General features: G+C 45.6%; 2 protein-coding genes, 1 non-coding gene and 1 pseudogene across 5 annotated transcripts; 3 read left to right on the top strand and 1 right to left on the bottom strand.

Moving 5' to 3' along the window:
- Positions 1-13061: 13061 nt before the first annotated feature.
- Positions 13062-28862, bottom strand: MGME1 (mitochondrial genome maintenance exonuclease 1). Its single transcript, XM_056121857.1, has 4 exons — positions 28358-28862; positions 23957-24176; positions 15912-16044; positions 13062-14140 (listed from the first exon to the last, which is right to left on the bottom strand). Exons 1-4 carry the CDS (start codon positions 28860-28862, stop codon positions 13982-13984), a joined length of 1017 nt encoding a protein of 338 aa, XP_055977832.1. The 3' UTR covers positions 13062-13981.
- A 775-nt stretch (positions 28863-29637) lies between these two features.
- On the top strand, positions 29638-52109 carry SNX5 (sorting nexin 5). 3 transcript variants are annotated; one of them, XM_056121352.1, is made up of 14 exons: positions 29638-29761; positions 30018-30100; positions 39165-39269; positions 41590-41700; positions 42558-42679; positions 44357-44480; positions 46155-46250; positions 46895-47000; positions 47078-47153; positions 47923-47962; positions 48055-48141; positions 49572-49731; positions 50793-50878; positions 51460-52109. In XM_056121352.1, the coding sequence occupies exons 2-14, from the start codon at positions 30050-30052 to the stop codon at positions 51508-51510; spliced, it is 1215 nt and encodes a 404-aa protein (XP_055977327.1). In that variant the 5' UTR covers positions 29638-29761; positions 30018-30049; the 3' UTR covers positions 51511-52109. The 3 variants fall into 3 exon arrangements, 2 of the variants coding, with proteins under 2 accessions (XP_055977327.1, XP_055977326.1); XR_008793459.1 differs by lacking the exons at positions 29638-29761; positions 51460-52109 and adding an exon at positions 48492-48541 and having other exon boundaries at positions 29928-30100; XM_056121351.1 differs by lacking the exon at positions 29638-29761 and having other exon boundaries at positions 29929-30100.
- LOC130030896 (small nucleolar RNA SNORD17) lies at positions 34930-35164 on the top strand. Its single transcript, XR_008793556.1, has one exon. It is a non-coding gene; the product is annotated as a small nucleolar RNA SNORD17 (small nucleolar RNA).
- On the top strand, positions 40360-40500 carry LOC130030889 (uncharacterized; annotated as a pseudogene).
- Positions 52110-68504: the final 16395 nt, after the last annotated feature.

The raw sequence follows: 68504 nt of genomic DNA, 5'->3' as shown, positions 1-68504 counted from the left end.
TAAGGCAAGCCCCCTGTCCGCTGTACCATTGCTCCAGACCCCAGAACACTTCAGTTTCCTCAAGAACTTTCCCTCTGAGGAAAAAACCATTGCCCGTCTGCGCCCAGTTCCGAAGGGCACCCTGCGAGGTGCTGTACCTTGGCATGAGAGAGCCCGCCTCTGTCTGCACCCCCCCGCCCGGGCTGGGCTGGGCACGGTGGACGCTCGCAGCCACAGCGCATGCTGCTATTCTGGTGCTCTCTCTGTTCGTGGGCCTGACGTCTCCCAGCCCATTCCAAGCCTGCTACACCATTTTAGCTGACGTGGGTGAGTGTTTCGTGGGGACAGCAGATGGAGGGGATGACACATAGCAGGATGGGGGGACAGCTGAGACGTGCTTTTTCCTGTGGGAGCTGGGAGCCATGCACGTGCCTCAGCGCCAGCCAGACTCGCAGCAGCAGCTCCTTCAACTGGTGGGTGTGACCCTCATGGTGGGAACTGCAAAACACAACCCTTGGCAGTGGTGCAAGGCCATAAGGTGAACCACGGGTGAGTCCAAGGGGTTTCCGGCAGCCACTGTCCATGCTGCATTCCTTGGGGTGGGAAAGGAGGCCGTGAGTAGAAAAAAGTTCCAGAAACCCACCTCACCCCACACCAGGGGATGGCAGAGGAGTGAGCTTCCTTTCCTTTCTCTGCCTCGAAGTGGCCTCCTCCCTCCTAACCAGTAACCTGCGCAACTCTCACAGGGGGAAAGGAGTGTGAGAGGGTCCCGGAAGAGCCAAGACAGAGAAGAGACGCAGGCCAGGTGGCCAGTGTGTGGGTCACTGCCATGGAGGACAGGCCTCCGTTCTGCTTGGCGCTCTGGGCAGTGGGGGGTAACTCCTCAGACTGTTAGGAGGCTGGGCTTTAGTCAAGGAAGGCTGTACTGGCAAAGGCTGGCACGGGGATAAGCCAGGGAACTCTGGCTGAGTTTGCCTCTAGTCAAGCCTTCAGGCAGAATTTCTAGGAGACCTTTTGGCTGCACAACAAAGTACCAAAGCCCGAGTGCCTTGAAAGCACCAGCATGGGCTGGAGAGAGCACGGAGGTCGGGAACTTGCCTTGAACTCGGCCGACCTGAGTTTGATCCCTGGCACTCCCTAAGGCTCCCGACCCCCAGCAGGAGTGATTCCTGAGTGCAGAACCTGGAGTAAGCCCTGAGCACTTTCGGGTGTGGCCCCGCAAAACAGAAGCAAAACTAAAAAGAAAAAAAAAATCATTAGGAATATGGGCCAGAGAGAAAGTATAGGGAGTTTTCGTGAATGCAGCCAACCCAGGTTTGATCCCCAGTACCACATATGGTCCCCTGAACACCACTGGGAGTTATTTCTGAACAGAGTCAGGAGTAAGTCCTGAGCAGTGCCAGATGTGATTGCGGAATATACTATAAAAGGAAAAATTCCCTTTAAAAAAAAATAAAGGTCCAGGGATAAAGCTCAGTAGTAGAACACTTGCCTTGCACATGTGAAGCCCTGGGTTTGACCCCATGACACTGAGAAATATAGATATATTTATAAAAATAAAGACACATGAAATAGTTTTAAAAACAGTAGAAGAAGAAGCAAACAAGAAAGGAGGAACTGTCTTGTCTCGGAGCAGAAGAAACAGAAGAAGGAATCTGAATGGCCCCCAAGAGATGAAGCCCTCTGTGTGAGGAGAGACGTAACAGGTTCCCTGTGGGCTCAGAACCCTAAGGGCTGAGTATGGTACCCAAGGGGTCCCTGAGTCCAAGGGACTTGGAGGGGGTGTTAGCAAAAGAGAAGAAGGAGTGCAAAGGGCAGGGCTGTGAGGGAGATGATGGTCCCTCACCCAGGGAGGTGTTAGGAATGTCTGCTCCCTGCTGAGGACACAAGAAGAGAGTCAATAGTGGAAAGAACAGGCTACAACTTAAGGGGAAAGCAGTTGGGGCCAGAGCAATATACAAGGGAGGGCATTTGCCTTGCACACAGTCGACCCGGACTCAATCTCTGGCTTCCCATAGGGTCCCCGAGCCTGCCTCAGGAGTGATTACTGAGCACAGAGTTTGGAGTAAGCAATGAGCATCACTGGGTGTGGCCCCAAAACAAAACAACTGAATGAAAGCAATAACAAGAAAATTCAGAAAAATTGAGAGGTACCAGGAAGAAAGAGTCGCTGATGCAGCCAAGAGGTCGGTAGTTCTGGGTGGAGTGGTTTAAGAGGACCCTGTTAAAGTCGGCCGCGAGACCCAGCAGACCAGAGACACATACAGGGAATACTCCACTCTGCCTGCCTGTGGCACTGCACGGTTCCTCAATTGCCTCCACAGATTGCTCCTGAGCTCTGCTGGGTGAGGCCCAAATCCATCCCTGCTCCCTGCAAAAGGTGGCCCTGATGAAAAGGGGCCCAGGAAGAGTAATCTGTTCTACTGGATATTTGAAGCAGGGCTGTTGGGATGCAAGTCAGTGTTTTGGGGGCTGGAGTGACAGTATAGCACATAGGGAGTTTGCCTTGCACACAGCTGGAACCCTATAAGGTCCCTGAACCTGCCAGGATTGATCCCTGAATGAGAGCCGGGAGCCCTGAGCACCACTTGGTGGGGCCCCAAACAAAAACAACTGCATTCATCCCTGTACTTTAATCTCTGACCTCAAAAATAGTTTTCAGGGGCTGGAGAGATAGTACATAGGGTGCTTGCTCTGCATCCTCATAGCCCTGGCTCAAATCCCCACGTGTGGTCCTGAGCACATCCAGGGCTCACTTCTCCTGAGCACACAGGTAGTGCCCAATACCTCTTTCCAGAAAGAATCATCTTCATGTTCTGAAGTGGTTGGGGGTAAAAAATCAGGGGCCAGAAAGATAGTACAGCAGGGAGGGAACTTACCTCATACATAGCCAACTTGGTTTCAATCCCTGCACCCCATTTGGTCCGTGGAGCCCCACCAAGGAATGATTCCCCAAGTGCAGAGCAGGAGTAAACCTTGAGCATTGTTGGGTATGCCCCAAAACAAAAGTGGGTTATTTTGTGACATAAAGAATGAATTTTAATTTCAATACTTTTAAATCAAGTGTCATCGGAACAGTCTCGCCCATGTACTCATAGAGCGCCAGGCCTTCTGTTGGACAGGAGAAGTTGAATCATTGTCTCAAATGATGAGCGGCAAGGCTGAAAATAGTAATTATCTGAACTTTTACAGGAGAGTTTGATTCACTCCTGGTTAGGAGGATGATGGTGGCTTGGGCAAGCAGAACGGAAGAGGGGATGCTAAGACCGACTCAGACTAAGGCTGTGTGTGCCTTGAGAGCCTGGCCGGAAGGTTTGGATGAATTGACAAAGAACAGGTAACCGCGAGTTTGGGCTGGAGCAGTTGGGTATGATTTGTAGATCAAACGGTGACCCTCTGAATCTTGGGTTAAAAACACACCAAAACCCAAAAGTCTGCACCTAAGCTGTGACACTAAGAATGATGCAGGAAAAGGAAGTATCCACATGGAAAACAGTTCCTTTCACAGGCATGATAACACTGTGTGTCTAGCACTGTTTGGTTTTGGACTATAATGGCAGTGATCAGGGCTTCCTCCTGGTTCTGTGCTCAGGGACCACTCCAGATGCGATTCAGGATGGTGTGCCAGGGTTGAACTAGGAGAGGCTGAGTGCAAGGCAAGTGCCTTCCCCGCTGTTCTCTCTCTCCAACTCCTTGCCAGCATTGTAGGCATGTCTCATCCACTGGGACGATGACAAACACGCTTGAGATGGCTAGGTGACAGAAAAAGGTAGAATACAAGAGTCAAAGTGACTGGTAAAAGCAATGGCTCCATAGGAATTCAGGGCAGGACATGGCATCACCAGCTGCAAGGAATGCAAAACAAATATTAGCCCTGTGCTTTTTACTTTCAGTCTCAGGTCTATCAGCTTCACCCACTGAACCTCTGCCCTTGCCTGCAATCCCCGCTCCTGCCACTAGGGGGCAATCCTGCTTTAAAAGCAGATGGAAAGGAATTTTGTGGTATGTTCAAGTTGGGCACTTAGTCCCTGTGATCCAGAGAATGTGTCTGTTTCATGGTCTGAGGATGAAGATTAACATTAATTTTATTCCCACCCTATGCTAGGCACTTCTCTAAGTGCTTATTTATTTACTTGGTTTTGAAGTCACACCCAGTGGTGGTCAGGGCTTGCTTCTGGCTCTTCACTCAGGGGTCACTCCTGGCTGGGCTTGGGGTCCATGTGGGATGCTGAGGATGGACCCTGGGTTGGCCACGTGCAAGGCAAGTTGCCTACCCGCTGTACTATGGCTTACCTACTTAACCCTCATAACATTATGAGGTTGGTGCTATTCCTTTTTGTCTGCAATGAACACAGGAGAAAATCAGACACAGAGATCAGGTAACTTGCCCAAGGTCACAAACTAGAGAGTGGCAGGGCCAAAATTTCTGTCCTACTTCTACCACATTGCACATGTCTTGTGCCTGTACCAGAGAAACAGGCTATTTACTGTACTGTTGTCTGTAGCAGCAAAACACAAGCTAACAGCCCATTAAGCAAAACAATAAAGCAGGAGGGAATTAGATGGTAACTGCATGCAAAACACGGTAGATCTGGAAGTGGTCAACCTAGACTGGTCTCAAAAACAAACACCGGAGTCACAAAGTACAGAGGGTAAGGTCTGAGTACAGCTGGGTGTGGCCAAGCCCCTCCCCTCTGTCCCTAGCCCCACAAAGCCTAAAAGAAATAACAATTGTTGTCACAGAGCAAGTAAAAACTCAAAAGTCCAGGGGTCCAGCAGAACTCAGAGGCTGACTGCCTGTCTTGCAGGTGTGAGGTGGCTAGTTTGGTCCTCCCCACCCTGTTCAGTGCTATCCTGGTGGCACAGCCTTTAGGTGACCCTATGCCACAATCTAGTGTGTTCAAGCACCACAACTAAAGTGTGTGATGGGGCTGGAGAGCTAGTACTGTGGGCAGGGCGTTTGCTTTGCACACGGTCAACCCGGGTTGATTCCCAGTATCCCATATGGTCCTCTGAGCACCACCAGGAGTAATTCCTGAGTGCAGAGCCAGGAGTAACCCCCTGTGCATTGCCGGGTGTGATCCCCCCCCCACACACCAAAAAAAAAAACCCAAACAAACAAAAATAAAGTGTGATGGAATGTAATGGGAAGCGACAGGGGTGAAAAATGCATCTCAAACAACAAAACCTTAAAACCTAAGAGCAAAATACTACTATTCCTGGAGACCAGCACATATAGTAAAACCACAAGAAATAGTACAGCTCACAGGGGCATGCCTTGCACCTGGGTTAGATTCCAGCATCCCTCATTGTGCCCTGACCACTGCCTGGAGTGATTCCTGAGTGAAGAGCTAGGAATAACCCCTGAGCATCAGTGGGTGTGGTGCAAAAAAACAAAGACAGGCTTATGATGCAAACAGGATTAGGGAAACAAAAACAAAGGCTTTTTATTTTATTTTTTTATAATGTAGGAGTACTGCTATGACAAAGGCTTTAAAGTTGATCTATTATACTGTTATTTTGTCACTTGCTTTCTTATCTTTTTGCCACATCAGGGACCACTGTCACTTGCTTTCTTATCTTTTTGCCACATCAGGGACCACACCTGGCAGCCTCTGTGCTGTTGGGATTCAACCATTGCCCTCAACACAGCCCTGCACAAGGCAAATGCCTTAACCTCTGCATTATCTCCCTGACCCCATCACTTACTTTACCTACTACCTCTTGAGAACAAAAGGAAAAAAAATTCAAACACAAATTCAAACACTGATCTAATCCAGAATTTCATTTTATGATTGTAAAGACATCCGTCAAACCTGACAAGCTTTTTGCTCCCTCAGGACCCCCTCTCCAGAGAGCCCCCCGGAAACTCCCTACTAGAGCAGATATAACTGAAGAGGTTTTAAACAGTAGTTAGGGCATCTCTGCTTAACGGTAGACCTTTGGGGCCAAAAGGAAGATACAGGAGAGCGAGGAGAGGTGGACTGGAGAGGGAAGATGGAGGAGTGGGGAGCAAGGTGAGCTCACGCTGCCTTTGGCTTGGGAATTAGTTGGAGACAGCATTTCACTTCCAGGAAGCCTGTGTCAAACAGCTGAACTGTTTCTTTCTATTTTTAAATGTTAATTTAAGGGTCAGATATTGTACCTCAGGTTGAGTGTGTGCTATGCATGCAGGAGGCCCAGGTTTGATCCCCGGCACCCCCTGGTTTCCTGAGCACTGCTGAGTGTGACGTCCATTAATACAATAGTCTTTAAATTTTTTTTATTTTATCATGAGATAGCCCATTATACCATTACATAATTGGGTTTCAGTCATAGTGCTCCAACACTCATCCTTCAGCAGTGTACATTTCCTAGCACCAATGTCCCCAGTTTCCCTCCCACACTACATTAGTCTTTTATTAAAAAAGAAAAAAAAAGGTAACTTATCTGGGGAGGGGGCAACACTGGGAAACACTCTGTGGACCATTGCCGCCAGCCATAGAACCCGGCTCCTCCAAAGTGTGCTCCAGCTATTTGAGTCTCTCCCTGGCCTCTGCACTGTCTCTTTAAGAATAAAACACATGGGCCAGCAGGTAGGGTTTGTTCAGCCTTGTGCAGGTCTGAGATTAACTGTGGCATTTGATCTCTTTATATACGGGTCTTTGAAGCAAGGATGATAAATGAGATTGTATAGCTGAGCTGGAGGTGATTTGTGGGCATAGCTCCAACATAATTAACTTTGGGTTTAATTTCTCGAGAACTTGGTTCTGAGTTGTTGGGGTAAGGCCAGAGGCACAGCAGCAATTTTAGTATATCAGGAAGCCTGAAGGCACCATCAGGCTGATAATACACTTGCCCTGCAGGTACAGGTTGGCCTGCTGGCTGCACCATACCCCCACTCAGCTCAGTGATTTATCTTAGAAATTCCAGTGAAATGAAACAGGATTTCAGATAAGGAGAGATTCTCTAGTGGGGAATAATTTAAATTTATAATTTAAAAAAATATTTATTTTGGTTTACACCCTATGGTGCTCAGGGCTTACTCCTGGCTCTGTGCTCAGGGATCACTTCTAGCGGGGTTCAGGGGACCATATGGAATGTTGGGGATCAGAGGAGTGCAAGGCGTAGGTCAGCCCGGTGTCCTTCCAGGCAGAGCCCTCGACAGCTGTTTGATTCCACAATCCAAAATCACCACCATGACCCATGGCTGGACTCCAACAACTTAGGAGGGACCTCACTGAGATATGATCTGCTGAAAATTCAGGTATGCAGGATTTGTGACTGAAGACACTGGGCTTTTTTGGGGATCAGGATGAACTACCTTCCCCCACCTCCCTATACTTCCGGAAGCCTCAGCAGACATGTCCACACCCCAGAGCTGCCACCCAGTTAAAAAAAAGCTGCTCCTGGGGGCTAGAGTGATAGTACAGCAGGTAGGGCATTTGCCTTGCACAAGGCTGATCCTGGTTTGATTCCCAGCATCCCATATAGCCCCCTGAGCACCGCCAGGAGTAATTCCTGAGTGCAGAGCCAGGAGTAACCCCTGTGCATCGCCAGGTGTGACCCAAAAACAACAACAAAAAAAAGAAACTGCTCCAGCCTTACCTTCCTGGTAAAAATACTGAATGCCCTGAACAAACACAATGACCTATTAATACCTGTATTGCAAACCATAACACACACGAAAGGAGAGAATGAGAAAAGAAAAGTGCCTGCCATAGAGGCAAGCTTCGTGGGCTGGGGGAGATGGTGGGAACGAATTAGTGGTGGAAAATGTACACTAGTGGAGGGATGGGTACTGGATCATTATATGACTGAAACCCAATCATGAACAGCTTTGTAATAGTCTATATCTCATGGATATCCAACAAAAAATTTTAAAAAGATCATTGAGGGGAATGGGTGATAGCACAAAATTAATAACATACATATGGTAGGCTAACATTGGTTTGTCCTTTCTTCTCTACCACAGCAGCTTAGGTTTGTGGGGTTGCACCCATCCATCACAGTGCTCTCCAGGCACTCCCCTTCCTGTGTTTATCTTTAACTTCTCTGTGCTCTGCTTCCCCATCTGTTAATCACCAAATCAGACCCTGTGACTTGTAAGTCCTTCTAAGGACTCTGGATTTTGTATTTGTAAGCGAAACGTTGCATTTCTCTCTTTCCCTTATGTCCTTTCTGTTTGGGTTTTTTTTTTTTTTTTTGCTTTTTGGGTCTTACCCAGCGATGCACAGGGGTTACTCCTGGCTTTGTACTCAGGAATTACTCCTAGTGGTGCTCAGGGGACCATATGGGATGCTGGGAATCAAACCCAGGTCGGCTGAGTGCAAGGCAAAAGCCCTACCTACCTGCTGTGCTATGGCTCCGGCCTCTAGAGCAATGTCCTTTCTGTATGGACACAGGAAGACAGTTAACGCTATGCTTTTGTAACTTGGGAGCTGACTGACTCCGAATAATATTTACTCCTGGGTATTTGTCATATTTACTTGATTTAAGCCTCAGTTGCCCTTACTTCCTAGCAGCCCCAAAGCAGGGTCCTGACGAAGGGATTTAGATGGACCTGAGAGCACAGTCATGGACAAATACTGTCATGACCCAAAGAGAAATGACTGGACAAGAATCCTGCAGGTATTAGGAAGGGCTAATCTGGCCTGAGGACTGTAGTCTGGGATCCATAGTAAGATGTCCCCAGGAGACCCACCCTATAAGTTTAATATATCTTGGTCCATACAACATGACTAGAAAGATTATTAAGAAGTAAATTTAAGGTGGCTGTTTAAATGGTTATGGACTAAGGAAAGGAGAAGTACGCCCTTGTATAAAATTCTGTCTCTGAGCAGATCTCCTAGCAAGATGAGATCTTTATTTTAGAAGAGCTTCCTGGAAGGAAGGGCTTTCCATATGTTGATTGTGCTATCTGACCCATGTGTATTTGCTATTCCAAACTCCTAGAGTTGGGCTCTTGACTAAGGCAGCAAAACAGGAATGGGGGCAGTGTGAAAGGGGAATGGGGTGTGCAGTGAGACTGGAATAGGCGCGTGGGGAGAATGGAATAAATGGGGTGGGACAGAGATTGAATAAACAGCAACCCAATCACCAACCAACTTGGCAGCCCTGTTCCCTCCCACCAAATGAGTCTGTTGGTGGCTACAGGCCGAGGTGGAGAAGCCTCTCATGGCCACCGAACACACTAGAGAAAGCCTACACTATTAATGAACACACACGTATTTTGAAGAGTTGTGACTTTTCTAAGAACCAAATTTGGCTTTCTCCACTTCTGCCCAATTAGTAAAACTAACTTTTGTTAAAATTAACACTTCTTGCAGCCGGAGTGATAGCACAGGGGGTAAGGCACTTGCTTACCTTGCATACAGCTGACCCAGGATTGATCCTCGGAAATCTATATGGTCCTCTGGGAACACTGCCAGGAGTCCTGAGCACAGAGTCAGGACTAACCCAGCACACTGGTTGTGGCCCAGAAACAAAAGATTAACATTTGTCCTCTCAAAGAATTGATAGTTAATTGGTGCTCCCTGAGCATCAAGAGTGTCAGTAGTAGAGTACACTGGTGTATGGGTCAGGAAAACCTGCTCAGGCTGTACCTTTGCTCTTCTCAGACCAACCACCAGGTTCTCCTGGTCAGACTCTGAGGGTCTACCACCATTAGCTGGGGAAAAGACCCGTTCAAGAAACATTTATCTTTACCCCAGTGAACTCTATAGTGTGGAACTTTTTTTTTTTTTTTTTTTTTGCTTTTTGGGTCACACCCAGTGATGCACAGGCTGACTCTGCACTCAGGAATTACTCCTGGTGGTGCTCAGGGGACCATATGGAATGCTGGGACTCGAACCTGGGTCGGCCGCATGCAAGGCAAACAACCTACCCGCTGTGCTATCGCTTCAGATCCTATAGTGTGGAAATCTTCCTGGATCTAGTCTCCTAAATTCTAGGGTGTAACTTACTAGAATAAGTCTGCTGGTGCAATTTTAAATGATCCCACTTGGTTTCTAACTGGAAATCACAGACTACAATGGCTACTTTGAAAACACTGCCGAAGAATACTGAGTCAAAACAAGATCTTCCTTGATCCTCTTCTCTCCTTCCTGACTCTACTTATCAAGTCAGCAGTCACACAGGTCACTTACCATAGCTGCTAGGCCAGTGAAACCGTTCAGCGATTAAAAATCAAATTCAAGAACAATTTTCAATTTATTATAAAATAAACAAGGAACCTCATTAACTCAAATCTATTTCTCATAGTAATGACAGAAAAAAGTGACTGTAGAAGCCATTTTTTTAAATTTATTTTTTTAAATTAAATCACCATGAGAAAAATATTTACAAAGTTGTCCAGCATTGGGTTTCAGTTATGCAATGTTCCAACACCAGTCCCTTCACCATATCCCAATTCACCAGTGTACATTTCCCACCGCCAATGTCCTCAATTATCCTCCTTCCACCCCTCGCCCCCCATCTGCCTCTACAAAGCCTATTTTTGTTCATACATGGCAGTCCTCAGAGGCTACTCCTGGCTCTGTATTACTCCTGGTGGTACTCGGGGAACAATGGAACTGGGGTCGCTGCAAGCAAGGCAAGCACCTTATCCCTTGTACTATTTCTCTGGCTCTACCCGCTCATTTCAAGATGGCAAATCTAACTTAAAATGCTAACTCAGCGACTGGTGCTGTTGCGTTGCACACAGCCAACCCGAGTTTGATTCCCAGCATATGGTTTCCTAAGTCCTGCCTGAAATAATCAGAAGTGCAGAACCAGGAGTGAGCCGTGAGCACTACTGATAACAATAAACAAACAAAAAGGCTAGGGCTGAGATAGTAAAGCAGGTAAGGCACTTGCCTTGCATGCAGCCACATACCTGAGTTCAATTCCTGGCTCTGATCCCCAGGTTCTATCTTCCTTTCCCTATGATCTCCTGAGTACCTCCAGAAGTGATTCCTGAATGCAGAGCCAGTAGTAACTCCTGAGCATCACCAGGTGTGGCACCAAACAAACAAAACACTCTGTAAAAGAGCAAACCCCTTTCTAGGGCTTAGACATATACTTTGGTTTCCCAAACCCAGTGATAATAATTTTTATTATTTATCAAACACAGATAAAGCTATTGGATAGTTTGCCCATACTGAAAAATTCCACAAACAGTACATTTTCTGTGTGTATATGACCCAGGAGACATTACTGGGCCCGCTCGAGCAAATTCATGAACAGTGACAGTGACTGTTTGGTCCACGCCTGACGATGCTCAGGGGCCACTCCTGGCGGACCCAGGGGGATCTTATGGGGTGCCGGGATTCGACCCCGAGTCTTCTGCACGCCAAGCAAGTGCCCTGTCTGCTGTAGTGTCTCTGGCTCCCACACGCTTCTTTTAAAGAATCAAGAACATGGGGGCAGAGAGGCAGCAAAGGGGTCTGTGCCAAATGGTCCCCAAGCACTGCTGCAGCTGGGATGGCCCCCGCGACTCGCCCGCCCAGACTACAGCAGGGGCTGCAGGCGGGCCCCAGCCCAGAGGGCCCAGGTCACCAAGGTCTCTGTGACCCCCATGCGGAAGCAGAAGAGCCCCCAGCTCTGACCCCAGGGCCCCATGCCCCCTCATCTCCCACTGTCCCGCTAGGGGCGCCAGGGGTGCCCCACTGAGCCAGGGCACAGGCCCCCGAGACTCAGCGCTCCCCCAGGGGCTGTACAGACCCCCCCAGACCCCCAGTAGAGCCGGGGCACAGTGCTGCCTCTGCTCCCTTGGAGGGACCCTCCTGGGAAGCTGGGGGCAGGGGGACGAGGGCGCCCTATTACTGTCTTTGGTATATCGAATATGATACGTCATGGGTAGCTTGCCAGGCTTTGCTGTGCGGGTGAGATACTCTCGGTAGCTTGCCGGGCTCTCAAGAGAGGCAGAGGAATCGAACTTGGGTCGCCATGTTGGCCGCTTGCAAGGCAAACACCCTTATTTTGGACCACACCCGGCAGTGCTCAGGGCTTACTCCTGGCTCTGCACTCAGGAATTACTCTTGGTCGAGCTCAGGGACCCTATGGGAAGCCGAGGATTGAACTCAGGTTGGGTCATGTGCCAGGCAAACGCACCTGGGCATTTGGGCCTCTCCCTCTGCCCCCACCCCCAAGAAAGACTTTAAAAAATAAAGTGATTGTGCAGAAGCCTTCCTGGCACTCGGGGGCAGGGACTGGCAGCATGGGGCGGGCGGCCTGCAGGCATTAGGGCCCGGTCCCTCAAGGTGACACAGCACCTGCCCAGTGCTGGGCCACACCCTGCAGTCCTTGGGGCTATACCCAGCAGTGCTCAGGTCTACTCCCAGCAGTACTGGGGCTTTAATCCAGTAGCACTGGAGATATTCCTAGGAATACTGGAACTCTTCCCAGCAGTGCTTGGAGCTTTAGCAGTTCTGGGCAGTTCCCAGAAGTCCCTGGGACCTAGGGCTCAGACCGGCAGGCACCAGGGCGAGGGTGCCCGCAGCATGGGTCCTCTTCAGCCTTCCAGCACACAGGGTGTAAGCTCTAACCTATATCTCCTTGCCCTGATTCTTTTTTTTCCCCTACTTTTGGTTTTGCTTTGGGCCACACCCTGTGGTGCTCGGCCAGTCCTGGCTCACTGCAGGGAGAGGACATATTGGCTGCTCCTGGGGGTACTTGAGGGACGCAGTACTTGGGTGCAAGTCCTGCCATCTCCCCAGCCCTGATTCTTAGTTCTTTTTTTCTGGGGAGGTGGGGATCACAACCACCAACTGGCCCCCTGGCGCCGTATAATCCCATCAACGGCCAAGACTCAGAGACTATAAAAACCAGCTCCAGGAAACGCGCTGCCGCATTTGCGGCCGTGCGACATCTTATTATCTCATTCCTACTTTGTACAAACCGGCAGGCTACCGAATGTAACCTGCCCACACGGCAGAGTCTGGCAAACTCCCCGTGGTGTACCCAATATGCCAAATACCAGTAACAATGACGGGTCTCATTCTCCTAAAGAGCCTTGAATATAGCACTTTCTTAAAAATCTCAGGGCTAGGATGAAGGAGACGTTGCTGGGGCCTGCTTGAGGCAATCGACGAATAACAGGATGGTCATGATTTGTGATATGACCCAGGAACTCAAATCAGAATATAGCCATTAGAATTCTACACTGAGAATTCCACTTTTTGTTTTTGTTTGTTTTATTATTTAGTGCCAGAGATGGAATCAGGGCTCCATGTAGAGCACGTGCAAGGCAAGCGCTCTACCACGGAGCTATATCCTAAACTTGGGGGGAATGCGGGAGTAGAAAGGGAGAGAAGGGCCATTTGTATTCTCAAGAGGCATTACTGATTAAGTGGAAATCCCCTGCCCTCAATGAAATAGATACAGAGCTTCAGTATCTCAAACAGTTCTTAACAAACTGTACTGGCAGTAGTGACTGGCTGATACAAGACTTCTCCCTCTGCACATACAGGGTGGTTGCCCCTTCCCTGGTATGCACTGGGCAAACCTCACAAGCTTCACTGCCCTTGATCAAAGGCTGGGCATCCTTCCCAGGGTGCGGAAAGATCTATAGGGAGTACAAAGACCTTGAGTGACATGTCAGTCTGGCTTGCCTACTTTTCTGCAAAATGAAGTCAGAGGTTGCAGAGTTGGTCTTTTATTTGCTAAAGTCCACTTCTTTGATCCTAAAACTTTTTTGTTTTTAAGTCTTTTCGGTTGCATCAAATTTCAACAAATTAACATTTCCATTTGGGTGAGTGTTGCTCTCAGATCCTGTGGCATTCTCCTTAATTTTGGGGCGGCTTTTTGGGCCGTCCCCGGTGATGCCCAGGGGTTACTCCTGGCTCTGCTCTCAGGAATTACTCATGGTGGTTCTCAGGGGACTTTTTCGGATGCTGGGGATCAAACCCTGGTCAGTCACATGCAAGACAAGTGTTCTACCTGCTGTACAACTGCTTCAGCTGTTTCCATGCACACAGGGAACAGGCTCTATCTTCCCAAACTCTTGAGAAAGTGGTGAGTGGTCTTCCAACAGTGTCCTTTCCTAATCTGCTTTCTGAGTCTGCTGGTTCTTATTCTTTGTATATTCTTCGAGTCGAAGAAGCCATTTGGTCCAGTACTGGGAGCAGAGCTCTGAATCCATGAAATGTGGGTGGGCAGGGGACCCATCTTTGTAGGCCACCACAATTAAGCCACACTGAACCTAGAAGCAAACATAGGGAGAGTCGTTGATCCACTTCCTTCTAATCCAGACCAGGGCAAGCAGAGACTAATCTACAGTAGTGTCTCCAAACTCAATGCCTAAGAAGGCTTGATGAATGACTGCAGGATAAACAAGAACACAAAGATGACAGACCAGGCCTGGGAGAATGGACTGTGATCATTAAAGAGCTGTTAACCGGGCTGGAGCTATAGTATAGCAGGCAGAGCATTTGCCTTGCAAGTGGCCGACCTGGACTCTATCCTCTGCATCCCATATGGTCCTCCTAGTACCACGGGGAATAATTTCTGAGGGCAGAGTCAAGAGTAACCCATGAGCATTGTCAGGTGTGACCAAAAAAAAGCAAGAAAAAAGAAAAGAAAAAGAATAATTAACCCTGAAAAGTCCTAGAAGAATGTATAGTGCTTTGGTTGAATAATTTTATTAAAAGAAAAATTTGAAACAGATGACTGGTTAAAGAAACTTTGGTACACCTACACAATGGAGTACTATGTAGCTGTTAGAAAAGATGAAGTCATGAAATTTACATACAAGTAGTACTACGTGGAAAGTATCATGTTAAGCGAAATGAGTCAGAAAGAGAGAGATAGACATAGAAAGACTGTATTCATCTGGGGAACATAAAGTAACAAAATAGGAGACTAACACCCAGGAGTGGCCGAGATAAGTACCAGGAGTTTTGCTCCATGGCTTGGAGGCCAGCCACACATGCTAGGGGAAAAGGGAGCTCAGATAGAGAAGGGAGCACCAAATAAAAGGTGTTGGGAGGATCCTCCCAGGATGGGAGAAGCATGCTGAAAGTAGACAATAGACCAAACATGACTGCCACTCAATGCCTCTTTTGCAAACCGTAACACCCAAAAGGAGAGAGAGAAAAAAAAGGGAATGCCCTGCCACAGAGGCAGGGTGGGATGTGGCATAGGGGATGGGAGGGATACTGGGACCCGTGGTGGTGGAAAATGGGTACTGGTGGAGATATGGGTATTTGATCATTGTATAATTGAAACCCAAGCACAAAAAAATTGTAAATCTACAACTGTACCTCATGGTGTTTCACTAACAAAAATTTAAAAAAAAAAAAAAAGTAAATGATGGAGAATGGGCACTGGTGGAGGGATGGGTACTGGATCATTGTATAACTGAAACCCAAGCACAAAAATTTGTAAGTCTACAACTGTACCTCATGGTGTTTCACTAATAAAAATGAAACAAAAAAAATTAAAAATAAATAAATTTTAAAATCTCAAAAAAAAAAATTTCAGAGGCTCTTCCAAGAAGTGTGCAGGGGGCCAAACATTACTCTGAATATTAAGGTAAAGGCTCTTTGACTTGGCTCTGATGGGCCCATTGTGCTGGGGCCAATTATATGTGTGGTCAGTACCAAAGAAAGAATCTGGGTCACTGGGCTTACAAGGCAAGCCATCTCCTTAGGCCCCAGGTGGTACTTTTATTTTTTCTTTTTGGAGCCATACCGAGCTGTGCTTAGGTATAACTTCTGGCTCTGTACTTAAGACTCAATCTTGAGGAGGCTCAGGAAAACATGTCGGGTGTTGAGGATCAAAGCTGTCAGCTATATGCAAGGAAAGTATCCTACCTGCGGTACTATTATTCTGGTCCCCTCAGTAGTACTTTGTAAAGTTGTAGATGAACAAGGCCCTGGGTTCAAGTAAGCCATAGGATGCAAATAACAAAAAGCACAGGACTCAAGTAACTATAAATAATCAAAAGCAAAGGAAAGAATCTCTGTGCTCACCTGAAAGCTATAGTTGGCATCATGGTTTATGGCACCAATGTAGGCTACAACCTGCAGGGGGTTGTCGAATGTATTTCGGAGCAAAGGTTTTGGTTTCTCTGATGTCTTCCAGTCAATCACACACAGCTTGCCCCTACAGAGAAACCAGAGGAATTCTTTGTAGGCAGTAGTTTAAACAAAAACACTCTTGGGTCAAATATCTTCTTTTGTACTTTTGTGTTTTTTTTTTGGGGGGGAGGGGTGGTCAGATCTGGTGGTACTCAGGGCCTTGTGCAAGGCAAGTAACCACCTTCAGCCGTGTGCTATCTTTCAAGCTGCAAACAAACAGAAAATGAGGAACTTTGCCCTTGCAGGGTTTGTCCCTGATCAGGATACCTTGCTTTCAGTTTGCTTTCTTTCTCCCCCTAAAGCTCAACTGTCCTTTCCCTACCCTGTGCTATGGTAGTTGTGATGATCAGGGTCCAACATCTTTGTTGGCATGTGTAAGTTCTGGGTCCAGTGCTAGCCAGAGTTCACATACTTGATTGGGGTACTAAGCACACTGGGTTGTGCTCCGCTCGAGGCTGTACACTGGTGACACCGGGGATCACAAGCAGTACCACCACCAGGTGGTGCTGGGCATCCAGCTCTGGCCTCACACTTGAAAGGCAAATGCTCTTAACATGGAGCTCTCTGCAGGCCCGGGATTTACTCCTTTAACTTTCCCTGCTGTGTTTCCAGAGTTATGGGAACAAGCAGTATTTGGCCTTCACACCTGGATGGCTTCGTGGGCCTATTTGTTCGCAACAAGTGCAGAGGGTGAGGGAGCTTCAACCATTCTGCCCCCCCCCCCCCTCCCCGCCATCCTTTACTACTTTGCTGAATTTATCCATTAATACTATCAGAGTTTTGTGTAGACGGGTTGCTTTGTTTTTGAACCATACCTGGCAGTGCTCAGGGCTTACTCCTGGCTCTATGTTCAGGGATCCCTCCTGGCAGTGCTTGGGCCCATATGGAGTGACAGGGATCGGATCTGGGTTGGCACATGCAAGGCAAGTGTCCTACTTGCTCTAGTAGCTCTCCAGACTCGATAGGTTTTTTCCCTTTACTTTGGGGACACACCTGGAGAGTTAGGTAACTACTCCTGGCATTCCTGGGGAGAACATGCGGTGATGGAAAATGTACTCTAACACAAAGCATGCACACAGCCTTCGGGAGATTTGTTTTAGGGTGCTGAACTTGAAATTGGAACATCATATCCCCGGGAAGACTAGAGATAATTACTTCCTCCTCCTCCATTTGAATATTTCTTTATCTAGGCTTCTTTGTCCTGGACCAAAACAACCAGTTTTCTGCTGAAAACAGGACCAAGAGCAGACTGTCTTGGGGACTGAGGGCTATAGGCTCTGCCTCCCAAATCTCTAGTCCTGGTTTAATCCCAGGCACCCCGTATTGTCCTCAGTCTTACAGGAGTGATCCCTGAGCACAGCCCAGTGGGTAGCCCCCACCCTCCAAAGGGGAGACAGCCTTGTCTTGTTACTGATCTTAGAAAAAGAACTTCCAATCTTCTAGCAGCATAGAGCATGTTTTTGTCAAGAGTTTTTCCAATAATGACTTTTATCCTGATGGGTAGGTTAACATATTTCGAGACTGCTGATTCTGAGACTGAAGTCCCAAAAGGTTCACTGAATAGAGACTTTTGGGAATCACTAAGAGTCAGTCCACTTACCCTAGGACCTATCTGATATCTGCAACTGCCAAGTATAAAATTCCATTAGGATGGGAGGAGTGGGGAATCTGACACTCACAAATGTTACATGAGGAACAGGAGTGCAGTGGGTAGGGCATTTGCCTTGCACGAGGCCTACTGGATTTTGACCCGGATATAGGCTTCATCAGTGAATTGCCTCTTTCCCTCCTCCCAGAGGAGGAACACCCCTAATCCCCCTGGTTTATCTTTAACCTTTCTTTTGTGCTTTATCTTTCATTGCCACAATTCCACAAGTCACAGGGTTAGTCAAACTTTCTGGTTATTCTGACTTTGTATTTATAGTGAATTACTTGCTTTTCTATTTCCCCTATAGCCTTTTCATATTTTACTATAGATCAATATTCTTTGCTTAAACACAGAAAGACCGTTCATGCTATGCTACTAATATTTGGGAGCTGATTGGCTCTGAAATATATCTACTCCTAGGCATCCATCATAATTACTTGACTCAGGCTTCAGTTGCTGTAGTTCCTAACACCCCACAAGGGATGCCCCACTGTGGGACTGGGTTGGACCCGGGATGAGTGACGAAGCTATCTCGGTATTGAAATGGAACAGTCTAGAAAGGATAAAATCATGGAGTAAGCCCTGAGCATCACTGGGGCTGAGTGTGGCCCCAAACCAAACCAAACCAACCAACCAACCAACCAACAGAAAAAGTTATATGGACTCCCACCCCCTGACCCTACCCCAATATCCTTAGTTGTAAGACACCTTTATGCTGGAATTTTTTTAGAGCAGGAATCAGGGCTCTTTTTTATTTCTGCATATAGTTGAAATTAATTAAATGCCTGTGTTTTTGAACCCAGCTTTGGTTTCTGAGCAAGAGAACTTCTGAAACACCATGATGCTTAATCCTTTTGATAGGGAATTGTGAAAATAGATATAGCTACAGTTCTCTGTCAATTGTTAAAGGAAAGGAGCTACACAGAAATTTGTAGAAGGAGATACTACAGAAAAGTTTTTTCCCTGACACTCTACAGAGTTGCCCTCACACTCTCCTTGGTGCACTTTGGGAAGCATTTTCCATTGTATCCCTCAAAGACAACCTGGACAAAGAACTCATAGAGGACATCACACTCTTAATCCTGAGAAGTAAAGCTCAGGAGAGCTTTCTGGACAGTAGAGACTCAAGAGACTCAGTGAAGACGAGTGAAATAGATCTCAGAAAAGAGCTAGGGGCCAGAGAGATAGCAGAGGGGTGAAGGAAGGTAGTTACCTTGTACAAGGCCCCGCCTCAGTTTTATCCCTGCAATGGAGATGGTACCTGACTCCTGTAGGAGTGATCTCTGAGCATAGTGCCAGGAGTTAGCCCTGAGCACCACCAAATCTGACATCCCCCTCACCCCTGCTCCCCGCCAAACCAAAAATACTAAAGAAGACATTTAACCCAAGAATGCTTTTGTTTAAACTACTGCCTACAAAGAATTCCTCTGGTTTCTCTGCAGGGGCAAGCTGTGTGTGATTGACTGGAAGACATCAGAGAAACCAAAACCTTTGCTCCGAAATACATTCGACAACCCCCTGCAGGTTGTAGCCTACATTGGTGCCATAAACCATGATGCCAACTATAGCTTTCAGGTGAGCACAGAGATTCTTTCCTTTGCTTTTGATTATTTATAGTTACTTGAGTCCTGTGCTTTTTGTTATTTGTATCCTATGGCTTACTTGAACCCAGGACCTCGTCCATCTACTACTTTACAAAGTACTACCTGGGGGACAGAGCAATAGTACAGCAGGGTTAGAAAGACAGTAGAGCAAGTGAGGAGCGGACATAATAATCCTCAGCACCACAGATGGGCCCCTGAGCCTGCCCAGGATGATACCTAAGCACGGAGCCAGGGGTAAGCAAACAAAAAAGAAATGACTGTAGAAAAGTAAACTCACGACAGAGATGGCTCAAAGCATGGCTGGAGCACAAGCTTTGCATTCAGGACCCCTGGCACTGCCCAGTCACCTAGTGCTGGGAGTGGCCTTTGAAAATCTAGCCAGGAGCGGCCCCTCTCCCCAGTAAAAGAGAGTGTGCAAAGATATTTTGATCCTGGGGATAATAACATGGTTAAGGCAAAAATGAAGAACAACAACTTCTTACTGCAGTCCCAGATAAGGCAGAGGTCACCACCTCCCCACTCAGCAGGGACTTCCTCAATGTAATGCTGCTAGGAAGCTGCTGACTGGTTAAAAGAGCAGAAATACATGAATTTTCTAATTCCTGTTATTTTTCCTTAATATGTTATTGTTCTGGGAATGCTCCTTTAGGAGACTCTTCTTATAATCTGGAAGCTTCCCTAAACTCCCCTTTCTTTCCTTTTCCCCAAATAAAATCTTTTCTGAATTTGGGGAGGAGAGGGGGAAGTTACTGTTCTGCTTTTATCTGTTTTTAAAATTTGTTTCATTTTTGGGCCACACCCGGCAATGCTCAGGGCTTACTCTTAGCTCTGCACTCAGGGATCACTCCTGGCAGGCTCGGGGGACCATACGGGGTACTGGGAATAAAATCTGAGTCGGCCATGGGGAAGGCCTTACCTGCTGTACTACGGCTCCGGCACCCAGTTATGTCTTTTTCTTTCCTTTCATTACTAAGTCATTTGAGGGTGACCTTTAGGTACTCTGAGCTATGATTTAAGACTCATTCCCTCTTTCTTATGTATATGAAAAATTTTGATTAATAGTGATGAAAACAAACAACATGTTACAGAGGTTCCCAAATTGATTTGCCTACTGCCCTTTTCAGAAAAAACAAAACTCAGACTTTCTAAAAGCAAAAAGGGCCAGAGAGATATAGCACAGTGGTTAAAGTGCTTGCCTTGCATGCAGCTGACCCAGGTTTGATTCCTGGTACTGTATATGGTTCCCTGAACCCCACCAGGAATGATCCTAGAGCACAGAGGAAGGAGAAAGCACAGCTGGGCGTGTCTCCAAAACTCAACCCCAAAAGTGATTAAAGCAAACAGAGAGCACCCGCTACACCAACCGCACATGAGACTACTACCATCTTACTAGATCTTTCTAGCACCCCAAGGGAGTGATACTACTCTCTTTGGGAAACACTGTTAGAACAACATCTGTCACTGTCACTGTCCTCCCGTTGTTCATCAATTTGCTCCAGCGGGCCCAGTAATGTCTCCATTGTGATAATTGTTACTATGGTTGGCATATAGAATACGTCACGGGGAGCTTGCCAGGCTTTGCTGTGTGGGCGAGATACTCTCAGTAGCTTGTGCCAGGCTCTCCGAGAGGGGCTGAGAAATCGAATTCGGGTTGGCCATGTTGTCCGCTTGCAAGGCAAACGCCCTACCCGCTGTGCTGTCGCTCCAGCCTAGAACAACATACTTGAAAATAATTTAAATAAGCAAATTAGTGGTTACCTTAAGTGAAGGGAAGTGAGATATAATTAGGTAAAAAGGGTCAATTGTATGGTGAAGGACAGAACTGGATTTTTGAAGTTAATGTAGCATAGCAGATGTTGATACTTTTGTTTTGGAGCTGTGTCTGGCAGAGCTCAGGGCTTAAGCCTGACTTGGTGCTCAGGAATCACATATGGCAGAGAGGGGGATTAAACTGGGGTTGGCTGCGTGCAAACCTCTGTACTCTCTCTCTCTGGCCCCTTCTGGGTATGTTCATAATTTCTATGAAAAATGCTTGGTATCTAGAACTTCTTATGGGCCCTGGGTAGAACTGATATATGGTTCCCTCTCTTTCAACTGAAAGAGAAGTCAAAATTGTAGGCACACAGATTTGAGGTAGCTATCCTGTAAAATTATTAGAAGTTGTTGTACGTTTCTCTCTCTTTTTGTCTTTTGGACCACACCTAACTGTGCTCTGGGTTCTCAGGGAACCATATGTGGTGCCAGAAATCCAACAAGAATGGATGTCACATAAGGCTTAAGCCCCATATATCTATGCAGTCTTATTCTTTCTTTAACTTAAATGGCAACACAGCAGTAACTAAGAAAAAGACCGAAAACTTTCGTGAGCTGAGAGTTCCTATCAACATCAAATACTGCCTGGAAGCCAGGAAAAGCTGATTTTCAGGGCCAACAGAACAAAATACTATTTGGGAAACAGGAAAAAAAAAATGTAGTAACTGAATTGGATCTTAGGGCTTGAGGGAGAAGAAAAGGGACATGCTGAAAAAAAAAGTCACTCAAGGGATACTGAAACTTTGCTTTGTTGTTTTTTTGGGGCGGTCACATCTGTGAAGTCAGGGGTCACTACTGGCTCTACTCTAAGGTATTATTACTCCAGATGACTGAGGGACGATCTAGGATGGTGGGGATTGAATCTGGGTTGGCCACGTGCAGGGAAAACACCTTACCTAGGTACTAGCTCTCCAGTCCCTGAAACTTTGGAACAGCCATTTGTAATAATCCTGTCTCTTCCTACTGTATTGGTCCTCATTTCCTTCTTCAAACCCTATTCTTGAGTTAAAAAAAAAACCCCACATGCCCTGGGCCTCAGAGTATAGGAAGGGAGAATAGGAAAGAAATTGAGGGGAGAGAGGTGCAAAGAGATAGATGGAAGCAGAGCAGGGGTCAAGGGGATCCAGCACATCAGTGGTGTAAAGGAGTGGGATAGCCAAATATCCAAACCACAGTCACTGTCACTGTTCTCCCGTTGTTCATCGATTTGCTTGAGCGGGCCCAGTAACATTGTGAGACTTGTTACTGTGTTTGGCACATTGAATACGTCACGGGTAGCTTGCCAGGCTTTGCCGTGTGGGCAGATACTCTCAGGCAGGGCATTTGCCTTGCACGTGGCCAACACAGCTGACACGAGTTTGATTCCTCTGTCCCTCTCAGAGAGCCCAGCAAGCTACAGAGAGTATCTCGCCTGCACGGCAAAACCACAGTCAACAACACTGAAATGAACTTATAAATGTGCCTTTCAAGGTGGCAGAATGGGGGTGGGGTGAGTGGGAACCCTGGTGCAGGGAAGGAGATACTGGTGCTGGGATTGGTGCTGGAACATAGTACGTCTAAAAATCCAGCTATGAATAATGGTGGAGGCACAGCATGATCAAAGCAGTCACAGACTACTTGGCAGAACACTGCAGCGTTACCAGGGAACGGAGACTGCCCACAAGCATGGTTCTCATTGTCTGCGGTCTTGCAATGTCACCCACAGCCTGCACTCGCTGAGACTTCTTTGGAAATTGACGCTTATATTGGTTTACACATTAATCTTAGGGATTTATTTATTTTTTTAAATTTTGCTGTTATTTTGTTCCCAGACATAGCCCCTTCCTCTTGGCACTAAACCACCTTTGTTTGCTTCCCAGCCGCCAAATTTGCTGAAATTAATGAGCACTGTGAAATTAATGAGATCTTAATGTGAAATTAATGAGATCTGCAGCAGAGAAATTGTAAATTGTGATGCTTTAATAAAACTCTTAAAAAATAAGACTGGGGAGATAGTAGAGCAGGGAGGGCATTTGCCTTGTACAAGATTGACCAGGGTTTAATCCCCAGTATCCTATATGATCCCCAGGGCCTGTCAGGAGTGATCCCTGAGACTAGAGCCAGAAGTAAGTCATGAATACTGCTGGATGTAGCCACAAAACAAACAACAACAAAAAAATTAAATTTAAAAAGTAAACCCACATGGGTTTTCAGATGCCACATCTTGAATATGCACGAGGTTTTTCTTTGGGAGGGTGAGGAAAATTCGGACCACACCAAGTGACATTCAGGGGCTACTGCTGGCAATGCTCTCAGATGTAGGTCCTGGAAGTATTAGGGGACCCATGTGGTGCTGGGGTCAAACCCGAACCTTCTGCATGCAAAGTATCAGTTAGCCTACAGAGCTATCTCTCCTGCTCCCTGAAGCAAGAGGAAAGAAAAGTATCAAGCAGGGTTTGGGGTGGGTAGGATGGGGGGAAAAAGTATTATTTGATAGCAGTGTCTATTCTACCCTGCATTAAATCACCTTCATACTTACAATTTTATTATTATTGTTACTATTATTGTCATATTCTATGTGCTGTGCTCAGGGATTGCTTCTTGGTGTTTAGGGGACCATGGGATTCCCAGGATCAAATCCAGGCTTTCCATATGCAAAATATGTTCCGAGCAAGTTAAGCTATCCCTCTAGCCCCAGCTCCACTTTTTTACTGGCGCCACTCAGCAATGTTCAGAGGTCACTCCTGGCTCTGCATTCAGGAATCAGTCCTGGAGGACTTGGGGAACCACATGGGGTACTGGGAATGAAACCCAGTCATATGAACCTTACCTGCTGTACTATGTCTCCACCCCCTCCACTTTTTAATAGGGAAGAAAAAACACCCAATACTTACTGATACTTGGCCACACAGTCCAGCAGACCCACATATTTTAAGGTCTCGTGTTGAACAGCACTTTCAAGAGCTTGTACTCCACTGACATCTTTCAGAATGTGCTGGATACTCTCAATATATCCAGATTCGAAAAGCTTTTCATCTTTCTCTTTTTCAGTCCCCTGGGGTGAAAGTAGGCTTTCCAAGGCTTTATGAAACTGTTTCCCTTGTAAGAATATGTCTGAAAATAAAATCAGGGTAAAAGGATAATAAGAACCAATTTAAAGCTAGCGCTGAAAAACAAATAATCTAAAAAACTGTTGGTTGTTGTGGGACTTGAGGAAGGGATGAAAAAGAGGTGATCTGCAATTCTATTTTTTCAGAGTGAGGTCACCCTAAGACATGGACTTCTGTCTCATACACTTTTAACAGGAGAATATAAACACTTAATAAATGCAAGAAACACTATCCGCTCATTAGCAGCTGTCTCTTGGAAAGGGAAGGAGAGAAAGGGGGCTGTTGTGCTAAGCAGTAGCCCAGCACTTTCAAAATATTAACTTTCAAATACAACAAGCCCGCAAGATATGGATCATTAGCCCCATTTTAATGAATGAGGCCTAGGCAATCTGCCATCAAGCAAAATGCTGGACAAGCAGCCCGGCACCAACGTCTGTGTTCATTCCCATCCACTCACAGCAGAGAGAAGGTGCAGGTTTGGGGGATGATCCTACTGATAGACATAGAAACAGAGTAGGAATCAGATTTGCTTGGAGACAGATTCACAATAAGGAAACAATTTCACCTAATGAGACAATACCCACACTTATTTGGTGCAGTTGGATTTCTGAGCACACAAAAAGCCTTGTAAAGAGATTTAGCATTGGTGTCATTAAAACCCAGGGAAAAGCAGTACTATATTCATCTACAAGACTAGCTTAATGGAGAGAAACATAAACACAAACAGGAAGAAAGAAATTTCATTAACTGTGACACAAATAGAGAGCTCATTTTCCACTGTGGTTTTAATTCTTGGCTAGATTCTTCATGAAATTGAGTGCTGGATCACTTAGACTGCAAGGCTCGGTTCATTAAATATTATTTAACTTGTCAAAATATATTTAAGAAGATTTGGGGGCAGAGCAAGGTCCTTGCTTTGCATGCAGCTGACCCAGATTCAATCTCCAGCATCCCATGCGGTCCCCAAAGCCCAGCTATAGAACCAGGAGGAAGCCCTGAGACCTCTGGGTGTGGCTCAACCCTTCCTGGACCCCATAAAAGATTCAAGATGTACTGCTGAAAGCATCAAGTCAGCATATTTATTCAACCTTTTTTTGGGGGGGGGGTGGTTGTTTGTGGGCTACACCTGGCAGTGCTCAGGGCTTACCCCTCACTCTATCATTCAGGGATCACTCCAGATTGGGCTTGGGGGAACATACATGGAGCTGAAGACTGAACCAGGTTGGTTAAGTGCAAGGCAAGCACCCTACCCAAAGTACTATCACTTTGACCCTACTTTTAAAGGCATGAAAAATGTTTCCAAGTCTCAGATAGTAAGGTACCCGCCCCCCCTCGGGGGTGGGAGGGTTGGGTGGGGGTGGGGCTGGGGAACCACCAAAAAACCAACCCTCCGAACAACAAAACTTGACTTTCCAGTACTGACTTAGAACTGGCAGGATATATAATACATATTTCTTTGTTTTGTTTTAGGGTCACACCCGGCAGTGCTCAAAAGTCAAAATTCGCTCCTGTGGGAACTTGGAAGACCATATGCAGTGCAGGGGGCTGAATCAGGATTATACAAGGCAAGCCCTAAACCCCTGGACTCCAGCTCTCAGCCTTATCCGGGATTTCAGGATTCCCAGTTCAGAAAATTAAAAAGAACTTCTCATGAGGAAAAAAGTCAACTCTAAATTCTAGGGGTACCAAAAAAAAATGCCACTAAAAGATTTCTTTTATATACCTCTTGATTGGGAAGGACAAGTAAGGATAAGGAGATGCTGCTAAAATCTCAGGGCTGGAACGAATGGAAACCGCTATCGTGCCTGCTCGAGTAAATCAATAAACAGGATGACAGTGATCACCACTTGATTAGAAATCAGAGAATAGTTTACTATTTGTTATGAATTGGCTTAAGAAGGTAGTTAGCCCCAGCAAAGATTCATATAGCTGAGAAATGTTTTTTATTTGGGGGGCCACGCCCAGCGATGCTCAGGGCTTACCCAGCATGAGTATTATGCTACTATAATAATAATTTATTCAGCTATTAATTAAATAACTTCATAATAAAAATCACCTTCCTGCATGCAAGGCAAATGCCTGACCCACAGTACTATCTCCCGGAGGAATAAGTTTTTATTTTTAGGAATTTTTGGGGGAAAGGGGGGTGCAGGGGGCTAACTCAGCAGTGCTAGGGATCACTCCTGGCAGGGCTTGTGGAACCATGCTGGAGATCTAATCCAGGTTGGCTGCATGCAAGGCAAGTATCCACTGTACAATTTCTTTATCAAAATGTTTTTTCATGGTGGTGCCTGGGATCAACCCCCCCTGGGCTGCATTTATGCAAGACAACTGTCTTACAACTGAGCCACACCCCCAGGTGCATTTTAAAGAATGTAAGCAGTTAGAAGGTATTTTTGCCTTATCTAGGTACCACCTACATAACAATTTAAGTCAGGAATGAGAGATAGTACAGTGGGTCAGGCCTTGCATGAGGTCAACTTGGGTTTGATCCCCAGCACTACATAGAGTCCCCAGAGCCCTGCCAGAAGTGTCCCTGAACACAGAGTGAGGAGGAAGCCCTAAGCAGTCAGGGGTGCTTCAGTAAAAAACAAACAAAAAACCAACCCCAAACCAAACCAACCGGCCTCCTCGATTTTCTTTTAAAAATATGCTGTTTAGGGGCTGGAGCAGGTAGGGCGTTTGCCTTTCACACAGCCAACCCAGGTTCGATTCCCAGCATCCCATATGGTCCCCCAAGCACCGCCAGAAGTGCTCCTGAGTGCATGAGCCATAAGTAACTCCTGTGCATCGCTGGGTGTGACCCAAAAAGAAAAAAAAGCTTTTTAATGTATTATACCCATGCATTCTTGCCCCTCCACCCCTTTTCTTTACAATAAATACTTTTCACTAAAAAAAAAAAAAAGTGTGTGTGGGGTTTGAAAGTTCAACAGAGGAGATCTGGCTTCAATTCCGTCTACCACAGGTGTAATCCCTGAGCACTGCCAGGAAGTCCCAATCACTGAGTGAGCCCAGAGTAGCTTCTGAGCACTGCTGGAGGTTGCCCCAAACTCCACCACCAAAAAAAAAAAAAATAGGTCTGTGTACCTCTAGAGGCACGTGATCAATGAAAACGGACAGGAGCAGACAAGCTACCCATTCCAAAGCTCTTTCCTTTTCTCTTGCTTCTGAATGAATCATGATTTGGGGGCCACACTGGGCTTGGAATAACCAGGCTCTGCGCTCAGTGCTCACTCCTGGCAGGGCTCAAGGGATTGTATGCTGTGCTGTCGATCAAATACAGGCTGGCCGCAGGCACTACCCTGCCTTAGCTGCCGTCCTATCTCTTTGGTCCCATGAACTGTTTTTTTTTTTTTGCTTTTTTTTGGGTCACACCCGGCAATGCACAGGGGTTACTCCTGGCTCATGCATTCAGGAATTACCCCTAGCGGTGCCCGGGGGACCATATGGGATGCTGGGAATCACGAACCCGGGTCGACCACGTGCAAGGCAAACGCCCTACCCCCTGTGCTATCACTCCAGCCCCTGATGAACTCTGTTTTAAGGAAGCTACTCTTTTCACTGGTCTAGGTAGTTAATAAATAAATAAAAGTAATTATTCTCAGTTCCTAAATCAAGAACCTCTGATTCTCTCAATTTATCCAGAGCTACATACTGATTAAGTTGTTTGGGTTTATCTCCAGAGTTAGTCCTATGCAAATAGAACACTGGATTCTGAATAAGTTAACTAGAATTTCTTTATCAAGTGATTAACTTTTCCATAATGAAAGAAGAGTTAGTTCTAGAGGCCAGAGAGATAGTACAACGGGTAAGGTGCTTGCCTTGCACATGGCTGAACTGGATTTGATCCCTGAGTGGAGAACCAAGTGTAATCCCTGAGCACTGTCAGGTCTGACCCGAAAACCAAAAGAAGCAGTTCTGCTACTAAGGTTTGTAAATTATAAAAATAAGTCTAATCAAAGTGCTTGATTCTCTGATTCAATCTGTGAATAGAGAATTAAACATTGTCATTCAGTTGTCATAAGGATAACATGATGCAAATAAAGTGCTATTTAAAGATAATTATAATTTCAAAGTAGTTCCTCACTAGGTAAGGTTTAAAAAAAAACGGCATCCATTCTTATGCCACTTGTGCTTTGTTCTAATACAGTAATCATAAATAATGAAGATTGAAAAAAAAATTACTTGAAGTGTATTCTGCAAAGCCGTCTTCTCCCAGTTCCTGAATCATGCGCTGTTTCCACCTCTCCAAATAGAAAATCTGCTCCGAGGTCATGGTCTGCTGCAGGATCCGGGTCACGCTCGGAATAGTGTTCCTTTGCAAAGGTATTTTCAAGGGACTTGCAGGATCACTCGCTGAGTTTGGTTTCCGATCTCTCTCTGGATTGAAAAGAGGAAACCAATTCCGCGGGGCTTTCGCTTCCTCCTCTTTTCCCGCGGGCTTGCACTTACTCACGGGTCCGTAGAGAAAAGCATCTTCCTCCAGCAGCGACTCTGGAGTCTGAGCCTGGCCTCGGAGGGACAAGACGGACCGAACTAAATGGGAGTATTTTTCTTGATCCACTTCTTCGTAAGGGTTCGCTTTTTTCTTCCGGACACAAAAGTAACAGGAAGTGGAAAAACGCCCCAGCGGGACCAGTCCCGACCCCTTGGAGCCGCTGAGCAGCCCGCGCAGGGTCTGCAGCGCCATCTCTCCAAGGTCTCCCCCGCTTCCCCCTGCTCTGGGGCTGAAGGCTCCGAGCCTTTCTCGCAAACCTGCTAGAGAAGACGCCGCGTTCGACACCGGCCACGTGCGCTGCGCGCGCTGAGCCGAGCAGGAGCCTCCTGAGCTCCACGCGCGCGCGCGCAGGTTGGACTCGGCAGTGTCCAGTGACCCTTCGTCCGGACAGTCAGTGACCGAGGCTGACGGGCGGTCCGAGGGCGGCTGCGGGGCCGGCGCGGCCGCTGTGACACGCAGCCTCACTAAGGACTCGGGTGGGCATCGACCGGGGGATCCTGGGGGGCGCCTCAGAGGTCACTCCCGCAGGCGACGCCTCGAGCCCTGAGAGGCCCCGTCGGGGTCAGGTTGGTCGGGGCGGTCAGCAGCGGCGGGGACCGTGGGCCCCGGGGGAGTCCAGAGCAGGGAGCTCTTGGTGAACGCGAGGCCGGCCCTGTGGCGGGCAGGACTACCTGGAGGCCCCAACGCTTCGCCTAGAACGCCCGGGACGCGAAGGACCGCTCGGGACCCGTACTTTCATGCGTCCCGCGCTTTGGGCGCGAGCGGGGCCACGCCCGCGCGACGACAGGGACGTCCCGACAGGCACCGCGACGCCGAAGGCCCGCCTCGGCCCCTCTGGGCCACCCGAGACCTCCCGAGGCGGGTGGGCGTCCCTTCCGGCGGGAGCGCCCCTTCTCGCGCTACTTCACGCTCACGAGAGCTCGCCTACGTCACGGCTCGTCCGCCATTTTGGACTCGGGCGGAGGCTTAAATTCCCGCCGCCGGGGCGCGCGTTCTTTTCCATTGATGCGCGTGGTGCGGGCCGCGCGTCCCTTCTTCGTCTCCCGGTCGCGGTCCGGCAGTCGGTGGTCTCCGCGCGGCGCCGAGCAAGGGTAGGCCCCCCCGCCTGCTTTTTTTTTTTTTCCTTTTTTTCTTTTTGCCCTGCTCCAAGATGGACGGCCCCGGGGACGGGGGAGGCCGCTGTGGGGGAGCACGTGGCGCGCCGCCCGCCGAGCGCGGGGCTGCTGGGACGGTGGCGGAGCCGGAGGCCGCCGGCCGCCGGGCGGGGAGGCCGGCAGAGGCGGGGCCGCAGCCGCCCCCGAGAGGCGCCCGGACGGCGGCGGCCCAGCCTCTTCTTTCCTCGCGCAGCCCGGCGGCCCCCGCCCGAGGCCCGCGTCGCCATGGCCGCGGTTCCCGAGTTGCTGCAGCAGCAGGAGGAGGATCGCAGCAAGGTGAGGCCCCCGCCCCTCGGGGATGCTCTCGGGACGGCGGGGCCGGGCGCGGAGACTGGGGAGAGCCGCGGGGATGTTCTGGGTTTTTTTTTTTTTTTGGACCCGGTTCTGGGTGGAACCCAGGCCTGAGTTCACCGCCCGAGAGAGGAGTCCTGCGGGGAGAGGTGTTGCAGGCTTTCGCTGCCGCGAGATCGAGGGTTTCCTATGCCGCGAGCCAGTTTGATTTCTCCCCTCCCCCCCACACACACACCCCAGATCCCAGATTCCGGGGATTCCCATTAAATTGGAAATCTCGACTTGTATAAAGCCGAGGGGCCCGTGGTGGGAGGTTGAAGTTCCCAGTAGGTAGAGGGTTGCGCCCCCCCCACCCCCCATCAGCCTCTGCTTATATGAATTATTATCTCTTGCCGTCCCAGTCCTGCCGTCTGAAATGGAACTGATAATGCTGGCTGGCTCCGGAGACTGGCCAGGTAGAGATGTCTAGGCAAGCTTTCTGCTTTTCTCCCCCCTCCCTTTTTTTTTCAACTTCCGTGTGTTTCTCTGTAGGGGTTGGTAAGGAGCCCCTTGCGATGTGTGCAGAAAAAGGGGAGTGGGGGGGGGGAGTAATCACGAATGTTAAGCACGTCCGGATACTAATCTGGTATGGCATTTTTAGAAGGGGTTTTTCTGGCTGGAGTTGCAGGAGCATTTGAGCGTGTGGAGGGGCTTTCGCCGGGGAAGTCCGGACTGCCACACACGGGAGGTACCAGCGCTGGGGCTCAGAGCGCTGTTGAAGTGCGACGTTGTGCGGGAGGAGTTACCGGGCTTCCCTAGATCCGGGGAACGTGAAATGGTTCCCCGCCCGCCCCCGAAAGGTAGTTCCCCCCCCCCTTAGAAGTTGAGCTGGAGTCAGCGGGTGGACCGCTTGCCTTGCTCAGACCCCAGAGCGCGAGCGCCCGGTGTGACCCCCCAGTTCAGACCCCTGTGCACCCTGGGCATGACCGCCAAACACCAAAAAAGTTGAGGTGCCCAACTTGATTCAAAGTTGTAATTGTTCAGAAGGAAGTCAGTGCTTCAACTCGCCTTTCTATTACTGAAATAACTTCATCATCACTCTGATTCTCCAAAATTGGACAGTTTTTCTTTCGCGGGGGGTGGTGTGAGCCACACCCTGAGCTGCGGGATAGGGGTTGCCATGCTCTGCTGGAGCGGGGGGAGGGGTGGAATTTGGCCTCCTGCCTACAAACTTGTGATCCGATGGCAGGCTACTTTCACTGCCTTTTTACTAAGAAAGGAACTAGTGGAAACTCATTCATGCTTTCATTTTGCTTCCTGAAACTTTATGATAGAGTCTAGATAGTTTTTACCATTCACCAAAAGGGAGTAAAAGTGAAGTAACCAGATGCTGTACATGTAGCTTCAGTGACAAGTCTTCGTTAGTGTGCCTGGCTTTAATGGGGCACGGGGTGCCAGGCATGAACCCAGAGTTTCACAGGGAAGGCAGGTGCTGGACAGCTGAGTTACTTGCTGTCCTGTTTGCTGAAAATGTTTTTGGTTTGATTTTTCTGGTGCTTCAAAGGTTTTTTTCCAGCTTTCTGCTCTGGAATCTCAAGCACTGGCTGTTCAGCAGGATCCTAAGCTTGCACACCAGCCCTTTGAACTCTTCTGGCCTCTAAAACTTAGCTTTTACCCAAATGAATTTCAGCCTAATCGCTTGGATGTTCTGTAAAGATAAAGAGTTCTTAGATTCTTCAGGATTTACTAAAAATGTAAAATCAGCAAAACTGTTGTATGGCCTATAACTTGTGACCTGAAACTGCCTATTATGCTGAATAATGATTTAGAGGAGAAGTTGCTTGCTTAATTTGGGGGGCCCCAGCTTCTGCCAGATTTGTGAGCAGGAGTTGTTCCTTGGATTATTCAAGATACATGTATAGTGTATGGGAGATGGAGCCGAGCTCCAGCATGAGTGCATACATACTAATGGTCAGTCTCAGATCATTAATTTTTTTAAAAAAGATTTTGGTGACCACACCTGGTGGGGCAGAGGAGGGACTATATGGGGTCAGAACAAAGAAGGGTCTTGGCCCTACTGATAAAAATGATGTTTCTGGGCTAGGATGTGGCTCAGTAGTGGAGTGTTGGCCTTGAATGTGTGAAGCCCTGGGTTCCAGCTTCCGAGGAAAAAAATCCAGATATTTAACTTCAGAAGAGTAAGCATTGTGCCAGGCCTAGTGTCTGAAAGAATTAGGGACGAGATCAGAGATAGTACAACTAGCAACGTGCTTGCCTTCTTCCAACTAGTCTTAACTACCTAGCTAGCAGCATCGCGTTTTCTGAGATGCAGCATTGTTAAAGTCTCTTGGTCATGTTTGATTTTTTGAATCAGTTTTTGGCTTTTGAGCCCTCAAACATTGTTCTCTGATCTTTTGTGGCCACTACATTTCCAGTTCAAGATGATCAAGTTGATTGGCTTCTACCTTAATTTCTATTAAATTGCTATTGAAGTTATTAGTGCTAGGTAAAGCACTTAACCTGAAAGTATTACAGCTTGGTGTATTGTTTCAGTTTGGGGACCATGCCCTCAAGGTTTTCATCTCAGTGTCAGGGATCACTCCTCTCAGGGCTCTAGGGACCATATGGGCCCCAGGAATTGAACCCAGGTGTGCTACAATGCAAGGCAAGTGCTTTGCCTCTCCACTTGGTTTACTACTAGCTTGTTACAGGAGACTGGGTGAATGGTGTGGTGGTGTGGGTTGAGACCCAGTTACTTACTATTGGTGTACATTTCTGCCTGCTACTCTAGTTTGCAAAGTGTTGTTTAAAATTTGTATATATTTCTCCCAATTTGGGGTGTGCCCTGTAATTTGTATCATACGGGAACACTGCAGCAAATCCAAATATACTGCGTGTGTATGTTAGAGGTGGTGGCGTGAAGTTCACTTAATTTTTTTTTAACTTGACCAGAACCACATCAAAGCAGTCCGAACCTGTGTTCCAGATCAGTAATCTGCACGTTGTCTTCAGATTCCTATCTGAAGAGTGCTTTAGCAGGTTTGTTCGCTTTTTTTTTTTCAGTAGGAAGGATGGTGTATCTTATTTTTATAGCACTTTCTGCATTTTTGAGATCTAAGTTATTTCCACTGAGACGGAGTGACAAACGTGTATAACTTGAAATCTTTTTTCAACTGAAAGGTATGCATTTTAAAAATGTGAGAATTACTGGGGTGAGGAGTGTATACTGAGACAGGGGTCTGCTAGCCATGCATGCTACCATTTGAAGGGAGCCAGAGGGGTTAATGTGCTTCAACCCCAATTTGCTCTCCAGCACATGGCTCCTGAGCACCAGGCCAATAGTAGTTTGACAGCACCACTGCCCACCCCCACTCCCACCCCCCAAAAGCATCAAGCCCAAAAAGTCAAGCAGGGCTGGGGAGAGTTCAAATGGTTGTTGAAAGATTTAGCAGGTCTTCAGATTTTCTTTTGTCAAATAACCTTTGGTTTAGAGTAACGATTAAAGTATGTGATGAGAAAAAAATATTAAGGTGTGATGTTGAAGGTTCCAGACTATGTTGCAGAAGAGTGGCTTAGTTCAAGAATTGGGGTGTATAGGCCACCGAGCCCAGTTGTGCTCAGGCCTTATTCTTGGCTCTGCACTCAGGGATCACTCTTGGCTGGAATTTGGAGAAGTGAGAATTTATAAGGCAGTGTTTGTGCCTTTACTTGTGAAAAGTTCATTGTTTGTTGCAAGGGTTGGGGGGAGGGCCTTAGAGGCCTGAGGGCCACACCTGTATGCTGGGAAGAAACCCAGTCATACCCACTCTACTAGCTCTGCCCCCACTAGCGCTTAATTTAAAATCCTGTCCTTTTCTCCTCTTAGTGCAGGAAATTCAGGTCAGCCTCATGTATAAAGCCTTTTCTCCATCTTGTAGCTGAGCTATGCACGTATCCCTCTCTCATTTTTGTCACTTCTGGTGGGGTTCTGGAGTGACACTTATAGGTGTGGCCCCCAAACCAGGAACAAATAAATATAAACAAAACTAAGCGAATGGGATTGCACAAGACAAGCATCTTAACCCCTGTAGTATCCAGGTCATGGCAGATTATTTTTTGGATCAGGAAATGCTAGAACCATTTTCTAAACAGTAGCAATTGCTTCTTTAAACTATTTTCAGTTTATGAAAGGTTTTGAAGGAACAGTATTCTTTGGGAGGAGCATTCCCCAAGTTTCCACAAAGAATAGCAAGGGAATATTCAAAGGATGTCGTTGTAATCTCAGTGTCAAAGTACTCCAGTATTGAGTCAGGGACCTAGTTATTATAGTTTCAACTCTGGGAAGGGGGGCTATCAGAATATTCATAGTATAAACTGAAATTGGGCTGCATTTATAGAAAATCTTAAATTGGATGCTTTGTATTTGGAAGAAGCACACCTAAGTGATCAAATCCAGAGCTGAAATGGGGTCAAATCCCAGGCTTCCACATAGAAAGCAGTTTTCAATCCTCGTCCCCATATATCACCCAGCTCCAAACTAATCTTGGAATGACCTTCACTATTCTGGCCATGTTTGGTGTATTTGTTTCTGTTATTTAAGATTTGAGTTCCTGATAAACCTTTTTGCATCACACCCAGTGATGCACAGGGGTTATTCCTGACTTTACACTCAGGAATTAATATTGGTGGTGCTTGGGGGACCATATGGGATGCTGGGAATCGAACCCATGTCTGCCTCGTGCAAGGCAAATGCACTACCAGCTGTACTAACACTCCAGCCTCCTGATAAACCTTTTAAGACAGTAATTTAATCTGTTGGATTTCATATTGGGATTTCTTCATGGACTTGCAGCCTTGTGAAATGATGATTCAGTTTATCCATTCGCTGAGTACGCAGTCACTGATCTTCTTCCAAGCCTCAGTTCCCGTTCTGGGAACCTGAGTCTATGTAGCCTCCAATTGCCCTGCAGTCTATAGTGTTCTACTGTGGACAGCTTGTGTGTTGGTGGCTGCTGGTAAGTTGGTTGGTGTCAGCAGGGATAGGGCCCTCTGGGTCCCATCTCACTAAGATGAGTGGTGAAATCTGATCACTTGCTGCACAGCCCAGTTAGTTTTTGTTTTTAAGCTAAAGTGTTAGTAAATTTAAGGCCTAGATGTCTTGGTCCTATCCTTGTGAAGGAATCGAGATGTTATTCTATGAAGCTGGATTGCAAAACTAGGACATTTAGTGTCAACAGCAGAATTATTTCAGATTGTGTCCTTATCTAATTTTGGACAGGGTTGTGATATGCCTGCCTTTGTTGCATCCTGTTATTGAGTAATGCTGCAGTTTTTTTAAAAAAAACTTCCTTGTTTTGTGGGAATAGGGGCTTCATAAAATCGGTGACAGTTATGTATGTAGTGGGATGTGGTCCTTCGTCTGGGAGGCAGGAGTCCCTCGCTGTTTCAGTTCTGCTGGCTCAAATGACCATAGGTGGTCTGATCTTAATTGTCCCCATTTTTCTCTGAGTCTTTGCTTTACAGGATAAAGGATATCAAAGTATAATCCTTAAGATAAACAGTTTGAAGGAATGACATTGGAGTGTGTTACTAGTCTTTTTCTTTAAATGCTGTGCAGAGATTGAACCCATGTTTCTGCATGCCTTGCATAAGCTTTACCACTGAGCGGATGGATCTCTGGCCTGCATTTTGGACCACACCCTGCTGTGCTGCCACTTCTTCCTTGGCCCTGCACTCCAGAAGAGTCTTGAACAGGGTCCAGGAGGCCATGTGCGGTGCAGAGAAGCCTCTTAGTCTCTGCTATCTCTGACCCCAAGAGTAGATTTCTAACTTGATTCATACTATAAGTGACTTAGGAAACTGGGAAACAAAAACTAATATAGATTAAAGTTGGAGGTACTTGGTTCTGACTTATTTGATTAAACCAGCCATTATAGATAATTTTCATATCTGGTCTTCGTGTCGACTCAGCAGAACAGAGCTTCTTAAAATTAGGGGATAAAGCTGTGTGCCTGGGGAAAAGTATACAGGAGGTTCAACAACCACTGCATATACCCTCAAATCTGGCGAGTAATGAACAAGTAACGTTGCATGGGGCATTGGTTTTGTTGAGTAAGCAGAAGGACCTCTGCTGAGCTTTTAATCACACTTCAGAGTGTGCTTCCTGATGGGGGTGAGTGCTGACTTAGATGATTTAAATATTTCACAACTTTCATCTGTTTCATTGGCTGAAGATATAGAAGAAATTTTAATCTACCTACCACCCATTGAGTTGGCGGATAGCTTAGTTCAATGCTTCCTAACCAGGGGCCATAATAACTTCTTGTAGGCCCCCAGGATATTTCAGTGGGGCCATAGGTGGGAGTTGTGTGGGGGAGGGAGGAGGGAAGCATATCATAACTAGGGGCAACTAGAAAGAAAACAAGGTCTCCATGGGATTGTGGTTGAAAAAGTTGAGAAACACTGGACTAAGGGATCAGAATTAGTACTCACCATTATTCTTTTTCAGACAATTCTTTCAAACCCTCTGCAGATTTGTCTCCTTATTTATCTCTTGGATGTTTGACTGTCATGTTGGTCAGATTTTTGTTTTGATGTCTAGGATGATTAATATTTCCCTAAAATGATTACTGCTTGATACTGAGTGCAGTCTGTCAAACCAGTAGAAGATGGATCTCAGCAAATATGGTAGGAGAATCACCTTAGGGTTGTCCTATGACTTGCCCTCAGCTTTCCACCAGATTTGCCCCTCTTCTTTCTGGCTGTGTTCTCAGACGTGGGGAAAAACAAGGGGTGGCCAGTTTTTTTCTCAGTAAAATATGAGATTTTTTTTTCTTCAGTTTTCTTCCCTTGGCAGTGGGCGCCTGGTGGTAGAGTGGAAGTTAGACCTGGAGGTGCTTGCTATGTTGGGTATAGGGAGCTGGAGGACTGTGCTGAGATTGGATGTGCTGCCTCCTTACACAGGCTGATCACATGCTTTTTTCACTGTTGTATTTGCACAGGAGAATATTCGTGGAAGGAAGGAAGGTTTTTATCAGAAATGTCAGTTAAAGTCCGCATTATGATAAAAACAGAGAATCCTTGAACTTGAGGTTTTTATCTTTGTTTGCCAAGATCTAATAGACATGTGAAGATAATCACATTTTAAAGAAGTTATTCCAGTTTATCTGGAAGAAGTATTGGTTGAAATGTCAGTGACTCATTTTAGCTTGTGCTATAACTGTAACAACTTGAAACTTCGCTTAGAGGAAAACCAGTTAGATTGAATCTAAGCCTTTTCTTCATAGTGCTAAAGAAAGGGAAGTACTGACAAATTCTAGAATGTAAGAGAAGTGCCATGAAGTCTTGGTGGTTATTATCTTTTTATACCTGATTGAACCAGTTATTCTATTTTTAGACGTTCACTTCCTCAGTCCTGGGTGTGGAACTTTTTTTTTTTTTTTTTTTTTGCTTTTTGGGTCACACCTGGTCATGCACAGGGGTTACTCTCCTGGCTCTGTACTCAGAAGTTACTCCTGGCGGTGCTCAGGGTACCATATGGGATGCTGGGGATCGAACCCGGGTCGGCTGCATGTAAGGCAAAAGCCCTACCCGCTGTGCTATCTCTCCAGCCCCTGGAACTTTATTTTTTAAGAAAGAATTGAAAGGAAAATAGTTTGGAAATGTCTTAGTCCCTGTTCTTTTATCCTCTTAACTGTAGTCTTCACTTGGCATTGCTTGATAATCTAGAGTGTTACTCTTTAGGACTACTTTACATTTAAGATGAGAGGCTTACCCTGCTCATTTGTGTCAGACCTTCATACTGATAGCAGCTTCTTGGCTCTGAGAATTCAGGGATGTAAATTTTAAATTGGATAGATATTACTAGCCACAGTTCTTACAACCTGATTCTTTCTGTTTTCAAACAAGCAGGAGGGAGGTTGGGTATTGGTATTCTGAATTTCTAGTTCTTAGAGTCAGTTTCTTTGCTTCTTTTGGCAGAATATAAACTTGACTCTCTTTGAAGCAGTCGCTAGAGGGGCATTTGGGGTCCAGAGCCATCTCTGCCATGTGCTGCTCTCTGAGATTCATTCATGAGTCTCTGAATCATGGCGCTTAAGTGGTTCTCAGGGGCAGTTCTTGGGCTTGACTTCCAGGAAATTGGAAGGGTCGGGAGATGGGAGCTTGCCCATCCCCGACCCTGGTGAAGCCTGGAGTTCTCAGTCACTACTCCCCCATACCTAGGTTTTTCAGCAGATTCGTTCTCATGCATGGGAGGCAGATTTAGTCTCATCAGTGGGGGTCTTGGGATGAACATGCTGGCTTCTGGAGGTTTGTGGCTGCCAGGGTTCATTTGGGGCAGGCAGAGGGACACCTGCCCCCATCTGAGATGCCCCTTGAAATCAGCCTGGTGCAGAGTGGGGAGATTTCTTTGCAGCATGCTGCTCTCCTCCTAGATACATTTGTGAGTTTCTGAATCATAATATAACTAATACTAAATGTCCTGCTTTTGACCTCTTTCGAGATTTATTTATGGGTTTCTGAAGCAAGACAGATAAATGAGCTTGTATAGCAGAACCAGAAGTAGTTTGTGGGCATGACTCCCACATACCTAACTTGTGGCTGTTTAATTTCTCAGGAAACTTGGTTCTGAGTTGTTGGGGTCTGGCCAGAGGCACAGGGGTATCAGGAAGTCTGAAGGCATCACCAGGCTGCTGATGTACTTGACCTGCAGGTTCTGGCTGAACTGCTTGTTGATAGCACCATACTCCCTCATAGATGTATATTTTAAATTTTACTCTAATTATATCTTCTATAGCTTTTTAGGTTGAGGCTATCCACACACTAGAGGTTCCAACATAGTTTCAATTATTTCAACAGATTCTGTTCCAAATTGTCTTGGATAGGCTGCTTTGAACTACTATATTAAAACGGGAACTAGTTTTGAGGTGAACCATATCTGAAGGGGCTCAGGCGTTTACTCCTGACTGCACTGGGGTCAGCCATGTGCATGGCAAGCTCCTTCACCCCTATTCAGTCTCTCCAGCCCCTTGAAAAATACTTTTGAGGACTAAAATGAATTTGAGGCTAATACTCCCAAAATATATTTCAGCTGAGATCTGTATCTGTGGACCTGAACATTGACCCCTCACTTCAGATTGATATACCTGATGCCCTCAGTGAGAGAGATAAGGTGAAATTTACAGTGCACACCAAGGTAAGTGACAAAATGACTTGTTATGTAAACACTGCTATGTTATTCCCTTTTTCTTTAGAGTGGATGTGAGGATAGACTTACTGAAGTGGTTATTATTTAATTGCAGTGTGGCACTACTGCTCCAAACTTTTTTGATATTGTTTCCACATTTTCTACTCCAGTGTGGGTCCCCAGTCTGTGGGCTGTGTTGATAAGAATTGGGAGCAGACCTGGAGAAGAGTCTGGTGCCACCTACATGTACACAGATATAAGATACTCCGTGTTTGTATTTAAATTGCAAGTTTGAAATTGGGGGTTTTTTTGGGGGGGATATATTAAAATTTTCTGAGTCAGTTGTTAATAGGAAATTTTCAGCCTTTTTGTGTGTGTGCCAAAATGTTTTTAATTCTTCAGGGTACCTGAATAGGAGTGGAATTGCTAGGGTATGTAGTAAGTCTGTGCTTAATTTCTAAAACTTTTTTTTGCATTTTGGGTCACACCTGGGGATGCACAGGGGTTACGTCTGCATGTACCTCGCAGCCATTTAGTGAAATCTCTGCAGATCTTTTCTCATTTTCAGTGGTGCTAATTATTTTCTCATTGGGTTGAGATAATTCTTTGTATTTTGGAGATGATCCTGTATCAGACACATGTTACGCAAATATTTCTTCAAGTAGGTGGCTTGTCTTTATATTTTGTTTTTGACAGAGTCTTTGAATTACAAATATTCTCATTTTCACAAAGTCCAGTTTATCATTAATAGTGACTCAGGAGTTAGCTGTTATATCTAAAAACTCTGCCAAATGAATGTTACAAATATTTTCTCCCATTTTTCTTTAGATTTATAGTTTGAGCACCCACTTTAATTTAGTCCATTTTTAATTCTTTTTCTGGGGGGGTGTCATACACAGCATTGCACAGGGGTTACTTCTGGCTCATGCACTCGGGAATTACTCCAAATACTCCTTACGGTACTGGGCGGGGGCTGTGCTAGCGCTCCAGCCCCTTGAATTCATTTTTGCATGTAGAGAACCAGTTGTTTTCAATCCTGTTCCTTCCCCCCGCTCCCCCCCCCCCCCCAGGCAATTGCCTTTGAGACAGTTGCCATGAAAATCCCTGGCAGTGGGCTAAGAGACATCTCATTCGTGGTGGTGCTCTTATATCTGTCAGGGGCAAAGCAGTTGGTCCTTTGTTCATCCTAGCTTGATGCCTGGTTTGGTGGCCATAGCTATTTCATGCTTGGGGCACATAAATTTAAATATTTTGCCATGAGTCAGACATAAATAGAAGGGTTTTTATCTGAAACCTCAGTTTTTGTTCCTTACCTCTGGTAGTTGTCATTTGTATCTTCTTCCTTTTCCTTTTTTCCTTGCTCAGTGTATTGAAAACATAATTTTCATCAGTCTTTACTTAAAAGTGTGTCAAGATTTTTTCTGTTGGTCTCAGCCTTTTTAATGCTAGTTAAAGATAAATCAGGATTTATTTATTTATTTATGCTTTTTGGGTCACACCCGGCAATACACAGGGGTTACTCCTGGCTCTGCACTCAGGAATTATTCCTGGCGGTGTTCGAGGACTGTATGGGATGCTGGGAATCGAACCCCGGTCTTCCGTGTGCAAGGCAAACGCCCTACCCACTGAGCTATCACTCCAGTCCAGGCAGGCATGCGCATTTAACCTTTGTATGACCTCCCTGGTTATTTTCTCTTAATGGCTTTGTGATATCCTATTATAATATTACTCTGTTTCACATTTGGCGATGCTCAGGGTTTACTCCTTCCTGGTGGGGATTGAACCCATGTTGGCTGTTCAAGACAAGCACCCTATCCCTCTGTACTGTCACACTGGCCCTGTTTTGCTTATTTAAAAAGTAGATAAATATTTAACACATTAATTACTGTGCATACTATCAGTCCAGCCCCATACTGTGCTCCACCACCATTAACACACACTTCACTGTGGCATAATTAACACAGATTGCAGCGCTTGTGAAGATGTTAAAGTAAATGATGAGCATAATTTGAATTAAGTAGATGGATGCTAGAGCATTTGTTTGATCTTTGCCATTCCAGGATTTTAATGACCATCTAGTTTCTCTCATTTGTTTTCTTTTATTACTTTGATAACCATGAAAAAAAATTTTCTTTTCTCAACATGTTGACTCTGAGCTATATAACTTTAATGTATATTGTGGGGAGGTTTGTTTTTTGTTCCTTACTGGAATTCGTTGATGTTTTATTCAGAATTTTCTCATTGAAACCAGTAGTTACAGGATGCGTAAGCCAAATGACTTAATCTAGTAAGGGTGTTTATCAATTAACTTTCACTTTTTTCTTTACAGACAACTTTGCCCACTTTTCAGAGCCCAGAGTTTTCTGTTACAAGGCAGCATGAAGACTTTGTGTGGCTACATGACACTCTCATTGAAACTGCAGACTATGCAGGGCTTATTGTAAGTGCATCTTGGAAAACCAGTAGTGATTGGTGCTTTTGCCCTACAACCTTGCTGTATATTTAGAGATTTGTTCACTTTTTATAATTGAGAGAACTGTCTGATTTCTTTAGTCAACAAAGGTGTTTGAGCTGTTAGTGAAAAGGTGAAGCATATAGTCAGCATTTTACATTAAATTTGTTGAGCATTTTGTCTTTACTGTCTGGAAATTGCATTTCTTTGTTCTCTTGGGTATCAAGCATAAATAATTAGGAAAAACGTAACTTGGTGACTCTCAAGTCTGGTAGTCTTGCCCACGGAGGAGAAAAGGAGGCATTTATATTTGGGCTTAGACCTTGAGAGGGGAGCAGGAGACTGGTTGGTTTTGAGCCACACTGCAGTGCACACTTCTTCCCAGGATTGAAACTGGGTTGGTAGAGTGGAAGGCTCTCTGGCTTTTCTGTTCCTTCCCACTTTGGGGGGGGGGGGGGGTAGCGTCATGAATTGAGCCCAGGGTGTACTGAGTCTCTAACATGCAGTGCATGTGGTAAACAGCCCATTCAGCCATTTCAGACTTAGTTGGGTTCTTTCGTTTGGTTTTGTTTTGTTTGGGGTATCCAGTAGTGCCAGGGATCAAACCAGCATCTGCTAGTGAATAAACAACAAATAGTAATGGAATATGGAATAGTTTATTCCATAGTGAATAAACAACAAATGGTTGTAGTCAGTGCATGCCTTATTGTGGGGGGCAGTCACATTGGTGATTACTGAAAGAAAATTAAGTTTGCCTTTTTAGATAGCACGGCTGGGTTACTTGCTATTTATTAACTATCTAGAACTGAGACAATTCACTCATGGGTTATCTGTCACTGTTATAGATACCCCCAGCTCCAACAAAGCCTGACTTTGATGGCCCTCGGGAGAAGATGCAGAAACTGGGAGAAGGTGAAGGGTCTATGACCAAAGAAGAATTTGCTAAGATGAAGCAAGAGCTGGAAGCGTAAGTGGGTTTCTTGATGGGACATTATATTTTGAGGAAGAGCAAAGTATGATGTATGCAGAAACAAAAGAATCTTAACGCTAATTTTTCAGAATATCTTTACCTTATTTCTATCCGCTTTGTTTTACTTGTTTTTTTTTAAAGTAAATATTTATTTAGAATTTCCATAAAACTAAAATATACAACCCAAAGTCTTTCAACTTCAGTATATTCATATAAAGCATCGATAAAATTAATCTATACCAGTTGGTCCGGAGCATTTTGCTTAATAAAAGACATAGACTAAGAAAGTGTAAAAAGTTCATTATCCTATTTATATCACATCTTAAAAGTATAAACTTAATATGATGTATAATGTGTTACTTCTAGAAAACAAAAGGAAAAGAGATCACTACAAGGAATACACAAGAGATTTTTTAAAAATAGACCTGATATTTTCTGATTGTGGTTACAATTCCACAGGAAGTTTCCAAAAAGCATAAAACAAACAGAAAAGTTCACTTAACTTTATATAAATTATGTTGCAACCCTCAAAAAAGGTTACAATTTATTTGGTAATTTGGTGTTTGGACCACACCTGGCAGTGCTCAGGGATCACTCCTGGCTCTGGACCATATGGGGTGGTGAGGAATAAACCTAGGTTTACCATATCCAAGGAATTCATGCCACCCACTGTGCTGTTGATCTGTCCCCTTCTTCCACTAATAATATATTAGAGCTTAGGTGTACCTGTAAGCTTCTCTTCAGTGCCCAAGCCCATTTAGAGTCTGGTCACCATTTTTTAAAATAACTTTAAAGAACCATGATTTACAAAATTGATAGTTGTATGTTAGGCATGCAGTATTTCACTACCACTCCACTTCCAAGTGTCAAGGTTCCTCCACCCGTTTTTGCATATTCTTTCTCCCTGTTTGCATCAGTCTGACAGGCACATTACAAAGTTCTGGTGGTTGCAGCTTATGTGTTCTCAGTGTTAAGTTTGTATTTCGGATATAAGGTTGTGCCATTCTCCCACATCAGGATAACTGGAGCTCCAGTGCCCGTCCACCCATTGCTTCCCTTTGTCTTCTTCCCCCAATCCTTCTTGATGGCTTTTGTTCTCTGTTCTCTAAACTTTGGGGTCAGCATTGATAGGATCAGCATTTTTGAGCACTGAAGACAAGACCCAAAAGTTTCTACAGTGAATGATCTGAGGTTTTGTTTCTGGAGTTTTCTTTGGTGCCACACACTCTGGATCAAAGGCTACTCCAGGTTTGGAGCTCTAAATGTGTCAGGAATCACCCTGCGCCTGCCACACATGAAGCACTGGCTTTAGCTCATATTTCAGCACCCATTACCCCTTCATCTATTTTAAATGATCTGTTTGGGTTGACATCTAGAATGAGAGAACTGCTTTTATTCTTTGGATAATTTGTGCTATGTACTGCAGGATAAAACATGTTTTTGTTTTTTGAAAGAACCTGTCGTCTTACAAGACTAAATAGCTCTAAGTTTGCAACTTAACATGCTTTTTTCATGAATTTTGGTTACACCATCACTTTGTCCCTTTGTTGGCAATTGCCTCAATAATGCCAAAACATTTATTGCTGTTATTTTGTGGCATTAACAGAATTAACTGTGCATAATATTGGTCATGATTGAGTGATGCCAGCCTAAGCCTTGTGCCTTCCCTTTCAGTGAGTATCTCGCTGTCTTTAAAAAGACCGTTTCCTCCCATGAAGTTTTTCTTCAGCGCCTCTCTTCGCACCCTGTTCTCAGTAAAGATCGCAACTTCCATGTGTTTCTGGAGTATGATCAAGATGTAAGTCACTTCTGTTCCATTTACGTGACCCCCATTCAGATAGATGCGCAAGTTTAGTTACCATTGATGGTGCTGGGGGTGGATGTGGGTGGATACCTGGTACCAGGGATATACCTATCCAAGACTGCTTGCGGGCCAGGTATAATATGGCTCTTGCTTTGCATGTATTAGATCTTGGCTTTAGTCCTTGAAATTATGAGTCGTGTGTGTCCCATATTAACAGTGATGACAAAAGATTGTACTTTGGGAGGGTGGGCTGGAGAAATACAGGGGATAAGTTTGATTATTTGATCCCTGTAGCACTACATATGGTCATCTAAACAGTGGGCCAGGATTCAGCCTTCAGAATCTCTGGGTATGGCCCAACTCTTCCCCCGAGTATTTTTGATATATTTTCTGGGGTTGCGGAGGTGGACATATTCTATAAATTAATACTTAGGGGTCACTCCTTCAGTGCTGGGGGAAAATAATGGATGCTGGGGAACAAACCCCAAGCACAGCAAAAGACTTGCTCGATTGTCACTCTGTCCCTACCTTTTATTTTACTTTGGAGTCACACCAGACATTGCTCAGGGCTTACTCCTGGCTCTGCCCTTGGGGATCATGCCTGGTGGGACTCAGGGATGGGGTGCTGGATTGCATCTGGGTTGGCTATATGCAAGGCAAGCAACCTACCTGCTGTACTAGCACTCTGGCCCCTGATTCTTTTTCTAAAATACTAGCTAATGAAGTTCTTGGTGTTTTATCATTTCCTGATAAAACGGTGGCGGAATCCGTATTAGGATGGATACCAAGTTGCAGTGAGAATTATTAATTTCTTTTTCTTTTCTTTGTCTTTTTTTTTCTTTTTTCTTTTTGGGTCACACCTGGCTCTGCACTCAGGAATTAACTCCTGGCAGTGCTCAGGGGACCATTTGGGATGCTGGGGATCAAACCTGGGTCAGCCGCGTACAAGGCAAACACCCTACCTGCTGTGCTATTGCTCCAGCCCCCTATTTTCTAACTTTACTTTGAAATAATTATGATGATGTCATTGGAAGTTGTAAATGGTTCCAAATACTCTTCACATTGCATGTGGACTACTTCTGCTCCAGGTTGGGTCAGTGGCCCTTGCTCAGGGGCTTTGCTGGAGCAAACATTGGGCTTTGACCCAGAGCATACACTCTAGCCCTTTGAGCTATCTTCCCTGCCTTGTGTATTCTTAGCAAGATCTAAAGCTGATCTACATTTATTTTCTTTCTTGCTACCTTGTGTGAGAGGGTGGTTTATACCTGGTAAAGCTTGGCAGTCGCTTCCAGCATGGCTTAAGACACCTTGGGCACCTAGGCTTTCTGCGTGCGTGTGCTTGGTCTTCTGAGATAGTTTTCTAACTTCCTTCAGATGAGAGGAAGAGTGAGTGCGTGTGATTTCTTTTTACGTAACATGATATCCTTCTAGTTTGAATTTAATAAACAGATGAAGATAATTCTAGGGAATATAAAGCCACAATCTTAAAGTTTTTCAAAATCATTGACGTTTAGGATTGTGGCCTACGTTGGTTTTAGGTATTTAAATATTTTAGATCCGGTTTTAATGGCATGCAAAATGTTTTCATCTTTCTGTACTAGTAAATATTGGATATATTTGGACTCCTCAAATAACCTAGAAAAATAAATGTCATAAACTATTTTTCAGCTAAGTGTAAGGCGGAAGAATACTAAAGAGGTGTTTGGTGGCTTTTTCAAAAGTGTGGTGAAAAGTGCAGATGAAGTTCTGTTTTCCGGAGTTAAGGTAACTGACTTCATTATTTTAAGAAAATTTTATTTTAAAAAAATTGCGTTGGAGAAAGGTTACTGGGCCACACTCAGGGTTTACTCTGGTTTAGGGTCAACTTAGCCTTAGTAAGGCTAAGTTTAGGAACCAGGATTGGCCACACATGCAAGGCAGGCTTCTTGAACATCCTGCCAAAAGGAAGTTTTTTTTTGTGCTTTGCACATCCTTGACCCTTGCCTACCAGGCAACTAATATTGTTGCCAGCTCAGGATCAGTCAAACCATACCTCTTGCCAGTGAACCCACTGGACTGAACCAGTGTGGGTGTGGAATTGGGATTTAGAGGATATTTCTAAATGGATGTGTAAAAGATTCTTAAAATGCTTGACATTTTCTGTCATAACTTGGGTAGGAAGTGTTATCTTTCTTTGCGTTTCCCTCTTGTAGAGGTTAGACTTGATGAATTTATATCTATTTATGTTCTTTTGGGGGGAGGGCACCACATCTGGCAATGCAGGGATCGCTCCTGGTGATCATGTGAGGTGTTGGAGATTAATCTTAGGTCCACCACACAGTCCACCACCTGTCTGCTGTGCTGTCTTCTCTTTCTAGTCACTTGTATTCATGTTCTTAAGTTTTGCTTCTTTTTATTCTCCCTTATAGGAGGTAGATGACTTCTTTGAGCAAGAGAAGAATTTTCTCGTAAACTATTATAATAGGATCAAGGATTCCTGTGCAAAAGCGGACAAAATGACCAGATCTCATAAAAGTAAGTACCACTCATCCAGTAGTCCTTTAGTTTCAGTAATACTCAATTCAAGTAAACAACTGTCCTTGTTTCTACAGATGTTGCAGATGACTATATTCACACTGCAGCCTCCCTGCATAGCCTGGCTTTAGAAGAGCCTACTGTCGTTAAAAAGTAAGTTTTTGTTGGACATGTTGCCCTCTTTAACCAAGATTACTGGGCAATATTAAAAATACTGTGATTGCATGTGTCAGTTTTTTCGTGTACACTCCTCTAGGTTATATGGTAACCTGGCACTAAAATGTTTATTGGTGCAGATCTCTTGGAGTTAGATCACCTGGCTTAGGTATTACTCCCGACAAGGCTCGGAACCATATGGAGAGGTTAAGTCATGTTATGATACGGATAGCGCGATGTCTCTAGGGTGATCCTCAACTTGTTTAAAGGACTGCAAACATAGTGCAGTGGGTAGGGTGCTTGCAGCCAGGCATCCTGAGCGGCTCTAGTTGACCCTCTTTAGTACCTGGACTTAATATAAAACCTAGGTTGGGCTGTGAGACATGATTTGCATGTAGGTCTGGGCTAGCACCACGTGATCCTATTCCTGTAGTGCTGTTCCCTAACTGCTACCACCCCCAATCCCAAAATTTGTATGGAGGTCAGGCCAATGGCAGAAGCAAATGAAGTTTGTGATTGTAACTTTGGAACACACCTTGATTCTTACTAGAACCTGACCTTGGTAAAAAGGATTTTGGCATTAGTACTGTCTTGGATACATCAAAATGGTTCAGTGGACATCGAAACGGTAAAACTCATGAATATAACATTGTATGTGTTGAGTTTTATGGCCATCTTCTCAGTTGGACTGAGAAATGGTCAAATTAGACTAGGGCTTGTGAATCTGCTCACTTACGTCTTACAAAGATAATTTGTATATTTTCAGGTATCTATTGAAGGTTGCTGAGCTATTTGAAAAGCTAAGGGTAAGAATTTTTATGATCTCGAGCAATACATAATTAACAGCATTATAGATTTCTGCTTATGCTATTCATTTTTACTGTTTTTTTTTAAATAGAAAATAGAGAGCCGCGTGTCCTCAGATGAAGATTTAAAGCTAACAGAGCTCCTTCGATACTACATGCTTAACATAGAGGCTGCTAAAGTAAGATAAGATTTATTACTTAGGTGCTGGAGGGAGGGGAGAGGGTCACACTTAGTGTGTTCAGGGACTACTGCTGGCTTGGTGCTGGAGATCAGTCACAGGCCTCTTGGTCTAGCCCATTGGGCTCTTGAGCTGTCTTTTCACTCTCTTCTGTTGAATCACTGAATTACAAAGATATTTGTGATCAAGTTGTAGGTGTACAATTTTTAACTGCTCGGTAATAAAAAGGATCCACCTAGTTATGGTTCATGGCAGGCCTAATGTTGAGGTGTTTTTTCTCTTTCTCCTCTCCTTCTTTTCCTTTTTCCACCCTCATTCACTCCCCTTCTCTCACCCTTCTGGCCCACCAGTGCAGTCCTCCAAGGTCATGCCCAGCAGGTTTTCTAGGAATTTTGTCCAGGTAACTATCTTTTTGGGTCAAACCAGGAGTTGCTCATAGGCTATTTCGTTCTGCTGAGAAGTGATCCTTGGTGTTGGTTGGGAGGGATTGTATGTGATGATACTGGGGCTTCAAAGTGGGGCTGACCACATGCCAGGGCAAGTGCCTTTACTTCTTAACTCATCTGGCTCCATCAAGATTGAGTGACATGCCTTTTGGGATTACTTGAGAGCAGTGGGTTCCTGGTGCTGGGTTAAGTGGATCATAGTTCACTCAGACTTGACATGATTCAGGAAATCTGTTGACATGATTCACAAATTATTTTAGGTAATTTTATCACTGAATTGTAGTCTTGAAGTTAATTAACAAAGCATTACTTAACAAAGTCAGCAGTTAGCAGAATACTATTGGAAATGAATTCTTCCTGTTGGAAAAAGAATTCATTCTACCACTGCCCCAGTTAAAAATTTTTTTTCCTTCCTTCCTTCTCAGTTTTGTTTTAGGTTTTTGGGTTAGACCCAGTGGTGGTCAGGGATCACTCCTGGTTGGCTCAGGACTATATGTGGTGCCAGGGATTGAACCTTGTTCAGTCACTTGCAAGGCAGACTCCATGTTGTATCATTGCTCTGGCCCCTGGAAAGACTTTCTTTAGGTTCACCATAGGATATTTTATTTTTGAACACCATACCCCTATCCCAAAATTTTTAGCCCTACTCGAATCTTGAGCAGTTACTGAAGTTCATGTCTTGTTAAATAAATCTCCAGCACTGCGTGGACTGGGGTTAACCTTTTTGTACCTTGAGCACTCCTTGGGAGCCTCTAGGAAAAATGGTGGTCCTGGCCATCTTATTTAAAGGAGAATATGGAAGTAGATTGATTAGATCCTTCCTATCCTTTAACATTGGAGTACACATAGTCCATTAGCACTGGGATGTTGGGTAATTTATTAGGGTAGTATACTCTGTTTAGAGAATTCTCAGGTGAGCTACATATTGTTAAAGTGTTATACCTGTTGTTAAAGTGGTTTCTTTTTTATATATAACTTTCTCAGGATCTTTTATATAGACGCACCAAAGCCCTCATTGATTATGAGAATTCAAACAAAGCGCTGGACAAAGCTCGATTGAAAAGCAAAGATGTCAAGCTGGCTGAGACACACCAGCAGGAATGTTTTCAGAAATTTGAACAGCTTTCTGAATCTGCAAAAGAAGGTTTGAGACTATCGAATTTTGGGTGTTTTGAAATTAATTTCAAGCTTATTGAGAGGAAAGGTTGCATAAATAGTTCAGAGGCAGTCTGCTGGGTTTCTTATTTTATTCTCTGATTTAGTGATGTTTACAGCTACCAGATCCAGTCTAGGAATGCATTTTATTATCACAGCTTTGCTCTTAAACTTTTAGGATCTTTTCAGTACTGGAGGGTTGGTTTTCTTTTCAAAACAATGTGAAATTCAGGTTGGTGTATGTCAGTTTATCCTGAAGTGGATAATGCCTCGTGTGTCCCTACCTCCCCCCGACACTGGAATGGTCTGGCATAGAGGTACAAGCTTCTGGTGCTGTACAGGCTGTGATCAGTGGTGACTTGCTGGGTATTTTTTTTCTGTGAAGGAGGTAATGGGTCAGATTTAGGGACCCATGGTCTTCACTTGTGAATAGAATAGGTTAACAGCATCTATCCTAATTATGTGCCACAATTTATAACCCTTGAGAAAATCAAGACTAGGCCTGAAATCCTTTCTGCCTAGACTTCTGATAATGGTAGTGGGGTTTTTTTTTTTTTTTTTTTTGTGGTAGGCTCTATGGTTAGCAGTGCTTTGGGGTTTACCCCTGTCTCTGCTCGGGGATCTTTCCTAATAGGGCTGGGGGACTGACCATACAGGGTGCCAGGAATTGAACCTGGGTGGCCTTTGTGCACCCCCGCCCCAACCCCGCTGTACTATGTCCCAGTTTGTTCTTAGATCACCAGTTAGGGTTGGACTAGGTCCCTACCCTTAAAGAGGGCAATGGGTGGAGTCATCTACCTAGAGATAAGGACAAAGCTGCTTCAGGAAGCCCATGGTCATTCTCCCAGTTTCTGATTTTGTTTTTAAAGACAAAGCAGATGTCACTGCACTTATGTAGTACATACTGATATCAGATACTTCCCTTAATTGCAGAGATAAAAATAGAGGATGGGGTATATCAAGGTTTGGAAGTACTCTTTTTTTTTTGGACTTAAAAATTAAAAGTGAAGGTGAAAATTGTTAACTTTCATGGTTAACTTTGTTTTGTAGAATTGGTCAATTTCAAAAGAAAGAGAGTGGCAGCATTTAGAAAGAATCTAATTGAAATGTCTGAACTTGAAATAAAGCATGCAAGGGTAAGTTAAGCCTAAAATCTTTAGGATTTATTTAAAGTTATTTTCCAATTCACTTTACCAGTGTCATCACATAGAAGATTTGCCACTATAGTTCTCTATAATTAGATAGGAGTTGCTTAGTGGAGGTGTTTGTTTTAGGGCTGCACCTGTTGATACTCGGGAGGACCATATGGGTTGCAGGGATCGAATCTGGGTCAGCCATGTGCAAGGCAAATGCCCTACCTGCTGTATTTTGAAATTTGTATACTGTACAGATCTGAGGGAATTTGCTAGAATGAAATTGAGGTATGTGGGGGGAGGGGTATGCCTCATAATTTCATTTGTGATTTCATGGAGAAAAGCCCATAGGGGCTGGAAAGATAAGACGGTGGGTTGGGTGCTTGCTTTTCACGCAGTGAACCATTGTTTGATTCCAGCACCCCATGTGGTCCCTAAGACCACTGGATGGGGCCAGAAATCTGTATGGGGGGAGAGCTCCCATTTTGGCAATGGAAAAACTGAGTGAATTTATTCTTGGTGCTTGGAGGAAGTGTTTAGATTTCAGAGCTACTCATTTATCTGCTTGACCTGTTTTCTTCCAGAACAACGTCTCCCTCTTGCAGAGCTGTATTGACTTGTTCAAGAACAACTGATCTGCATCGTCTGCATGAAGGACACGAATGTGAAAGAAAGCTGGCATCACTTGCACTTAAATCATTACCACAGGAGATTTACTACTTTTTAGTTTAAAATTATGTGAATAAATACTTTGATTTCTAAAAATCTTAACATTTAACCATGTTGGTTTTACAAGTATTTCTATTGCCTGCTATTTGGACTTTACTAATCTTTCTTATGCATTTAATACCTCAACGTGGACAGACTCTAAATACTGGGTTTTCCTACTATTTTGTCTTTAGTTAGAAAGGATTTGGGAAAAATGTGCCTTCTTGAGAAACAAGTTTAGCAGTCTTCCCGGCACATACTTCTCACTATTTTATGTGCCCAGGTTGCTATGAACCTGGCTACTTCTACTTCAGGTGGTTGCCAGATTAAGTAGGATTCATTCAGCTGCTTGTTAACCGGAAACATTCCATTCTCAGGCAGATTTTCTCCTTAGTCTCATGGTTCTTTAGTCACCTCAAGTGTTTTTATACTATTAACATCAAGAAAGTCTCATTTATCTTTATATACATCCTTTGCAGCTCCGTTTTTGTAGTTGGATTGTACGTATTTGGGAGGGGTTATTAAATGAAAAACATGGCCTTCTGGAGGTGGTCAGACCTACATTAAGATGTTGTAAGCCCTCTCCCTGATGTATTATGTTGGATTTTTTAATATAAAAATGTATAATAAAATAATAAATCATGCTTTCTATATGGAGTGTTTTGTGAATGACAAGGCCGGATACAAGTATAAGTCAAGCCAAGGCTGCAGTTGCCAGCTACCTTTGGCAGAGGAAAGTACATCTTTATACACTGAATCCATTCTAAACTTGGCGTTGTGTTGTCGCACCTGGTGGGGCCCAGGGGACCATAACATGTGGTGTTAGGCATAGAGCCTGGATCATAGTGTGCAAAGCCAGGGCCTTATCTGGTCCCTGGTTTGGTGCTCTTTCTTGGTCCCTAAACTTAACATTTGTTTTGGGGCCAAAATCTGGCAGTGCTTGGGTTTCTCCAAGCTCTGCCCTTGCTTGGATCATTGCTAGCAGGCCTTGGGGTACCTTATGGGCTGCCATGGGTTAAATTCTTGCTGCATAAAAGGCAAGTAACCTGCCCTACTGAACTCAGTGTCTAAACTTAACATTTTAAGGACTATAGGCCATTGTTTTTAGGAACGTACTCAAACTGTTGGCTCATGATTTTATCAAGTCTTATACTTTTGACCAACTTGAACACAAATGGGTACTGTGCCTTTGGGAAGGAGATAATCTGCTCGTGATGATTGAGTTGCCCTTTTTTCCCCCTAAGCTCTTACATTTCTTGAGGCTTCAGGCGATCCTGTGTGGTGTCTGGTAAAACCTAGATGGACTACACTGAAAAGTAAGCACTTGCCCACTGTATTTTCTCTGGCCCCAGGTTTTTATTTCACACCTAGGGATGCTCAGATTATTGCTGGCTCTGCAGACAGGAATTAACTGGGCTGCTGGGTTCGACCCTGGTTGCATAAGTTTCTGTAAACCGCAGGAACACGACTTTCCCTTCTGGTTTTCTACCAGTGATCTCAAGGAACCAAGTGAAGCAGGGCTCTACATTTGTTAGAAGTGCTGATGGGGACTGAGTACAGCTGAAGGGCAGCCAGCCTGGATTGGAACACTGGCACTACATACAGGCCCTGATGCAGTTGAGGATAGCCAGGTGTTTTAGTTTTGTACGTAAAACCAACATGATGTGTCTTTGAAACTGGGTGTTCAGTTCTCTCCTACACATGTCAAGGAATCCACTCCCTCTGCTCTGTGGGAATAGGTGGTGACATCCTATATGCTGCATAGCCTGGGGAGGGCAGATCAGAGCGGGGGCCAAATCAGCTCTGGGTTACCTCTATGCAAAGGCAGGTGGATTTAGCGCAGTTGTTAAGGCAGGTGAACTGGGTATTTCAGTGCTCAGTGGTGGTGCTTGCCTTTTACTGTATTATAAACTTAAATTGGTGCTCAGGGTATTCTCTGGGAATATTTACTGTGCTTTATTTATTGTGCTTCTGAGAATAATGCTGGGAGTGTGGGACCTGGCCCAGCATGCAAAACAGGGGCTCAACTTGGAGCTACTTACTGAAGCTCTTGCCTTGAGTACTTTGGGTTTTGAGCCTTACCTGGCTGTGCCCAGGCTTGCTTACTTCCGGCTCTGTTCAAGGACCATATTGGGTGCTGGGTTGTCCATGCAAGGTTTGAGTGCCGATGCCCTGTAAGTAAAGCTGGAATGATCCACCCTCCTCCCCCGATAGCTCAAAGGCCAATGGTTTGAATGTAGGAGTCCTTGATTCAATCCCCAGCACTGCTGGGTGTGGCCCCCAAGCAACTACGTAAAGCATAAATAGAAGTGTTGACGTTCATGAAGGGAGATAACCTCTCTGAACACGTTTTTTATTTTAGGACCACTAGTACTCAGGGTTTACTCCTAGCTCTGTTCTGGGATGTTTTGGAGACCACTGGGAATTTGAGCCTGTGTGAAGGTGAAGTGCTTTTCTGTACTCTGGCCTCAGCACAGCATATTTGGAAGGTGGGAGCCACACCTGGTGGTATTCAAGGTTTACTTCTGGCTGTGCTCTGTGACCATTCCTGGTGGGGCTTGGGGGCCACATCAACTCGGGTTGACTGCGTTGTAAGCAAGCGCCCTGTATGCTGTACTATAGCTACGGGCCCCACACGGCGTATTTTTTTATTTTTTTATTATTTTTAGTGAAACACCATGAGATACAGTTGTAGATTTACAATTTTTTGTGCTTGGGTTTCAATTATACAATGATCAAATACCCATCCCTCCACCAGTGCCCATTTTCCACCACCATGGATAATATCCCTCCCATCCCCATCCCCCCACCCCCCCTGCCTCTGTGGCAGGGCAATCCCCTGTGTTCTCTATCTCCTTTTGGGTGTTGTGGTCTGCAAAAGAGGCACTGAGTGGCAAACATGTTCAGTCCATAGTCTACTTTCAACATGCATCTCCCCTCCTGGGAGGATCCTCCAAACACCCTTTATTTGGTGCTCCCTTCTCTATCTGAACACACAGCTTATTTTTAAGGTAATGGAATATGAGGCATGTAGATGAGCAAAGGAAGACCACTATTATAAGACTGCTCTGTAAGCCTTGCTCAAAAATGTCACAATTATGACAGTCAATATTTTTGCTCTATTCCCTTGTTTCACCTCTGTTTTTGAATCTACCTGCATGAAATTTACCATTCCTGCCTTTGGGTGTTGGGAGGCCCACTGAGACAATATCTAGACCCAGGTCTGTAGAGTGGATGTGGGGCCGAAGAGAGAGCTCATTGGTAAGGGCTTGCACACAACCTACCTGGGTTCAGTCCGTGGCACCCCCTACGATTCAGTATGACAGAGGTAGGAGTAAGGCCTGAGCACCAAGTGCAACAAAGCAGAGTGAACTTATGCTGTGAATGGGAAGGGAAGTTCTTTGCACAACCAACCTTCAGCCAGTAGGTGGCAGACACAGCCCGGGACAATCCCAAGGCCCGCTTCGAACCTCGAGAGGCAGCCGATGGGGAAAGCCTAGCATTCCTGCAGGGTTGCTCAGATGATCATCTGCAGCTCTTGTGCCAGTTGTCGCCCGAAGAGAAGTGTCGCGAGATTTGATAGTTGATGTTACTCCAGATGGCATCTTCCCAGACTAGCATCTCCGTAGGGGTCATGTGGTGCTTCAGCTCCTGGTGACCCTGGACAAACCTTTTACCCAGCTGCTCCTGTTCTGGGAATTCGCCTTCTGGGACTGGTGTCAAACAGCTGCGGAATAATGAGGCTTCGGAACCGGGCCTTGTGCCTGCCCGGAAGGAAGGCGGGGAGAAACCCAGCTGGACAGTGACTGGTGATCAACTTTGACCACAGCTGTGAGCCGACGGTCCCGTTCAGAAGAACCCTTCCCCTTCCCTCCCCTGGCTCCCAGCTCCCAGCTCCCTGGACAGGCATAGCAAAGTGATTACCGGGGCTTTGGTGTGTTGCCAAAGGCATTTGCTTTTGTTTTTAGTTTTTATGTTTAACTATAACAGTGATATAAACTTGCAAAGGAATCCAAGCAATATGTATAAACTAGAAAGTCAAAGTCTTCCATTTTATTACATCCCATAAAAGTCAGACATTAAATCTGATTCCCTCCCCCGGCCCTCATCCCCATCCCTCTACATATATATTCTGCAGAAATTGATTCAGGATGTTGGAGCTGGAGCTGGTTTCTGGGAGTCCTATCTCTCCCTTTGGAATGGTTCCCAAGATCTGCAGATTCAAACATGCTTTTTGCATTTTGGTCTTTTTCCACGGGATGTTTCTCCACTAAAGAAGACAGGATGTTCTGGAGATAAGTGTGGGGTAGGGCCAGAGAGCCTGGACCCTCCGCAGATCCCACCTTCTATAGGGCTTCGTTAGTTTTGGTGTGAATGAATTTTTAGAAAGTTTTTAATTTTAGTTGGGTGCTTTCATTTAAATGCTTTACAAAGTTGTTTATTAACTTGTTAAATTGTGGTACCTGTAACATTCATAATCCAGTAGGACAGGGCGGGGGATCAGGGGGGATGGCTTTAAGGGCTGGTGTGCTTGGGGCCCAAGGTCTGATCACAGGCACTGCAAGACCTCAGCATTACCAGGTGTGGTCCTGGTAGCCCCCAGCACCACTGGTGCGGCCTCCCCCACCCTCCCAAGAAACCCACTCAGGTAAACAAGGTCCCATGGTCCACAGACACATAATCTTTATTTCTCTTATTTGCTTCCTATCTCTTTCCTGCCTACAGTATTTCACCTGGTATATCCTCAACACAAGGGGACTTTTTTAGCATCCAAGTGGGTGCGAGGTGGGGGTTGGGTGAGACGCTCACAGAATAGTCACTGCCAGGACAGTGTGGGGGGCTGACCAGGGGTGGTCTCAGCTCTGTGAATAGCACCACGTTTTCTAACTCCCTTGTGGTCTGTTGGTGGGGTTTGGAGATGGTGTGTTTGTCTTTTCATATCCCCATCCCCATTCCAAAACCTCAAAGTGTGGGTGGGGGCAGAGGGCTGGGAAGATCAAAGGGTGTTGGAAGCCTTGCTGGGAACGGGGAGGGAGGGGTACTCTAGTTCCCTTGAAGATGGTAGAGTTCTAGGAGTGCCCTCAGCGTCTGTGCTTCCTGTGGGGAGGGGGACCACCCCTGGCAGCACTCCAGTTTAACTCCTGTCTCTGCCCAGCCGGATCACTCCTGGTGGTGTTCAGGGATTGATTGAACCGTGTGTGGTGCCACCGATTGATTCAGTGCCTTACCCACTAGACTCTGGGAAAGGGGGCAGTCAGTCAAATGAGTGTGAGAACCTCTGCTCCAGATTTAAGATAAGGCAGGATTCTCCTGGGTGTGGGATCAGTGTCAGTAAAATCCCTACTCCCCCATGTCTGTCCCCAGGGAGAAGGAGGTGTGGGGATGCAGTTACAATGGAGATTGGAGGCTTGAAGCGTTGTAGAGCCTTTGAGGTTCCAGCTGCCTCCAGCTGTGCTATGGAGCCTCTGTGACCCCAGGAGCTGTTGGTTGGATCCTGAGCTCTGGATTCCGTTGCATTGGGAAGCAGGCCAGGCAGGTGTTTGAAGGCAGAGAAAGTGGCAGAAGGAAAAATGTACAAAAAGGTGCGGGAGAGAGAGCTTGGAGGGCTGAGCTCACTCTTTGCACACTAGAGTCCTGTGTTTCATCTTCAGTCTGCGCCCCCAGCATTGGAGGGAGGGACCCTCGAGCACTGCTGGGTGTGACCCAAACGCAAAAGAAAAAAATATATTGAAAAAGAAAGAATGAACGGAAAGGACCCTGGGGGACCAGAGGAGTCTTAAGTGCTTGCAAAAGCTCCATTCCTTCCTTCCAGGCTGAGCGTGGTCTGCTCTATGAATGCCCCCAAAGACAGGAAATCCCCGTCTGAAGGAAATACTGGAAATACCTGCTGTGAATCCTAATAGGGCTCCCACAACGTGTTTTTCTAAAGTCTGGCTTGTGTCTGCAGCACTTTGGATCCTGTTTGCACTATTAGAGAGTTCTGGGAGGGGCAGAGGATATGAAATTCATTGGCTGCCACTTACCTCCTGGATGAGACAAAGTGATAACGGAAGGTCCTTATGGGGGAGAGTGGGAGGCTGGCTTAGCTAAAACGTCTGCATCAGTAGCACTTGGCAGGGGCCTCAGATGGGCCACAGTACACATCACCCCACCTTGCATTTTATTCACACACACAGCAGCTAAAGGAATTGTTTATTTCTTTATGTTGGGGGGTGGGGGGGGATGTTGGGCTACACCTGGAATGTTCAGGGCTAACTCCTGGCTCTGTGCTCAGGAATCACTCCTGGAAGTGCTTGGAGTGGGGAGTGGGGGGAGCATATGAGATGCTGGAATCCAACCAAGGTCAGCTGCGCACAGCAAGTCCCCTACTAGCTGCGCCGCCTCTCCAGCCCCGACCCTTTGATTTTTTCCTAAGCCTTTTGTTTTTACTTTATTTTTAGTTTGGGGGCCACACCTGTTGTGCTCAGTGTCTACTCCTGTACTCAAGGGATCATCAGGGGTGCTGAGGATCGATCAACTAGAGTCTGCTTCAGGCAGGCAAGTACCCTGCCCTCATACTGTCTCACCATCCCTTATTTCTTTTTTAAATTATATTACTGTTTATCCTCTTCCTTTGTTGTAGTGACACAACATTTTTCTGGTCCATCCTCCTGGTTGCAGGGTACCAGAGGCCATGCATTCATGACACCAGGATTTTCAAATAGCACCGCCCCTCGGTTCTCACCAGCAGGCCAGGTGGCACCTGGAGTCTGTGGCAGGAAGGTGCTCTGCCCTCACACCATCCCTGGGGGGACAGGAGATGGCTCAAAGAACTAGTGTGTATGTGTGTGTGTGTGTGTGTGTGTGTGTGCGCGCGCACACACACACTTTGCATGCTGGAGGCCAGCAATCCAGCCTAGTCACCATTGGCTTCCTAAGCACCACCAAAAGCAAATCCCTAGGTAATAAAATGGGAATTGGGAGTAGTCCTTGAGCACTGCTGGTTAAGGCCTCAAACCAACAGCAACAACAGCAAAAGGCAAAACCCCAAGGAATAAAAACATGATTATATATGTTTTGGGGCCACACCCAGCAGTGCTTATTCCTTATTCTGTGCTCAGAGATCTCTCCTGCTGGGCCCAAGGAACCATCTGGGGTACTGGGGATGGAATATGGAATTAGCCACGTGCAAGGAAAGTGCACTTCCCACTGAACTATCTCTCTGGCCCCTATTTTTTGGTCTGTTTTGGGGCCACACCCAGTAATGTTCAGGGATTGTTCTTGGTTCTGAACTCAGAAATCACTCCTGGCAGGCTTAGAGGTGCCATGTGGGATGCTGGGAGTTAATCTGGGTCAGCCACATGCCAGGCAAGCACCTCACTATGCTATTACTTCAGGCCCTATTATTCTTTAATTAAACTTGTGTGTGTGTGTGGGGGGGGGAACAGGGCTCCCAAGCAGCAGTGCTCAGGAGACCCCTCCCTCCCCCAGTGATCATGACAGTGCAGGGGTTCAGATGTGCAGGGGTGGGAATGTGTCCTGCTTATGCTCTGCCGTGCTGTGAAGCCGCAAAGCATCAGTAGTTCTGGGGGCCACCGGGCAGCACCTGCTCGTGTTCGGGTGACCACGTGGCAGCAGGGATCATGTGAAGCCTGCACATGCTCATGATCTGTGGGTAAGAGCAGGAGGAAGCCCTGAGAACAGCCAAAAGTAGCCTAAGAACCCCCCAAAAAAGTAATAAAATAGAAATAGCCTTTCTCTGCAAACTCTCCTTCATGACTCCCCATTTGAGAACAAAAGAAAAACCCAAGTCCTCCCACCAACATAAGTTCCAATACACAGCATCTGCCTTGCAGCCACTTTCCAAAGGTGCTGACATATTTTCAAACTTGTGTGATCTTCCTTATGCTTAATTATTTATTTTATCTAATTAATTTATTTTTGTTTTGGGGCCACTCCTGGTGATGCTTAGGGCTTACTCCTGGCTCTGCACTGAGAAATTACTACTGGCAGGGGGATGATGGGGATCGAATCCAGGTCAGCCATGAGCAAGGCAAGTGCCCTACCCACTGTACTATCTCTCTGGCCACACCCCCTTCGTTTTATTTTTTGTGTGTGGGAACCATGGAGTGCTGAGGATTGAACCTGGAACTCTTGCATGCAAGGCATATGCTCTAGCCCCTTTCACATGATCTCCTCAGCCCTGGGCTCTATATTTTATTTAATTTATATTTTTGTTGTTAATTTGGGTGCCACCCCCAGTGGTGCTCAGGGCTTACTCCTGGTTTTGTGCTCAGGGATCATTCCTGATGGAGTTTGGGGGACGACATGGGTCTCAAGGTTCTGAACCTGGCTCAGAGGTGGGTAAGGACATCACCCTACCTGCTGTATTATTGCTTGGGCTCTTTATTTACTTTTTTTGTTTTGGGGTCACACCTGCTGTGCTCTGGGCTTACCCCTGGCTCTGCACTCAGGGATCACTCCTGGAGTACCAGGATTCGAACCCAGATCAGTTGCATCGAAGGCAAGTGCCTTAACTGCTGTTGTATCTCTTCGGTCCTGTGGGCTCTTCTGTGTGTGAGCTTGCTGCCTCCCTATTTCAGGACTCGAATTCCCCTCCCTTAAATCTAAGCTGGCTCTCTCGAAGTTTATGGCCTGCGGCACAGGCCAGGAGGGTCGAGGGCAGAACTCGCCAATGTATAGAGAGGAAGTTGCTCCTTTCTCCCCTGGATCCCTCCTTCCAGCTCTCTCCACCCAACCACCCCTCTGAAGGAAGCCAAGCCACATAGAGGGACCCTGTGTCCTAGCCAGGTCCAGCCTCCAAGGCATCCCTCGCTGTCCTTCAGGAATCACTACTGGTGGGCTCAGGGACCATGCGGGATGCTAGGGATCGAACCCAGGTAATTGCCTGTGCAGTTCTACCTGCTGTCCTAGCACTCTGGAGTCATGCTCTCTGACTCTTGATCCCCTCAAAGCCCTAAGTATAATAAGATGTTGCTTCGTGCACTAAGTTTGTCCTGGTTTGTTAGGCAGCAGGTGTGGCTCACGTAACCTCTGACCCCTTCTCTGCCCTGGCCTTCCCCACCTTCACGCGCTCCAGGGAACTCCAGGGACATCTTCCTCATCTCCCATGCCCTGCCTTCTCATTCCCCCCACCCCCTGCTCTGTCTTTCTTCTTTACTACCTACCTCTACCCTCCACTTTTTTATCCTCTGGTGACCCGCCTGGTGGTTTTCAGGGCCTATTCCTGGCTCTGTGCTCAGGTATCCCTTCCAGCAGGGCTTTGGAAAACAGATAAGGTGCCAGGGGTCAAACTGGAGTCAGCTGTGAGCAACGCAAGTGCCTTCACCCCAGTACCATCTCTCCCCTGTGCAAGTTCACTTTTTTTTTCCTTTTTTTCTTGGCGTGTGTGTGTGGTGGGGGAGTTACATTGGTGGTACTCAGGGGTTACTCCTAGACCTGCACTCAGGGATCACTCTTGGCAGGGCTCAGGGGAGACCATATGAGGTGCCAGGGATAGAATCTGGGTCAGCAGCATGCAAGGCAAACACTGACCTGCTGTCTTATCGCTCAGGCCCTTCAAGTTCACTTTTCAATGAAGTATTTCCTGACTACCTACCTATTCAGTTCTTCATCTACTTTGCTTTACTCTTAAAGTTCTTGCTCCCCACAAGCCTTGCATCCTTCTATATCTGCTTTCGTGCATGTCTCCTCAGATCAGCTCAGGGGGGCCAGGCAGGGCCTTCTCCATCGGTCCCCTCACGGGCCCTAATGACAGAGCAGTGCAGGGCACTCGGTGTTCAAAGGGGCCCTCAGTGGAATGGGGAGAGTGGTCATGAATTTCCCATGTGCCCCTTGAGTCTGGCTGTTTCTGTTTTGGGCAAGTGGATTCCCTTTATGTTTAAGGATTTCTTGTATTTTTTCCTTTTAAGACAAAAAGCAGTATTTTATTCTCCTATATATCTTGATCAACATCATACTGCTAAAAGCAAATGGATTTGTCAGTTATTATAAACTTGTCCATAGAAAATCAGCCTATTATTTATTTATTTGTTGCTTTTTGGGTCACACCTGGTGGTGCACAGGGGTTACTCCTGGCTCTGCACTCAGGAGTTACTCCTGACAGTTCTCAGGGGACCATATGGGATGCTGGGAATTGAACCCAGGTCGGCCGCGTGCAAGGCAAATGCCCTACATGCTGTGCTATCTCTCCAACCCTTATTATTTATTAATAATAGTAATTATTGTTATTTTGGGTTAGGGCCACACAGAATGGTGTTCAGGGCTTACTCATGGCTCTGCACTCAGGGTCACTCCTGGAGGGACTCAGAGTACCATATGGGGAACCAAGGATTGAACCTGGGTTGGTGGATGCAAGGCAAGTGCCTTATCCATTGTACTCTGTCTTCAGTTCAGATATTAATAAAATTATTTTCTTTTTACTGTGACTTTTCTTTTTTAAAAAAAACAGAGCATTTCTATGTAAAAGAAGAGGGAATTTTCCTGCACATGTGAGTTCATTTAAGAGATGTATCTTTATTGACAGAAGAGGATTTTAGAGAATGAAAGATTGTCTACAACAATAAAAAAGAATATCGGAATAATAAAATTCTGCATGGAAAGACAGAGGAGAAAAAGAAAAATATTATTTCACAGGCAGTCTGCTAGTTAGGTTACACAGGGTTTGTTTTATTATATTTTCATTCAACAAATGCTAAGCCAGATACTTTCCCTAGCCATAATAGAGAAGGTCCTGCTCTGGGTCTTAACAAGCCTCTATTCCAGGAGAATGAGGGTCTTTGAGGATGACCCACAAATTGCCCTTATAATGTGATTTTGGAGGGATGAATCAAGGGATGTAGTCACTTTCTCAGGGTAATCTAGTGTCAACCTGGCTCTTTCTGTACAATGGTTTTGGTTTTGGGGAGACTACACCCAGCAGTGCTCAGGGGTCACTTCTAACATTGCTCAGAAATTGAGCAAGGGCCATCCATGTGTAAGTCCAGTGCCTTAACCCGCGTGCTATCTCTCCAGTTCTGTAGACTATTTTGGGTGTTATTGTTGTTGTGTTTCATAATTTATCTTTGTTAGACTTTTTTTTTAGTTGATTTTCTGTGATTTAAAACACCGTTAATACTGGTTTTCTTTTTTTTTTCTTTTTGTGTCACACCCGGCAATTCACAGGGGTTACTCTTGGCTCATGCACTCAGGAATTACTCCTGGTGGTGCTCAGAGGACCATATGGGATGCTGGGAATCGAACCCAGGTCGGCCGCGTGCAAGGCAAGCGCTCTACCCACTATGCTATTACTCCAGCCCCAACTCTGTTTTTCTATGCATATAATTTAACACCACACCCATCACCAGTGTACCATTCCCCACCTCCCCACCTCCTCCAGCTCAGTGGTGTGGATCAGTTCTCCTCTTGTGTTTCCTTTGGACCTTTGTTGCTCCCTTTGTTGTTGTGTATCTTTTTTTTTCTTTTTGGGTCATACCCAGCGATACTCAGGGGTTACTCCTAGTCTGCACTCATGTAACTCCTGGTGGTGCTTGGGGGGCCATATGGGATGCTGGGAATCGAATCCAGGTCAGTTGCTTGCAAGGCAAATGCCATACCTGCTGTGCTATCGCTCTGGCCCCTGTTGCATATCTTTGAGTTCCACATATAAGAGAGATAACTCCTATGTATTCCTTTCTTTCTGACTGACTTCGCTCAGCATGATACCCTTTAATTCTATCCATGTTGCTGAAAATTGCATGGTCTGTCCTTTTTTTAGAGTTGCATTTTCCATTGGGTATATATCCCACAACCTCTTGATCTGTTTATTCATAGTTGGGCATTTGGGTTGTTTCCCTATCTTGTAGAATGTTTTTTAAACGTGATGTCTGGACCCACAAAGTTTTTTATTTCAGTGGCATGGGAAAACAGCCCAAGTGCTTTCACAAAACTCACCTTGTGTTTCTGATCCACTGGAAGGATTATAACTACTGATTAAGGTGAGAGGTTCTCAAACTTTCCTTCTTATTTAAACAAGTTAGAGAACTTATAAAATTTCTCATATATTTCTTCTGTTTTTTTCCCGTTTTTGGCCTTTTTGGGGTTACACATGATGCTCAGGGATTACTCCTGGCTGTACACTCAGGGATTACTCCTGGCAATGCTGGGGGACCATCTGGGATGCAGGGGATCAAACCCGGTTGACTCCTTGTCAGGCAAATGCCTTACCTGCTGTGCTATGGCTCCAGCCCCACCTCAGGTCTTTCTATTATTCCCAAGAACATGGCTGAGAGCCAGACCACATCATGTCAGTCTCATCAGAATCATCTCTGAAGGGGGAATCCAGGTGTCAGGAGTTTCCAGTGTGTTCAGGTGGTTCCAATGTGCAGTCAGCTTTGAGAACCACTAGTTTAAGGAGAATTCCTGCCAGGGCCCCTGAGCCAGGCATACTCAGCCCCACTTTTATGGATAAGGAAAATGAGGTTAGAGCTTAGACCTGATACCCTGAGTTAAAGGGAAAAAATGATCTATCTGGAATTCTCTTGGGTCCTCTCTCTGGGAGCACTCTCTAGCCCAAGGCAGAGAGACCTGGGCCTGCTTTGTGGCTCAGATAGCTGTTCTATCTCTGCTTGAGTGAGGCTGAGAGTTCAAGCCTCAGCAAGGGCGAGAGATGATGAGTGCCTCATTTCAAGGTGTGAGTAAGGTCGGCAACCAAGTGTGTGAGCTTGGGTGTTGCGACAACAAAGGGAAGAGGACATAAATGCATTAAAAAACCCACAAAAGTGAGATCTTGGTGGAGCTGAGAGGTAGTACAGCAGATAAGGTACTTGCCTCATACATGGCTGACGAATTCAATTCCTGGCACCAGGAATGGTCCCCTGAGGCCTGTCAGGCGTGATCCCTAAGTGCAGAGCCAGGAAGCCCTGGGTATGGCTGCATGTTCCCCCTAACCCCTCTTTCTGTTAAAAGAAAAAAAGATAATGGCAAAATCCTAAATAGACTGATTTAAATAGAATGCTAAGGAGCATTCAAGTAATTAAGGGAAAGAAAAGAGAAAGAAAAGCAGGAACAAAGAGAAAACAAGTTATAAGTGATAGACCCATATCCATACATATATGTAATAGTTACACTTTAATTGGTCTAAACAGCCAATTAAGAGAGATTACTGAGGAGCTGGAGCAACAGCACAGTGGATAGGATGTTTGGCATTTGCCCTGCATGTGGCCAACCTGTGTTCAATCCCTGGGATCCCATATGGTCCCCAGAGCACTGGCAGCAGTAATTCCTGAATGCAGAACCAGGAGTAACATCTGAGCATCATCAGGTATAACCCAAAAATCAAAAAAAAAAAAAAAAAAGAGAGAGAGAGAGAGAAAGAGACTGTTGAGTAGAATTAAAGATAGAAAAGGGAAATAAAAAGAATGCCAAACTTCTATAAGAAATTAACTTCAAATATCAAAGGTTTAATTATATTTAACAAAATTTTAACAATAAATTAACCAATATTTTTAAAATGTTTTTTGGGCCATACGGGTGGTGCTCAGGGGTTACTCCTGGCTCTGCAAGGAATTATTTTTAAACTTTTTAATTAAATTTTTTTTTATTGAATCACTATGAGATAATTACAAAGCTTTCATGATTGAGTATCAGTCATAAAACTGACCTACACTCATCTCTCCACCAGTGAACACTTTCCACCACCAATGTCCCCAGTATCCTTCCTGCCACCCTCACTGCATCCTACCCCCTGCCTCTCTGGCAGGCACCTTCCTTCTTACTCTTTCTCTACTTTGGGCATCATGGTTTGCAATACAGATACTGAGAGGCCATCTTGTTTGATCCTTTGTCTACTTTCAGCACACATCTCCCATCCTAAGCAAACCCTCCAATGCATCATTGACTTAGTGATCCCTTCTCCTCTCATCTGCCTTCCCCTCAGCTCATGAGGCAGGCTTCCAACCATGGAGCTTCCTGGCTCTTGTCTCTACTGTCCTTGGGTGTTAGTCTCATATTATGTTATGTTCCACAAATGAGTGCAGTCCTTCTATGTCTGTCCTTCTCTTTCTGACTCATTTCACTCATTTCACTTAGCAAGATACTATGTCCATCCACTTATAAGCAAATTTCATGACTTCATCTTTTCTAACAGCTGTATAGTATTCCATTGTGTAGATGTACCATAGATGATGATGATGATGATTATTATTATTTGCTTTTCGGATCACACTTGGCAATGCACAGGGGTTACTCCTGGCTCGTACACTCAGGAATCACTCCTGGTGGTGCTCGGGGTACCATATGGGATGCTGGGAATCCAACCTGGGTCGACTGCATGCAAGGCAGATGCCCTGCCCACTGTGCTATAGCTCCAGCCCCAGTTTCTTTAACCAGTTCTCTGTTCTCCAGCACTCAGCCTGTTTCCAGATTCTGGCTATTGTGAACAGTGCTGCAATAAACATACAGGTACAGATATCATTTCTACTGTGCTTTTATGGATCCTTAGGATATATTCCCAGAAGTGGTATTGCTGGGTCATATGGAAGCTCAGTTTCTAGCTTTTTGAGGAATATCCATATTGTTTTCCAAAAAAGCTGGACCAGTCAGCATTCCCACCAACAATGAGAGAGCTCCTTCTTCCCCCATTGCTCCAGCACTGGTTGTTCTTATTCTTTTTGATGTGTGCCAGTTTCTGTGGTGTAAGATGATATCTCATTGTTGTTTTTATTTGCATCTCCCTGATGATTAGTTACGTAGAGCATTTTTTCATGTGCCTTTTGCCCATTTGTATTTATTTTTTGAGGAAGTTTCTGTTCATTTCTTCTCCCCATCATTTGATGAGATTGGAGGTATATTTCTTGTAAAGTTCTACCGCTGTCCTGTATATCCTGGATATTAACCCCCTATCTGACAGATATTGGGTAAATATTTTTTCTCATTCTATGGGCTTTCTCTTTATTTTGGCCACATTTTTTGAGGTGCAGAATCTTCTTAGTTTGATGTAGTCCCATTTGTTTATGTTTGTTTCCACTTGCGTGGTCAGTGGTGTTTCATCCTTGAAGATTCTTTTAGCTTCAATGTCGTGAATGAGGTGTTCAGGTCTGACCTTGTCTGGGCCGGGTGCTGTTTGCTTCTTTACCAACGAAATGGCGTGTCGGATTTCGGAAGGGAGAACGTTAGGAACGACATACCCATCCTGTGGAATTTGGTATGTCGGCAAGTGGACATGGCTATCGAAGAGATTTGAGTAGAAGTCATGGATAATCTTCTCCATTGCCGTTCTGGAGGATGAAGAACCTGCCGTCAGTACTCATCAATACACTGGCTCGGCTCTTCACTCGCTACCTGTCTGAATGCAAGGTTCCGTCCCAATGGAAAACCAGCAGGACCGTACTACTGTTCAAGAAGGGAGACATCCATGACATTGGCAACTATCGCCCGATCTGCCTATTGTCTGTCATTTACAAGCTGTTCACTCGAGTCATCCTGAATAGGATTGGCAGAACACTAGATGAAGGACAACCATGCGAGCAAGCAGGGTTCCGCAAAGGATTCAGCACCATCGACCATATCCACACGGTAACCAAGCTCATTGAGGTTTCTCGGGAGTTCAAGATGCCGCTCTGCTTAACGTTCATTGATTTAAAGAAGGCCTTTGATTCCGTTGAGACGGAAGCGGTCATTGAAGCCCTAGCCAATCAGGGCATTCAAGCCCAATACATCAGGATCCTCCGTGCGCTGTATTGCAGATTCACTACCAGGATCTCACCATTCTACAAAGAAGTGATCGTTGATGTCAAGAGAGGGGTGCGGCAGGGTGATACCATTTCACCGAAACTCTTCAGTGCCACCCTCGAGAACATCATGCGACGACTGGAATGGGAAGGAATGGGAGTGAAGATAGATGGTCGGCAACTACACCACCTCCGCTTTGCTGATGACATTGTTTTAATAACACCAAACATCAGCCAAGCGGCACAAATGCTGGCCGACTTTGACCGTGAGTGTGGAAAGGTAGGACTACAGCTGAATCTTACGAAGACAATGTTTATGAGAAACAGCCTTGTTCCTGACGCCCCATTCGCTCTCAATGGAAGGACCATCTCCGAATGCAACAGCTATGTGTACCTAGGTCGAGAGGTCAACATGAGAAATGACCTGGCACCCGAGCTGCGCAGGAGGAAGAGAGCGGCTTGGAACGCCTTCAAGAACGTCGAAGAAATAGCTAAGAGGACGAAGAACCTCCGGCTCGGGCACATCTCTTTGATTCCACTGTTCTTCCTGCATTAACATATGCCTCAGAGACCTGGGCCCTACGCAAACAAGATGAGAACGCCATTCAGGTCTCCCAAAGAAGAATAGAAAGAGCTATGCTTGGAATAACACGTTTCACTCAAATGAGAGAACGAATCCGGAGTTCTGACATCCGTCGACGATCAAGGATCAGGGACGCTGTCTCATATGCCAAGGTGTCGAAAATCAGATGGGCTGGTCACGTAATGAGATTTAAAGACGACCGTTGGACTAGAGCTGTTACTGATTGGATTCCACGGGATGTCAAGAGACCGCGTGGCCGCCCACCTACCAGATGGTCAGACTTCTTTGTCAAGATCATGAACGATCGGTTTGAGGCCCTCCATGTTCCCGGAGCGAAGAGATGCCATTGGGCTACACTAGCACGCGACAGGGACAAATGGAGACGTTACTGGCGCCCGCTCGAGCAAATCGACGACTAACGGGAAGTTAAGTGATTAAGTGAATGTCGTGAAGAGTTTTGCCTACATTTTCCTCCATGTACCTTATGAATTCAGGTCTGATAATTGAAGTCTCTAATCCATTTTGATCTGACTTTTGTGCTTGACAGGTAAAGGTAAAGGCCCTCCCGTTGATCGTCGATTTGCTCGAGCGGGCCCAGTAACATGTCCATTGGAGACTTTGTTGTTATTGT

The sequence above is a fragment of the Sorex fumeus genome, unplaced genomic scaffold (genome assembly GCF_029834395.1).
Source record: "Sorex fumeus unplaced genomic scaffold, SorFum_2.1 ptg000044l, whole genome shotgun sequence".
NCBI classification, from domain to species: Eukaryota; Metazoa; Chordata; class Mammalia; order Eulipotyphla; family Soricidae; genus Sorex; species Sorex fumeus.
The sequence above is the reverse complement of the archived record's forward strand: the minus strand, read 5'-3'. Positions and strand labels throughout refer to the sequence as shown.

Excerpts from the sequence above, each read along its gene's own strand:
- MGME1 (XM_056121857.1), bottom strand. The coding sequence starts at position 28,862 with ATGGCGCTGCAGACCCTGCGCGGGCTGCTCAGCGGCTCCAAGGGGTCG. Across the intron at positions 16,045-23,956 it reads GACTGTGTGGCCAAGTATCA|GGGCAAGCTGTGTGTGATTG; the intron begins GTAAGTATTGGG and ends GTTTCTCTGTAG. Across the intron at positions 14,141-15,911 it reads ATGCCAACTATAGCTTTCAG|GTTCAGTGTGGCTTAATTGT; the intron begins GTGAGCACAGAG and ends GTTTGCTTCTAG.
- SNX5 (XM_056121352.1), top strand. The coding sequence starts at position 30,050 with ATGGCCGCGGTTCCCGAGTTGCTGCAGCAGCAGGAGGAGGATCGCAGC. Across the intron at positions 41,701-42,557 it reads CAGACTATGCAGGGCTTATT|ATACCCCCAGCTCCAACAAA; the intron begins GTAAGTGCATCT and ends TCACTGTTATAG. Across the intron at positions 49,732-50,792 it reads TTCTGAATCTGCAAAAGAAG|AATTGGTCAATTTCAAAAGA; the intron begins GTTTGAGACTAT and ends TTTGTTTTGTAG.